The 72,089-nt window shown below is 38.3% G+C and overlaps 2 protein-coding genes across 2 annotated transcripts in view; both read left to right on the plus strand.

Annotated features, from left to right (window-relative positions):
• Positions 1–45,175: 45,175 nt before the first annotated feature.
• LOC141299098 (V-type proton ATPase subunit B, brain isoform-like) lies at positions 45,176–51,996 on the plus strand. The gene is made up of 13 exons (XM_073829382.1): positions 45,176–45,312; positions 45,583–45,681; positions 45,776–45,869; positions 45,952–46,029; positions 46,139–46,278; positions 47,388–47,489; positions 47,571–47,668; positions 47,988–48,111; positions 48,789–48,939; positions 49,024–49,106; positions 49,200–49,304; positions 50,681–50,810; positions 51,395–51,996. Exons 1-13 carry the CDS (start codon positions 45,247–45,249, stop codon positions 51,529–51,531), a joined length of 1,407 nt encoding a protein of 468 aa, XP_073685483.1. The 5' UTR covers positions 45,176–45,246; the 3' UTR covers positions 51,532–51,996.
• Positions 51,997–68,176: 16,180 nt separating this feature from the next.
• LOC141298983 (V-type proton ATPase subunit B, brain isoform-like) overlaps positions 68,177–72,089 on the plus strand; it is a 7,189-nt gene continuing 3,276 nt past the window's right edge. Inside the window, exons 1-9 of the mRNA XM_073829271.1 lie at positions 68,177–68,313; positions 68,584–68,682; positions 68,777–68,870; positions 68,953–69,030; positions 69,140–69,279; positions 70,518–70,619; positions 70,701–70,798; positions 71,121–71,244; positions 71,920–72,070. Coding sequence (XP_073685372.1) covers positions 68,248–68,313; positions 68,584–68,682; positions 68,777–68,870; positions 68,953–69,030; positions 69,140–69,279; positions 70,518–70,619; positions 70,701–70,798; positions 71,121–71,244; positions 71,920–72,070 — 952 coding nt within the window. The 5' untranslated portion in view covers positions 68,177–68,247. The remainder of the gene's footprint in view (positions 68,314–68,583; positions 68,683–68,776; positions 68,871–68,952; positions 69,031–69,139; positions 69,280–70,517; positions 70,620–70,700; positions 70,799–71,120; positions 71,245–71,919; positions 72,071–72,089) is intronic.

A 72,089-nucleotide genomic window follows, 5' to 3' on the forward strand; every position in this document is an offset into this window, starting at 1 on the left:
TGGGTCAGACCGAGAACATTGATACCCATTATGCCAAAATTGGCCTAACTTCCTGTTCGCCATTTTGATGAATGTAGAAAACCTACTTTTTCGAACTCCTCCTAGACCGTTAGTCGGATTTTCACCAAATTTGACTCGGATCATCTTCAGACCATGCTGACAAAAAGTTATGGATTTCGTGTCGATATTCGAAACCGTTTTCATTTAACGCATCAACGAATTTGCAGGTAAGATGCCAAAGCGTATCGGAAGCTGTATCTCTGCAAAGATTTGAGATATTTGCACCAAATTTGGTATGTGGCATTACCACCTCACACTGATTACAGCACATTAATTTGGTAACAGCGCCACCTATTGGTCAAGAGTAATGAAGCATTCATTAACCATTAGTTGTAAAAAGAACAAAAATGCTAATAACTGTAGATAGCATTAGCCTATTGTAATAAAACTGGTCTCAAAATATTCCTTGGGTCATGCCGACAACATAGATACCAATTATGCCACAGTTGGCCAAACTTCCTGTCCGCCATTTTGATCTATGTTGAAAACCTACTTTTTCGAACTAATCCTAGACCGTTCGTTCGATTTTCACCAAAATCGAGTCAGATCATCTTCAGACTGTGCTGACAAAAAGTTATGGATTTCATGTTGATAGATGGAACCGTTTTCGTACAGCGCCTCTATAAATTTTAGGCTTGATGTGAAAATGACTCTAAGGCTATATCTTTGGAAAACTTTTACATAATGACACCAAACTTTGTGTGAACGTTTGTCATCTCACACTAAACACACCACATCGATTTGATAACAGCGCCACCTGTTGGTCAAACCTAATAAGCCATTAAATCATATCAGTAGGCGTTCTACATCACTTTTCTGTCGTTTTGACTAAATCATCCTAAAATGGCTTCTTTTTACTTATTTTTGCAGTTGGTCTGCTGTTCCTGCCATCCTTAGCTCCTCATTTTCCGCTTTGAGTGCTTGGCCCCGTAATTGCTGCTTGCAGCTATATTTATTATTATTATTCCGCCGCAAGTCTATGGCAGCCCATAGAACCGCTTGCGGGAAAGTTGTATAATTTGGCACACTGATAGAGGACCGTCCCAACATTAAACATAGCAAGTTTGGAGTCTCTAACTTAAACTCTCTAGCGCCACCATTTGTCCAAACTTTCACTTTCTTTTTGCTAATAACTTTTGAACCGTAAGCCACAAAATCAAAATTCCAATTTTCCCTGAATCCTTGGGTCATGCCGAGTCGAATGAACACCAAATTTCAAAAATCCTAAGGATTAGTTTTTTTTCTATAATTTATTGTTTGTAAAACCTACTTTTTCGAACTCGTCCTAGACGGTTTGTCTGATTTACACCAAAATTGGCTCAGATCATCTTCAGACCATGCAGGCAAAAAGTTATGGAATTCAAGTTGATTGGACAAACCGTTCTCCAATTAACGCGCTAATTAATTCTACGAAAAGCGTTCAAAAATGGAAGTGAGGCAATATCTCCGGAACGCTTTGGAATATTGAGACCAAACTTGGTGTGTGTTATAACAAGCATGACCTGAGGCTACCTGCAGTGTTTCATCACAGTGCCACCTAGTGGTCAGGAGATATGAAAAATGGCTATTTTTGCTTATAACTTCTCAGTGGTTTGACCAAAAATCTCAAAACTGGTCTTGTTAGATTTGGAGGAGCATGCCGAGTCGAACCATATCCAATTTTCCCATGTCAGCCATTTTGGGTGTCGGCCATTTTGAATTTAGCTTTAAAATGCTGTATCTTGAGAACGGATTAACGTATCGTTTCGACAATAATTACAAAAATGTTCGGCACCATGCCCTGAATGTACATACAAATTTTGGGGCCAGCGCCACCTTGTGGTCAAAAGTTATAGCGAAATTTCGAAAAATGCTAATAACTTCTGAAAAAAAATGGCTTATTGTAATAAAAGTGATCTCAAAATATTCCTTGTGTCAGGCCGAGAACATTGATACCAATTACGCCAAAATTGGCCTAACTTCCTGTTCACCATTTTGATTCATGTAGAAAACCTACTTTTTCGAACTCCTCCTAGACCGTTAGTCGGATTTTCACCAAATTTGACTCGGATCATCTTCAGACCATGCTGACAAAAAGTTATGGATTTCGTGTCGATATTCGAAACCGTTTTCATTTAACGCATCAACGAATTTGCAGGTAAGATGCCAATGCGCATCGGAAGCTGTATCTCTGCAAAGCTTTGAGATATTTGCACCAAATTTGGTATGTGGCATTATCACCTCACACTGATGACACCACATCAATTTGGTAGCAGCGCCACCTATTGGTCAAGAGTAATGAAGCATTCATTAACCATTAGTTTTAAAATATACAAAAATGCTAATAACTGTAGATAGCATTAGCCTATTGTAATGAAACTGGTCTCAAAATATTCCTTGGGTCATGCCGACAACATAGATACCAATTATGCCACAGTTGGCCAAACTCCCTGTCCGCCATTTTGATTTATGTTGAAAACCTACTTTTTCGAACTAGTCCTAGACCGTTTGTCCGATTTTCACCAAAATCGAGTCAGATCATCTTCAGACTGTGCTGACAAAAAGTTATGGATTTCATGTTGATAGTTGAAACCGTTTTCGTACAGCGCCTCTATAAATTATAGGCTTGAAGTGAAAATGACTCTAAGGCTATATCTTTGGAAAACTTTGACATAATGACACCAAACTTTGTGTGAACGTTTGTCATCTCACACTAAACACACCACATCGATTTGATAACAGCGCCACCTGTTGGTAAAACCTAATAAGCCATTAAATCATATCAGTAGGCGCTCTACATCATTTTTCTGTCGTTTTGACTAAAATCATCCTAAAATGGCTTCTTTTTACTTATTGTTGCAGTTGGTCTGCTGTTCCTGCCATCCTTAGCTCCTCATTTTCCGCTTTAAGTGCTTGGCCCCGTAATTGCTGCTTGCAGCTATATTTAGGGGCCAAGCACCGAAGGTGCGAAGGCACCTATTGTATCCGTTAGAATTCTTATTATTATTATTATTATTATTATTCTTCCGCCGCAAGTCTATGGCAGCCCATAGAACCGCTTGCGGGAAAGTTGTATAATTTGGAACACTGATAGAGGGCCGACTCAACATTAACCATAGCAAGTTTGGAGTCTCTAACTCAAACTCTCTAGCGCCACCACTTGTCCAAACTTTCACTTTCTTTTTGTTAATAACTTTTGAACCGTAAGCCATAAAATCAAAATTCCAATTTTCCCTGAATCCTTGGGTCAAACCGAGTCGAATGAACACGAAATTTCAAAAATCGTAAGGTTTAGTTTTTTTTATATAATTTTTTGTTTGTAAAACCTACTTTTTCGAACTCGTCCTAGACGGTTTGTCTGATTTACACCAAAATTGGCTCAGATCATCTTCAGACCATGGCGGTAAAAAGTTATGGAATTCAAGTTGATTGGACAAACCGTTCTCGAATAACGCGCTAATTAATTCTACGAAAAGCGTTCAAAAATGGAAGTGAGGCCATATCTCCGCAACGCTTTGGAGTATTGAGACCAAACTTGGTGTGTGTTATAACAAGCATGACCTGAGGCTACCTGCAGTGTTTCGTCACAGTGCCACCTAGTGGTCAGGAGATATGAAAAATGGCTATTTTTGCTTATAACTTCTCAGTGGTTTGACCAAAAATCTCAAAACTAGTCTTGTTAGATTCGGAGGAGCATGCCGAGTCGACCCATATCCAATTTTCCCATGTCAGCCATTTTGGGTGTCGGCCATTTTGAATTTAGCTTTAAAATGCTGTATCTTGAGAACGGATTAACGTATCGTTTCGACAATAATTACAAAAATGTTCGGCACCATGCCCTGAATGTACATACCAATTTTGGGGCCAGCGCCACCTTGTGGTCAAAAGTTATAACGAAATTTCGAAAAATGCTAATAACTTCTGAAAAAAATGGCTTATTGTAATAAAAGTTATCTCAAAATATTCCTTGGGTCAGGCCGAGAACATTGATACCAATTATGTCAAAATTGGCCTAACTTCCTGTTCGCCATTTTGATGAATGTAGAAAACCTACTTTTTCGAACTCCTCCTAGACCGTTAGTCGGATTTTCACCAAATTTGACTCGGATCATCTTCAGACCATGCTGACAAAAAGTTATGGATTTCGTGTCGATATTCGAAACTGTTTTCATTTAACGCATCAACGAATTTGCAGGTAAGATGCCAAAGTGCATCGGAAGCTGTATCTCTGCAAAGCTTTGAGATATTTGCACCAAATTTGGTATGTGGCATTAACACCTCACACTGATGACACCACATCAATTTGGTAGCAGCGCCACCTATTGGTCAAGAGTAATGAAGCATTCATTAACTATTAGTTTTAAAATGAACAAAAATGCTAATAACTGTAGATAGCATTAGCCTATTGTAATGAAACTGGTCTCAAAATATTCCTTGGGTCATGCCGACAATATAGATACCAATTATGCAACAGTTGGCCAAACTCCCTGTCCGCCATTTTGAATTATGTTGAAAACCTACTTTTTCGAACTAGTCCTAGACCGTTTGTCTGATTTTCACCAAAATCGAGTCAGATCATCTTCAGACTGTGCTGACAAAAAGTTATGGATTTCATGTTGATAGTTGAAACCGTTTTCGTACAGCGCCTCTATAAATTTTAGGCTTGATGTGAAAATGACTCTAAGGCTATATCTTTGGAAAACTTTGACATAATGACACCAAACTTTGTGTGAACGTTTGTCATCTTACACTAAACACACCACATCGATTTGATAACAGCGCCACCTGTTGGTCAAACCTAATAAGCCATTAAATCATATCAGTAGGCGTTCTACATCATTTTTCTGTCGTTTTGACTAAAATCATCCTAAAATGGCTTCTTTTTACTTATTGTTGCAGTTGGTCTGCTGTTCCTGCCATCCTTAGCTCTCATTTTCCGCTTTGAGTGCTTGGCCCCGTAATTGCTGCTTGCAGCTATATTTATTATTATTATTCCGCCGCAAGTCTATGGCAGCCCATAGAACCGCTTGCGGGAAAGTTGTATAATTTGGCACACTGATAGAGGACCGTCCCAACATTAACCATAGCAAGTTTGGAGTCTCTAACACAAACTCTCTAGCGCCACCATTTGTCCAAACTTTCACTTTCTTTTTGCTAATAACTTTTGAACCGTAAGCCACAAAATCAAAATTCCAATTTTCCCTGAATCCTTGGGTCATGCCGAGTCGAATGAACACCAAATTTCAAAAATCGTAAGGATTAGTTTTTTTTCTATAATTAATTGTTTGTAAAACCTACTATTTCGAACTCGTCCTAGACGGTTTGTCTGATTTTCACCAAAATTGGCTCAGATCATCTTCAGACCATGAAGGCAAAAAGTTATGGAATTCAAGTTGATTGGACAAACCGTTCTCGAATAACGCGCTAATTAATTCTACAAAAAGTGCGCAAAAACGGATGTGAGGCCATATCTCCGCAACGGTTTGTCTTATTGAGACCAAACTTGGTGTGTGTTGTATCAATTATGACCTGAGGCTACCTGCAGTGTTTCGTCATAGTGACACCTAGTGGTCAGGAGATATGAAAAATGGCTATTTTTGCTTATAACTTCTCAGTGGTTTGACCAAAAATCTCAAAACTACTCTTGTTAGATTCGGAGGAGCATGCCGAGTCGACCCATATCCAATTTTCCCATGTCAGCCATTTTGGGTGTCGGCCATTTTTAATTTAGCTTTAAAATGCTGTATCTTGAGAACGGATTAACGTATCGTTTCGACAATAATTACAAAAATGTTCGGCGCCATGCCCTGAATGTACATACCAATTTTGGGGCCAGCGCCACCTTGTGGTCAAAAGTTATAACGAAATTTCTAAAAATGCTAATAACTTCTGAAAAAAATGGCTTATTGTAATAAAAGTGATCTCAAAATATTCCTTGGGTCAGACCGAGAACATTGATGCCCATTATGCCAAAATTGGCCTAACTTCCTGTTCGCCATTTTGATGAATGTAGAAAACCTACTTTTTCGAACTCCTCCTAGACCGTTAGTCGGATTTTCACCAAATTTGAATCAGATCATCTTCAGACCATGCTGACAAAAAGTTATGGATTTCGTGTTGATATTCGAAACCGTTTTCATTTAACGCATCAACGAATTTGCAGGTAAGATGCCAAAGCGCATCGGAAGCTGTATCTCTGCAAAGCTTTGAGATATTTGCACCAAATTTGGTATGTGTCATTACCACCTCACACTGATTACACCACATAAATTTGGTAGCAGCGCCACCTATTGGTCAAGATTAATGAAGCATTCATTAACCATTAGTTTTAAAATTAAGAAAAATGCTAATAACTGTAGATAGCATTAGCCTATTGTAATGAAACTGGTCTCAAAATATTCCTTGGGTCCAGAGGACAACATAGATACCCATTTTACCACAATTGGCCAAACTCCCTGTCCGCCATTTTGATTTATGTTGAAAACTTACTTTTTCGAACTAGTCCTAGACCGTTTGTCCGATTTTCACCAAAATCGAGTCAGATCATCTTCAGACTGTGCTGATAAAAAGTTATGGATTTCATGATGATAGATGAAACCGTTTTCGTATAGCGCCTCTATAAATTTAAGGCTTGATGTGAAAATGACTCTAAGGCTATATCTTTGGAAAACTTTGACATAATGACACCAAACTTTGTATGCACGTTTGTCACCTCACACTAAACACACCACATCGGTTTGATAACAGCGCCACCTGTTGGTCAAACCTAATAAGCCATTAAATCATATCAGTAGGCGTTCTACATTATTTTTCTGTCGTTTTGACTAAAATCATCCTAAAATGGCTTCTTTTTACTTATTGTTGCAGTTGGTCTGCTGTTCCTGCCATCCTTAGCTCCACATTTTCCGCTTTGAGTGCTTGGCCCCGTAATTGCTGCTTGCAGCTATATTTATTATTATTATTATTATTCCGCCGCAAGTCTATGGCAGCCCATAGAACCGCTTGCGGGAAAGTTGTATAATTTGGCACACTAATAGTGGACCGTCCCAACATTAACCATAGCAAGTTTGGAGTCTCTAACTCAAACTCTCTAGCGCCACCACTTGTCCAAACATTCACTTTCTTTTTGCTAATAACTTTTGAACCGTAAGCCATAAAATCAAAATTCCAATTTTTCCTGAATCCTTGGGTCATGCCGAGTCGAATGAACACCAAATTTCAAAAATCCTAAGGTTTAGTTTTTTTTCTATAATTTTTTGTTTATAAAACCTACTTTTTCGAACTCGTCCTAGACGGTTTGTCTGATTTTCACCAAAATTGGCTCAGATCATCTTCAGACCATGCAGGCAAAAAGTTATGGAATTCAAGTTGATTGGACAAACCGTTCTCGAATAACGTGCTAATTAATTCTACGAAAAGCGTTCAAAAATGGAATTGAGGCCATATCTCCGCAACGCTTTGGAGTATTGAGACCAAACTTGGTGTGTGTTATAACAAGCATGACCTGAGGCTACCTGCAGTGTTTCGTCACAGTGCCACCTAGTGGTCAGGAGATATGAAAAATGGCTATTTTTGCTTATAACTTCTCAGTGGTTTGACCAAAAATCTCAAAACTGGTCTTGTTAGATTCGGAGGAGCATGCCGAGTCGACCCATATCCAATTTTCCCATGTCAGCCATTTTGGGTGTCGGCCATTTTGAATTTAGCTTTAAAATGCTGTATCATGAAAACGGATTAACGTATCGTTTCGACAATAATTACAAAAATATTCGGCACCATGCCCTGAATGCACATACAAATTTTGGGGCCAGCGCCACCTTGTGTTCAAATGTTATAATGAAATTTCTAAAAATGCTAATAACTTCAGAAAAAAATGGCTTATTGTTATAAAAGTGATCTCAAAATAATCCTTGGGTCAGGCCGAGAACATTGATACCAATTATGTCAAAATTGGCCTAACTTCCTGTTCGCCATTTTGATGAATGTATAAAACCTACTTTTTCGAACTCCTCCTAGACCGTTAGTCGGATTTTCACCAAATTTGACTCGGATCATCTTCAGACCATGCTGACAAAAAGTTATGGATTTCGTGTCGATATTCGAAACCGTTTTCATTTAACGCATCAACGAATTTGCAGGTAAGATGCCAAAGCGCATCGGAAGCTGTATCTCTGCAAAGCTTTGAGATATTTGCACCAAATTTGGTATGTGGCATTAACACCTCACACTGATGACACCACATAAATTTGGTAGCAGCGCCACCTATTGGTCAAGAGTAATGAAGCATTCATTAACCATTAGTTTTAAAATGAACAAAAATGCTAATAACTGTAGATAGCATTAGCCTATTGTAATGAAACTGGTCTCAAAATATTCCTTGGGCCATGCCGACAACATGGATACCAATTATGCCACAGTTGGCCAAACTCCCTGTCCGCCATTTTGATTTATGTTGAAAACCTACTTTTTCGAACTAGTCCTAGACCGTTTGTCCGATTTTCACCAAAATCGAGTCAGATCATCTTCAGACTGTGCTGACAAAAAGTTATGGATTTCATGATGATAGATGAAACCGTTTTTGTATAGCGCCTCTATAAATTTTAGGCTTGATGTGAAAATGACTCTAAGGCTATATCTTTGGAAAATTTTGACATAATGACACCAAACTTTGTGTGAACGTTTGTCATCTCACACTAAACACACCACATCGATTTGATAACAGCGCCACCTGTTGGTCAAACCTAATAAGCCATTAAATCATATCAGTAGGCGTTCTACATCATTTTTCTGTCGTTTTGAATAAAATCATCCTAAAATGGCTTTTTTTTAACTTATTGTTGCAGTTGGTCTGCTGTTCCTGCCATCCTTAGCTCCTCATTTTCCGCTTTGAGTGCTTGGCCCCGTAATTGCTGCTTGCAGCTATATTTAGGGCCCGAGCACCGATGGTGTGAGGACCCTATTGAATCTGCTCCGTTTATTATTATTATTATTATTATTATTATTATTATTATTATTATTATTCTTCTCCAAAATGAATCGCATTTTTGAGGGCTTAGACATACCCGAAAACTCATGAAACTTTGCACACACATCAAACCTGGCGAAAATTTACGTCTGATATGGGTTTCAGAAGTGGGTGTGGCAAAATGGCTCAACAGCGCCACCTTTAGACGTTCAGCGGTGTGCGCTTTCAGCTGTGATTCACGTACATGCACGGAAATCGGTACACACATGTAACACACCAATACCTACAAAAAAGCCTCTTGGAGCAAAATCCGGAACCCAACAGGAAGTCGGTTAATATTAATATTCTCAACAAAATTTGTGTCATTTTTGCCATTTTCAGGCGTCGTACTTGAACGAACTCCTCCTAGAGATTTATTCGGATCAACGCCAAATTTGCAGAGTCTAGTTTAAAGCCCTTTGTGACGTTAAATTGTGAAGATCTAGAGTTTTCATCGGAGGGCGTGTCCGTGGCGGCCTCGCAAATTTCGATGTTTCGCCATGAAAAAGGAAGTTGCTATAACTCAGGCATACAATGTCCGATCTGTCCCAAACTTCTCATGTGTGATAACACTCCTGACCTGATGACATCTACATGCCCATATTCAGTTTTACTCATAGCGCCACCTGCTGGCAACAGGAAGTGTCATGCTGTACTCTGCAACAAACTCCTCCAAGAGATTTAATCAGATCAACACCAAAATCGGTCAGTCTAATAAAAAGGTTTTAGTGATGTTAAATTGCGAAGATCTTGAGTTTTTGTTGAAGGGCGTGTCCGTGGCGGCCTGACAAATTTCGAGGTCTCGCCATGGATATAAAACTTGTTATAACTCAGCCATAAACTGTCCGATTTGCCTCAAACTTCACATGTTCGATAAGAGTCCTGGCCTGAAAACATCTGAAGGCCAATATTCTATTATAATTGCAGCGCCACCTGTTGGCAACAGGAAATGACTTGTAGCAAACTCCTCCTAGAGATTTAATGATATCAACATTATATTTGGTCAGTCTGATCTAGAGGCCTTAGAGATGTTAAATTGCGAAGATCTTGAGTTTTCGTTATAGGGCGTGTCTGTGGCGGCGTGACAAAATTTGATGTTTCGCCATGGACATAGAAGTTGTTATAACTCAGCCATAAAATGTCTGATCTGCCTCAAACTTCACAGGTTTGGTAAGAGTCCTGGCCTGAAGACACCTAAAGGCCAATATTCAGATATTATCATAGCGCCACCTGTTGGCAGCAGGATATATCATATCTTTCACTAACTCAAACATACCAAAGCCAATCTGCACCAAACTTCATATGTTTGATAAAAGTGCTGGCCTGAACACATCTACATGCCAATGATCAGTTATAGGCATAGCGCCACCAGCTGGCAGCAGGAAATTTGGCACTTTTAAGTGACTTTCATATATTTGTCCTATGTTTACTGTATTAAAAGCATACTGCCCACCATTAGCTGTGTTCCTAAAGCCACCGGTCGGCGGTGAGCCCGTGTGCGAGGGCCCGTTCATCGCTGCTTGCAGCTTTAATTATTATTATTCTTCTTCTTCTCCAAAGTGAATCGCATTTTAGAGGACCTAAACATTCCCGAAAACTCACAAAACTTTGCACACACATCAAACCTGGCGAAAATTTACGTCTGATTTGGGTTTCAGAAGTGGGTGTGGCAAAATGGCTCGACAGCGCCACCTTTAGACGTTCAGCGGTGTGCGCTTTCAGCTGTGATTCACGTACATGCACCGAAATCGGTACACACATGTAACTCACCAATACCTACAAAAAAGCCTCTTGGAACAAAATCCGGAACCCAACAGGAAGTCGGTTAATATTAATATTCTCAGCAAAATTTGTGTCATTTTTGCCTTTTTCAGGTGTCATACTTGAACGAACTCCTCCTACAGATTTATTCGGATCAACGCCAAATTTGCAGAGTCTAGTCTAAAGCCCTTTGTGACGTTAAATTGTGCAGATCTAGAGTTTTCATCGGAGGGCGTGTCCGTGGCGGCCTCGCAAATTTCGATGTTTCGCCATGAAAAAGGAAGTTGCTATAACTCAGGCATACAATGTCCTATCTGTCCCAAACTTCACATGTGTGATAACACTCCTGACCTGAAGACATCTAGATGCCCATATTCAGTTATAGTCATAGCGCCACCTGCAGGCAACAGGAAGTGTCATGCTGTACTCTACAACCAACTCCTCCTAGAGATTTATTCAGATCAACACCAAAATCGGTCAGTCTAATATAAAGGCCGTAGCGATGTTAAATTGTGAAGATCTTGAGTTTTCGGTAAAGGGCGTGTCCGTGGCGGCCTGACAAATTTCGAGGTCTCGCCATGGATATAAAACTTGTTATAACTCAGCCATAAAATGTCCGATTTGCCTCAAACTTCACATATTCCATAAGAGTCCTGGCCTGAACACATCTGAAGGCCAATATTCTATTATAATCACAGCGCCACCTGTTGGCAACAGGAAATGACTTGTATCAAACTCCTCCTAGAGATTTAATGATGTCAACATTATATTTGGCCATTCTGATCTAGAGGCCTTAGAGATGTTAAATTGTGAAGATCTTGAGTTTTCGTTAAAGGGCGTGTCTGTGGCGGCATGACAAAGTTTGATGTTTCGCCATGGACATAGAAGTTGTTATAACTCAGCCATAAAATGTCCGATCTGCCTCAAACTTCACTGGTTTGGTAAGAGTCCTGGCCTGAAGACACCTAAAGGCCAATATTCAGATATTATCATAGTGCCACCTGTTGGCAGCAGGATATATCATATCTTTCACTAACTCAAACATACCAAGGTCAATCTGCACCAAACTTCATAAGATTGATGAAAGTGGTGGCCTGAACACATCTACATGCCAATAATCAGTTATATGCACAGCGCCACCAGCTGGCAGCAGGTAATTTGGCACATTTAAGTGACTTTGATCTATTTTTCCTACATTTACTGTATTAAAAGCATACTGCCCACCGTTTGCTGTGTTCCTAAAGCCAGCGGTCGGCGGTGAGCCCGTGTGCGAGGGCCCGTTCATCGCTGCTTGCAGCTTTAATTATTATTATTATTATTCTTCTCCAAAATGAATCGCATTTTTGAGGGCTTAGACATACCCGAAAACTCATGAAACTTCGCACACACATCAGACCTGGCGAAAATTTACGTCTGATATGGGTTGCAGAAGTGGGTGTGGCAAAATGGCTCGACAGCGCCACCTTTACACGTTCCGCGGTGTGCGCTTTCAGCTGTGATTCACGTACATACACGGAAATTGGTACACACATGTAACACACCAATACCTACAAAAAAGCCTCTTGGAGTAAAATCCGGAACCCAACAGGAAGTCGGTTAATACTAATATTCTCAACAAAATTTGTGTCATTTTTGCCTTTTTCAGGTGTCGTACTTGAACGAACTCCTCCTACAGATTTATTCGGATCAACACCAAATTTGCAGAGTCTAGTCTAAAGCCCTTTGTGACGTTAAATTGTGAAGATCTAGAGTTTTCATCGGAGGGCGTGTCCGTGGCGGCCTCGCAAATTTCGATGTTTCGCCATGAAAAAGGAAGTTGCTATAACTCAGGCATACAATGTCCTATCTGTCCCAAACTTCACATGTGTGATAACACTCCTGACCTGAAGACATCTACATGCCCATATTCAGTTATAGTCATAGCGCCACCTGCAGACAACAGGAAGTGTCATGCTGTACTCTACAACCAACTCCTCCTAAAGATTTATTCAGATCAACACCAAAATTGGTCAGTCTAATATAAAGGCCGTATCGATGTTAAATTGTGAAGATCTTGAGTTTTCGGTAAAGGGCGTGTCCGTGGCGGCCTGACAAATTTCGAGGTCTCGCCATGGATATAAAACTTGTTATAACTCAGCCATAAAATGTCCGATTTGCCTCAAACTTCACATATTAGATAAGAGTCCTGGCCTGAACACTTCTGAAGGCCAATATTCTATTATAATCACAGCGCCACCTGTTGGCAACAGGAAATGACTTGTATCAAACTCCTCCAAGAGATTTAATGATATCAACATTATATTTGGTCAGTCTGATCTAGAGGCCTTAGAGATGTTAAATTGCGAAGATCTTGAGTTTTCGTTAAAGGGCGTGTCTGTGGCGGCGTGACAAAGTTTGATGTTTCGCCATGGACATAGAAGTTGTTATAACTCAGCCATAAAATGTCCGATCTGCCTCAAACTTCACAGGTTTGGTAAGAGTCCTGGCCTGAAGACACCTAAAGGCCAATATTCAGATATTATCATAGCGCCACCTGTTGGCAGCAAGATATATCATGTCTTTCACTAACTCAAACATACCAAGGTCAATCTGCACCAAACTTCATATGTTTGATGAAAGTGGTGGCCTGAACACATCTACATGCCAATAATCAGTTATAGGCATAGCGCCACCAGCTGGCAGCAGGAAATTTGGCACATTTAAGTGACTTTGACATATTTCTCCTATTTTTACTGTATTAAAAGCATACTACCCACCATTTGCTGTGTTCCTAAAGCCACCGGTCGGCGGTGAGCCCGTGTGCGAGGGCCCGTTCATCGCTGCTTGCAGCTTTAATTATTATTATTATTATTATTTTTTTTTCAATGTTTTGGGGGATTTTGGGGCCCTTAACATACACGAAAACTCTTGAAACTTTGCACACACATTGGAACCTGCGGCCATCAGGGTCGGACAGACTTTGACATGGGGGGGGTCACCTGGGGGGGGGGCGTGGCACAGCGTTAAAAATTGCGACTTTTGAAGGGCTCTGGAGCGCACAACGGTTGACCTACAGTCACCAAAATTCATACACGTATAGACCTCATCGGGCCGAACAAATTTCACACTCATAGTCCGTGCTTCGCCAAACAGGAAGTCGGCTATTCAGGGATGTCTAAAAAGTGCATGCAATGGAATTTGAAATACTCCTACTAGGCCTTTCCACCGATGGCCACCAAACTCGGTCAGCATGATCTCAAGACATTGGGGATGCAAAATTGCCAGGGGATTTTTGATATCTCGAATGGTTTGACCGTGACGGGGCGACAAATTTATGGCGAGAAATGAGAAACAGGAAGTGCCTAATAACTTTGACATATTTTGTCTGATTTTGACCAAACTTCAGCAGTTTGTTCGTCGTCTGATGCCGATCACAGAGATGTGACTATTATGAGTCAAAGTTATAGCGCCACCAACTGGCAGCAGAAAGCGTGATGTTTTTGAAACGCTTTAAACTCAGCCTCTTAATTTTACTCAATTTGCTTCAAACTTCATCACAATAATGTCAAAACACGACCGATGAGAATCTGTGAAGGGCGTTATCCATAACTTTTATCATGTTGCCATGGCAACGTGTCAAACTTTAACTTTAGTTTTTTGTGTTTTTGAGCCACTTAAAATGCTTAGAATTTCATGAAACTCAACTCACACATCTGTATTAATGACAGTTAAACACTGATAAAAGCCCATAAATGGGCGTGGAGCAGGCGCTCCATAGCGCCACCTTTTGACAAAAGTTGGGGGGTTACTTTGTCCTACAGTCACCAAACTCGGTACATATATTGGACTCATCAAGCCGGACAACTTTCTAATTTACACCCATTAGCTACGACCAACAGGAAGTCAGCTATTTTTATTTAAATATGGATTTTTGGAAAAATCAAGCTGTGGAATTTGAAATACTCCTCCTAGACCTTTCCACCGATGGCCACCAAACTCGGTCAGTATGATCTCAAGATATTGGGAATGCAAAATTGCCAGGGGATTTTTGGTATCTCGAACGGTTTGGCCGTGGCAGGGCGACAAATTATGGCGAGAAATGAGAAACAGGAAATGTTTAATAATTTTGACACACTTTATCTGATTTTGACCAAACTTTAGCAGTTTGTTCGTCGTATGATACCGATCACAGAGATGTGACTATTATGAGTCAAAGTTATAGCGCCACCAACTGGCAGCAGGAAGTGTGTTGCTTGCAAAACGCTTTTAAATCAACCTCTTAATTTTACTCAATTTGCTTCAAACTTCATCAGAGTAATATCAAAACAGGGCCGATGAGAATCTGTGAAGGGGTCCTTGATACATCAAACGCTGTTGCCATGGCAACGTGTCAAACTTTAACATTTGTTTCCTGTGTTTTTAAATATAGCTGTGAATAAATTCATATCACTCATAGCAGAATCAGACATCTCACACCAAACTTTGTCAACATGATGCCAAGATACTGAAGATGCTAAATTGTGAACGGCTTTGGGATATCTTGAATGGTGTTGATGTGGTGATTTATGAAAGTAACAGTAAAAAAAGATTAAGAGTAATTTTCATATATCTTTAAATTGCATTATTCTAACTCATCAAAACTTTTTTTTACATATAAAGAACAAGACATTCTTAGGGAATCTGAGTAGTTTCAAAATGTTATCATGCTCAGAGGCCCCAAAAACATTATAAAAGTGTAATATATGTTTGTCATTTTAAGGCTCTAATACCAGGAATGAACACTAGAGGTCCTCATAAGATAAGGAATCGTTTGCCTCTAATGCTATTTAGCTCATTCTCAGTGTATAAGAATGACAATAATGCATAGAATCAGTTGATATGTACTGTACTGTCAGTGTACTTTTACATAATTATTTTATATAAATGCTTAAAGAGCATTAAAATATTTTTTTTAATCTTTAAAGGAAAAATGATATACATACACTCTCACTGATATGATAAAAAATCTTATAAGTATGACACTCAGTTCATTTAATTAGAAGAAGAAACAAATACATCAAGTAAGTTAATATGTATTTATTTTTAATATATTTGTTTAGCATTATTTCACAGATGCTTATAGATCATTAAAATATTGTTTTAAAATGGTTGTAGATCATAAAACATGTTGGTAAGTATTTAAAATAGGATCTCTTTTTTTAATATTAGTTAATGCATTAACAAACATGAACTAACAATGAACAATACATTTTTACTCAATTTTCTTCAAACTTCATCAGAATAATGTCAAAACACGGCCGATGAGAATCTGTAAAGGTGTCCCTGATGCATCAAATACTATTGCCATGGCACATTTAAAAAATGTACATTAAAATATTTGTTTCCTGTGTTTTTTAAAGGCAGGTAACATGTTTAGAATTTCTTTTTCAATTTGCAGTAATTTTATATCTTTAAAGTGCAGCACACAAAGTCTTTGAAACTTTTTTCATACAGAGAACTAGTCATTCTGATCAAACACAGTTAATTTCAGATTTATACAAAACTCAATGAATTAAAGAAATCTGATCTCGCTCTGCTCTGTACTCTATGTGTGTGTGGTAAGTGGCTGTGTGTGTGTGTGGTAAGTGGCTGGGTGTGTGTGGGGAGGGGGGATGGGTGGTAAGAGAAAGAGTCAGAGAGGAGGAGAGACAGTTAGGGTTAGTCCAAAGGGTTACTGTGAATGCATGTGCCAACCGGGCACCGTTTTCCTGATGCTATCGGGATGGCGACTGCACAGACGGCGAGGGCCCGGTCATCGCTGCTTGCAGCTTTAATTATTATTATTATTATTATTTCATCAATGTTTTGGATGATTTCGGGGCCCTTAACATACACGAAAACTCTTGAAACTTTGCACACACATTGGAACCTGCGGCCATCAGGGCCGGACAAACTTTGACATGGGGGGGACACCTGGGGGGGGCGTGGCACAGCGTTAAAAATTGTGACTTTTGAGGGACTCTGGAGCACACACCGGTTGACCTACATTTATCAAAATTCATACACATATAGACCTCATCGGGCCGAACAACTTTTATGCTCAAAGTCAGTGCTTCGCCCAACAGGAAGTCAGCTATTCAGGGATGTCTAAAAAGCGTATGCAATGGAATTTGATATACTCCTCCTAGGCCTTTCCACCGATGGCCACCAAACTCGGTCAGCATGATCTCAAGACATTGGGGATGCAAAATTGCCAGGGGAATTTTGATATCTCGAACGGTTTGGCCGTGGCAGGGCGACAAAGTTATGGCGAGAAATGAGAAACAGGAAGTGTCTAATAACTTTAACACACTTTGTCTGATTTTGACCAAACTGCAGCAGTTTGTTCATCCTATGATGCCAATCACAGAGATGTGACTATTATGAGTCAAAGTTATAGCGCCACCAACTGGCAGCAGAAAGCGCAACATTTTTTAAATGCTTTTAAATCAGCCTCTTCATTTTACTCAATTTGCTTCAAACTTCATCCCAATAATGTCGAAACACGGCCGATGAGAATCTGTGAAGGGCATTATCGATAACTTTTATCATGTTGCCATGGCAACGTGTCAAACTTTAACTTTAGTTTTTTGTGTTTTCGAGCCACTTAAAATACTTCGAATTTCATGAAACTCAACACACACATCTGTATTAATGATATTTAGACACTGATAAAAGCCCACAAATGGGCGTGGAGGAGGCACTCTATAGCGCCACCTTTTGACAAAAGTTTAGTTTTGCCTACCGTCACCAAACTTGGTACGTATGTTGTTCATATCAATCCGGACAACTTTCTAATTAACACTCATTAGCTATAATAAACAGGAAGTTGGCTATTTTTATTTGAATGTGGATTTTTGGAAAAATCAGGCTGTAAATAATATCATACTAAACAAAGCAGAAACAAGAAGTTCACACCAAACTTTGTCAACATGACAAGAATATAATCAAAATGCTAAATTGTGAGCGGATTTGGGATATCTTGAACGGTGTTGATGTGGTGATTTTTTTAAAGTCACAATACAAAAATAGCATTAATTTTCAAATATCTTTAAAGTGCCTAATACCAACTCTTCAAAACTTTGTATATATGAAGAACAAATCATTCTTAGAAAATACGCTTGGTATCAAAATTTTATCATGCTCAGAGGCCCCAAAAACATTAAAAGTATCCAGAACTGAAAGAGAGAGAAATGAAGACTGTAATACGAAGGATGAACACCAGAGGTCCTCGTATGATAAGGAATATTTTTACCTCTAATCCTATTCTGCTTATTCTCAGTGTACCACAAATAAATGAATGCATAGAATCATTTGCAGTTGTTATGTACTGTACTGTCAGAATACTTTTACATAATTTTAAAATAAACACTAAAAAGCTTAAAAAAATTATTTTTTTTTAAATGAAAAACTATGAAATGTTTTGTTTGTCTCTCACTGATTTGGTAACACTTTCTATGAAGCCCCTATTATTAGGGTATTTCTAAGGCATTATAATGAACGCATAATGCATTTTAAAAAAAACTATAATATAATATATTATATCATCCAATGAATATTCATAACAACAAATATCACACATTATAATACTTAAATATTAGAGGTTATAACTTTTAAGATTATGATTATTTATAACACACAATAGACACCATATTAAATCTACTTCATTTGTAATGGACTATATCATATTAGATTTATTTTTTACATTATATTCTATTCTATTGACTATAAGCAACTAACTCTCACCAACTAACACTCCTTACAGTGTAGACTTAGTTTAATGTTAGACTAAGTAGAAGGTTCATGTTTTTGCAAAGTTACTTATAATCAGTTTGTCTTTTGGGGAACTGTCAAAATACAGTGTTAGCATATATTTAGCACACTATTAATAATAATTACTGCTAGCTGACATGCAGTTGCAGAGTTACTTATAAAAAGCTGTCTAACGGGTACCTTCAAAATAATTAAACTGATCATATTATACATTCATCTGATCTGATACCTGATCTTATGGCTATTTGAAAATTATTATTATTGTTACTTATAAGTGATCTTTGTATGCTTTAAGTAAAGTGACATCAGTAAGATGGCAAAATATGAGACTTATACATTATAACTATGAGGAGGTAATCATACTCATAAAAGCTATAATAAAAAAATTAAAAATTCTAATACATTAAAACTGTTCTTATGAATGCTCATGAGATGATACAACATATTATAAGGTTTTTTATAATGTATTATGCATTCATTATAATGCCTTAAGAATACCCTTATAATGTATTATAAATACATGAACCCACAAATATTTTTAACAAATATAAATAAATGTACTAATGTACCTTTAAATAATATATGAATACTTTTTTTTAGCTTAATATTAATTAACATTAATATATGCTATTTAATTATTGTTCATGTTAAGTAATATAGTTAATGTTAACAAATTAAACTGGATGGCAAAATTTTAAATATTGTGTGTATGTGTCTGTGTGTTGATTTTAATTAACCCTTTCAATTCGGTAAACTTTAAATCGACCCTGGCAGAAGGGTTACTGTGAATGCATGTGCCAACTGGGCACCGTTTTCCTGATGCTATTGGGATGGTGACTGCACAGATGGCGAGGGCCCGGTCATCGCTGCTTGCAGCTTTAATTATTATTATTATTTTTTTTTCAATGTTTTGGGGGATTTCGGGGCACTTAACATACACGAAAACTCTTGAAACTTTGCACACACATTGGAACCTGCGGCCATCAGGGCCGGACAGACTTTGAGATGGGGGGGTCACCTGGGGGGGGGGGCGTGGCACAACGCTAAAAACTGCGACTTTTGATGGGCCCTGGAGCGCACACCAATTGACCTACAGTCACCAAAATTCATACACACATAGACCTCATCGTGCCGAACAACTTTCGTGCTCACAGTCTGTGCTTCACCAAACAGGAAGTCAGCTATTCAGGGATGTCTAAAAAGCGCATGCAATGGAATTTGATATACTTCTCCTAGGCCTTTCCACCGATGGCCACCAAACTCGGTCAGCATGATCTCAAGACATTGGGGACACAAAATTGCCAGGGGATTTTTGATATCTCGAACGGTTTGGCCGTGGCGGGGCGACAAAGTTATGGCGAGAAATGAGAAACAGGAAGTGTCTAATAACTTTAACACACTTTGTCTGATTTTGACCAAACTTCAGCAGTTTGTTCATCTTATGATGCCGATCACAGAGATGTGACTATTTTATAAATTTAAAGTTATAGTTATAGCGCCACCAACTGGCAGCACAAAGCGCAACGTTTTCTAAATGCTTTTAAATCAACCTCTTAATTTTACTCAATTTGCTTCAAACTTCATCTCAATAATGTTGAAACATGGCCAATGAGAATCTGTGAATTGCATTATCGATAACTTTTATCATGTTGCCATGGCAACGTGTCAAACTTTAACTTTAGCTTTTTGTGTTTTGGAGCCACTTAAAATACTCAGAATTTCATGAAACTTCACACACACATCTGTATTAATGATATTTAGACACTAATAAAAGCCCATAAATGGGCGTGGAGCAGGCGCTCCATAGCGCCACCTTTTGACAAAAGTTGGGGGTTTAGTTTGTCCTACAGTCACCAAACTCGGTACATATATTGATCTCATCAAGCCAGAAACATTTCTAATTTACACCCATTAGCTACGATCGACAGGAAGTCGGCTATTTTGATTTGAATGTGGATATTTGGAAAAATCAGGCTGTGGAATTTTATATACTTCTCTCGGGAAAACCAACCAATTCACACCAAACTTTTTTGACATGATGCCAACATTCTGAAGATGCTAAATTGCGAGCAGATTTAGGATATCTTGAACGGTGTTGATGTGGTGATTGATTGAAATCGGAGTAAAAAAAGATAGCCGTAATTTTATTATATCTTTAAAGTGCAGCATCCAAAGTCTTTGAAACTTTTTTCATACAGACTACTAGTCATTCTGATCAGACACCGTTCATTTCATAATTATACAAAGATCTATGAATTAATGAAAATTAAAAAACAAATCTGATCCCTCTCTGCTCTGCACTTATGTGTGTGCGTGGTAAGTGGGTGTGTGTTTTTTGAGTGTTAGGGTGAGAGTGGGGAGGGGGGATGGGTGGAAAGAGAGAGTCAGAGAGGAGGAGATAGAACGGAATATTTAAACTCTTGGTTGTTTATTCATTAGGATGTGAATTAGGGCTGGGTATTGTGACCAATTTGGTAATTCGATTCGATTCTTATTTTTATGGTTTCGATTCGATTCAATTCGATTCGATATCGATTAGCTATCAATATTTCATTTAAAATGTTAGTTTTGCAGACATGGGATCCATATTTTGATATAAATGCTGGTAACTTAAAACTCCCCTACTTAAGTTTATTACTGAAATACACATCTACATTAATAATAGGGTGCACACAGTTGTTTATTTTAAACAACTTTTATTTTAAATGAATACTGTAACAAGAAGTCATAAATATGTGCATCCAATGTACACCATGTAAACAAACTGCAAAATGCACATTACTGTAAAAAAAATAAAAAGACTAAATGTGCAACAGTGAAATCTATTAAGAACTTCAAACATGTTTAAGAAATAAAACATTTTTCTAAATTCAAATCAGGCCCATCATAAAGCCCTTGTCTGCATATACAAAACATTCTAACTGTCCATAAAACGAACAGTTCTTAACTACAGCCTAATCATTTTTGATCACCAGATTTTTTTTGCAAAAAATTTACACCCATTAGCTACGACCAACAGGAAGTCAGCTATTTTGATTTGAATGTGGATTTTTGGAAAAATATAGCTGTGAATAAATTCATATCACTCATAGCAGAATCAGACAGTGCACACCAAACTTTGTCAACATGATGCCAAGATACTGAGGATGTTAAAATGTGAACAGCTTTGGGATATCTTGAACGGTGTTGATGTGGTGATTTATGAAAGTAACAGTAAAAAAGATGGAGAGTTATTTCCATATATCTTTAAATTGCATTATTCTAACTCATCAAAACTTTTTACATATAAAGAACAAGAAATTCTTAGGAAATACGTGTAGTTTCAAAATGTTATCATGCTCAGAGGCCCCAAAAACATTAAAAGTGTCATATAAATTTGTCAGATTAAAGCTCTAGTACCAGGGATGAACACTAGAGGTCCTCATAAGATAAGGAATCGTTTGAACTATAATGCTATTTAGCTCATTCTCAGTGTATAAGAATGAAAATAATCCATAGAATCAGTTGATATATACTGTACTGTCAGTGTACTTTTACATAATTATTTTGTATAGGTGCTTAAAGAGCATTAAAATCTTTTTTTTAATCTTTTAAGGAAAAATTATATGATTTATATTAGGGGTGGGCATAGATTAATTTTTTTAATCTAGATTAATCTAGATTAAATCTTGGAATTAATCTAGATTAATCTAGATTAAAATGGCTAATTTGAATTCTGCTGAAGGCATTCAGAATATGTGTGCTACCCAAATAATGACTAAACATGTTACACCGTACTTTTATTTTGACAGGTTGCCGTGAAGTTTCTGTGTATACAGTATGACATGATGCGAGTTTTCTCAAATGAAACGGTATAAGTGACACTCACAGCAGTTTTGGAGATTGAGTTTATCTGTTCATGTGAGATGCAAATGCCAAAAATTACCGGGAGCGTCACGTGTGTTTCAGTATGCGTGTAGTAAAAGCGCATCTCCACCATTCATAGTATGAATTTCATACATACAGCTAGGCAAACGGAACATACCGGATTCATATTAAAACGGTCTTTTTGCATTTCAGTTTTCACAGACACTAGTCCATATCGCGATTTGAATTAAGTGACAGACCATATTTGATTTATGAATCCAAAAAACGACGAATTTACGTGGCATTTCGCGCTATAGTAGATTCGGTTTTTATGAATGGAGGACGACGTGATCCCGTCTGTGTTTTGGCGGAGGAGACGTAAACGCGCGACCATATTCTATAGTCTTTGGTATACATCCGCGTTAAACTATCAAGGTGAAAGTCATCATAGCTTGCGTAGTTTAGACCCAGCTCCCAACCCAATTTTGAGAATAGATTAACGGCGATATTTTTTTTATCGCCCGATAAAAGTCTCACGTTAACGCAGCACGTTAACGCCGATAACGGCCCACCACTAATTTATATACATATACACAATCTCACTGATAGAATAAAAAATCTTATAAGTATGACACTATACTGCTCAGTTCACTTAATTAGAATGAGAAACAAATACATCAACTAAGTTAATATGTATTTATTTTTAATATATTTGTTTATAATTATTTCACAGATGCTTATAGATCATTAAAATAATATTTAAAAATGGTTGTAGATCATAAAACATGGTAACTATTTAAAATAGGGTCTCTTTTGTTAACAATGGTTAATGAACTAACAAACACGAACGAACAACGAACAATATATTTGTACTTGATTTTCTTCAAACTTCATCAGAATAATGTAAGAACACGGCCGATGAGAGTCTGTAAAGGCGTCCCTGATGCATCAAATGCTGTTGCCATGGCAAATAATTAAAAATAAAAAATACATTCAAATATTTGTTTCCTGTGTTTTTGAGGCAGATAGCGTGCTTAGAATTTCATTTTCCATTTTCAATTTTCAATGATTTATTATATATTTAAAGTGCAGCATCCTAACTCTTTGAAACTTTTTTCATACAAATAACTATTCATTCTGATCAAACACAGTTAATTTCATACTTATACAAAACTCCACGAATGAAAGAAAATAAAAAAACATATCTGATCTCACTCTGCTCTGCACTCTATGTGTGTGTTTGTGTGGTAAGTGGCTGAGTGTAAGGAGGGGAGATGGGTGGTAAGAGAAAGAGTCAGAGAGGAGGAGAGACCGTAAGGGTTACTCCAAAGGGTTACTGTGAATGCATGTGCCAACCGGGCACCGTTTTCCTGATGCTATCGGGATGGCGACTGCACAGTCGGCGAGGGCCCGGTCATCGCTGCTTGCAGCTTTAATTTTTTTTTTTTTTCCACCTTCCGGGCTATTTTGGGGGCCTTAACATACTCACAAAACTCTTGAAAATTTGCACACACGTCGGAATCTGCGGCCATCAGGACGCCACAGAGGCTGGGACCCGGGCGTGGTTCAGGGCCTCTACAGCGCCCCCTGGAACACAGTTTGAAAACTTGATGTACTGTTCACACATACTTGAACGCACTGATATGAAACTCAGTACACATATAGATCTCACTGAGCCGAACAACTTTTGTACTCTATGTCATAGGCTCCACCCAACAGGAAGTGAAATATTTAGGGCTGTTTAAAAAGTACATGCTCTGGAATTTGATGTACTCCTCCCAGGATTTCCATAGGATTGTCACCAAACTTGGTCAGCATGATCTCAAGACATTGGGGGTGCTAAATTGCGAGGGGATTTTTGATATCTCGAACGGTTTGGCCGTGGCAAGGCGACAAAGTTATGGCGAGAAATGAGAAACAGGAAGTATCTAATAACTGTTGCACGCATTGCCTGATTCTGATGAAACTTCACCAGTTTGTTCGTTGAATGATGCCGATTCCATAAATGTGACTATTATGAGTCAAAGTTATAGCGCCACCAACTGGCAGCAGTGTGTCATTTTCAAAATGCTTTGAAATCAGCCTTTTAATTTTACTCGATTTTCTTCAAACTTCATCAAAATAATGTAAAAACACGGCCGATGAGAATATGTAAAGGGGTCGATGATAAATCAAATGCTGTTGCCATGGCAACGTGTCAAACTTTAAAATTAGATTCCTGTCTTTTTGAGGCAGATAACATGCTTAGAATTTCATGAAACTCAACACACACACATCAATATTAATGATAGTTAAACACTGGCAAAAGGTCATAAATGGGTGTGGAGCAGGCACTCTATAGCGCCATCTTTTGACAAAAGTTGGGGAGTTAGTTTTTCCTACAGTCACCAAACTCTGTACATATATTGTTCTCATTAATCTGGACAACTTTCTGAATCAAACCCATTAGCTACGACCAACAAGAAGCCGGCTATTTTGATTTGAATGTGGATTTTTGGAAAAATCAGGCTGTAAACAAATTCATACTCCTCCTAAGAAGAACAAGCTGTTCACACCAAACTTTTTTAACATGAAGAGAAGATTCTGCAGATGCTAAATTGTGAGCGGATTTGGGATATCTTGAACGGTGTTGACGTGGTGATTTTTTAAAGATATAGTAAAAAAGATAACCGTCATTTTTTTATATCTTTAAAGTGCAGCATCCAAACTCTTTAAAACTTTTTTTTCACAAAGAGATCTAATCATTCTGAGCAAGTGCTTTTAATATCAATTTAATTCAAGCTTCCATGAATTAAAGAAAATTAAAAAAAGAAATCAGAAACCTGCTGTCACTCTGCCTGAGTGTCTGTCTATGTGTGTGCGTCTACAGAGTGACTGAAGAGAGACTGAAGGGGGAGGGGTGAAAGGGAGAGAGGGAGAGAGAGTGGAACATGCTGTCTTGCTAAAGACCATCTTTGAGGAAGAAATGCACATTGATGTTTAATCTACATAAATATGTCTGATCTTTGAGAGTCTAATCTTTGAGAAAATATAAAGGGTCACTAACTCTTTCATTGTTTGTATTTTGCAGTTGTTGTTTTTTTATTAATTTTTTACTGAACTGTACCATGAACTTGTCCTATTCAGTCACATAGCAAAAGATTAAGAAAAATACAACTTTTAAGCATGAGCGATTTATATTCATTGATAGACATTTATTTTCATAGTGTTATTTATTGAATATAAAATTTAAATTAACAATTTCAAGACAAACTTTGACAAGAAAACAAACTTTGCTGTTATCTGTTCAAAACATCTGAAAATTATACTATTTTAAGATGAGTTATATATATATATCGCCCCATTACAATACTCAACTTGATTTTTAAAGATATTTTGAAAGCGTTTATAGAGCACTTTATTGTGTATTGCTGTACACCCACATGAACTGTGTTCATGTTCATGTTAATTCACAGTACATAAACTAATGTTAAAATATACTAATTTACCTTTAAACAATATATGAATACTTTTTTTAGCTTAATATTAATTAACATTAATAAAAAACTATTTAATTACTGTTCATGTTAACTAATATCGTTAATGTTAACAAATGAAACTGGATGGCAAAATGTTATATATTGTGTGTATGTGTCTCTGTGTTGATTTTAAAGTTTAACCCTTTCAATTCAGTAAACTTTAAATCCAAACTGGCAGAGAGTTACTGTGAATGCATGTGCCAACTGGGCACCGTTTTGATTGATTCTTAGTTATGTAGCGCTTAAAAGTGATGTCTTATAACAGGAGTCACCAGCAAAGCAATATCCACATACAAATTGACAGATAGGTAACGATGACATTTAAGCAGAAGTGGTGGACGTAATGCAAGCAATAATAACATTTTGTTATCATCATGAATTACATGTTCTTATCATCATCATCAGAATATAGGGAAAATGTAGCATATTGGTTCACAGTTGGCATTATCTGAAGTCCTTGCAGGGGGTTAGGTTTATAGCCAACTCATTCTAGAGATTTAATGATATCAACATTATATTTGGTCAGTCTGATCTAGAGGCCTTAGAGATGTTAAATTGTGAAGATCTTGAGTTTTCATTAAATGGCGTGTCCGTGGTGGCCTGACAAAGTTTGATGTTTCTGCATAGACATAGAAGTTGTTATAACTTAGCCATAAAATGTCTGATCTGCCACAAAATTCACAGGTTTGGTAAGAGTCCTGGCCTGAAGACACCTAAAGACCAATATTCAGATATTATCATAGCGCCACCTGTTGGCAGCAGGATATATCATATCTTTCACTAACTCAAACATACCAAGGTCAATCTGCACCAAACTTCATATGTTTGATAATAGTGCTGGCCTGAACACATCTACATGCCAATAATCAGTTATAGGCATAGCGCCACCATCTGGCAGCGGCAAGTTTGGCACATTTAAATGACTTATGACATATTTCTCGTATATTTACTGTATTAAAAGCATACTGCCCACCGTTTGCTGTTTTCCTAAAGCCACTGGTCGGCGGTGAGCCCGGGTGCGAGGGTCCGTTCATCGCTGCTTGCAGCTTTAATTTTGTTTTATTATTTTTAATAAGAAATATAATTTAAATTTAAAGAGGTGGTGTATTAAGCCGGTCTTCTACCAAAAAAAAAGATAAAAATAATAAATAATAAATTAATAATAAAAATATTACATAAAAAAATAAACTATTAAATCAAACTATTAAACCTATAAGACTTCTTAAACGATAAAAGTGCTTATCTGACTATCAGGTGCAGGGCATTTTGCACCTGTAAATGGGTCACAGAACTGCAAAATAAAAACTTAAATGTATGATTTAATAACAGTTTAATTAAAATTTAAATTGTTTATTTATGTAAATTTTGCGTGACTTTGACGTGTGCGTGCACGCTGAACATTCGCGTAGCTTTCAAACACTTAGACGGTGGGCCGAGTGGAGATTTCGTGTTTTCAAACGATCTGTGGTGAGGGATAACCCAGTTTTTTATATGTAACCGCTACACTTTTCAACAAAGTAAATAAAAATTGTTGCCACTCACACACTTTGTCCATTACTATAATATCGATAACTTTCTCCAGGTTATTTTCCCGGCGAATAGCGCAAGCAACTACGTGCGGGGTCCGACCTGCATGACGTATTTGATGCCTTTATCCAATAGCGCGCATGGAAAGTGTCGGTGTTGGTGACGCGTTTGTGAACACACTGGCGCGCTTTGCGCCCAGGATTTAAGATTGTGTTATTTAAGATGAGAAATATTTTACCTAATTTTGCTACATATTCAGTTTGACACAAAATGAGTACGTAGAGGTAACGTTATCCATTTGTACTGTTTTTATTTTATGTAATCACCTTTTGTCATACGAGGTCCTGTCATTTCTTTGTAATCTTTAATAAATACACCCTTCTGATTTAACACATTTGACAATGGTATTGCTTGGAAACACAACGTCATGAAAAACGAGACAGACAATACTCTTTTTCCGCCCATGTTTACTTGGAAGAAATGGCAAAACATGAAGTGCTGTATGCATATATTTGAGGGAAGTGGTGGACCCACCATTCCCTTCACAGACATAGTTGGGAGAAATTTATTAAATCAGTGTTTCTGTGGAAAGACCTTGAGGGCAGAGAAGGTATCATTGCAGAAGAGGCAGTACAGGCATACAAGTTACAAAGCCATGAACCTACAAACCAGTTAGTCAAACCAGCTAACACTGGCTACCACAGGGAGTGCTACAGCCATTTCACAAATATCATGAAGATAAAACGAGCACAAAGGAGAAGAGAGAAGGCAGTATTAGTTGAAGAAACTGCAAAGGAAGGTTGGTATTATATTGTATAGACAGGCGGTGCAGTATTAGACACAGTACAGGTCTAAAGTTTGGAAACATTACTATTTTTAATGTTTTTGAAAGAAGTTTCTTCTGCTCATCAAGCCTGCATTTATTTGTTAAAAAAAAATACAGAAAAAAATGTAACATTGTTATATATTATTACAATTTAAAATGATTGATTTTGATTGATTTTCAATTTATTATACTTTAAATTATTTCTGTGATTTAAAGCTGAATTTTTAGGATCATTATCACATGATCATTTAGAAATCATTCTAATATGATTCATTATCAAAGTTGGAAACAGTTCTGCTGCTATAAAATCAATACTTTTATTCAGCAAGGATGTGTTCAATTGATAAAAAGTGATAGTAAAGATAGAATTTTTTTATTTATTATTTTGAATGAATGCAGTTCTTTTTAACCTTTTATTCATCAAATATATTAGGCAGCAGAACTGTTTCCAACACTCATAATAAATCAGAATATTAGAATGATTTGTAAAGGATCATGTGATAGACTGGATGTCACATGTGACACTGAAGACTGGAGTAATGATGCTGAAAATTCAGCTTTGCATCACAGAAATAACTTCTTAAAGTATATTCAAATAGAAAACTATTATTTTAAATTGTAATAATATTTCACACTATTATTGTTTTTTCTGTATTTTTGATCAAATATATGCAGGCTTTATGAGCAGAAGAGACTTCTTTCAAAAACATTAAAAATAGTAATGTTTCCAAACTTTTGACCTGTACTGTACAGTGCAGTATGGACAGTAGTATACAGTTAAGATAGTATGGTTTACAATAATATAAATTAAATATATTATATATGAGCAAAATAGATATACAGTATGAACAACATATACAGATATATCTGTATATGTTGTTCATACTGTATATCTATTTTGCTCTTATATATAATATATTTAATTTATATTATTTTTTGTACTAATCTTATATTGTTACTGCAACTACACTGTTGCAGTAACAATATAAGATTAGTACAAAAAACTACACAAAATTTGTTGGCAAACTTTTACATTGGCTTGAAAAGGCCTAGCCCGAAAGTAAAATATGATAGTAAATATTAAATAGATATTAAATATGATATTCTACAACGGCTATGGCTACTACTAGTTCGCCAACTGAAACGTTACCCTACTAAAACGACACTAACGAGACGCTTACACACGTTTGAACAACACAGTGTACAAAACAAACATTTTATATAGATATCATATTCTAATTAAATGAATACTTCCAATCACACAAAGAATGTCCTTGACGATGATCAATGCGCTGCTGCTGCTGCTCGTGTCTGATAGCTAAATCATCCGTGTAACAGCTGTTCTAAATAAACTACATCTGATTGGTTAATAATAATCCCGTGTCAATATCTTGCCGCGCTATTGGCTCAACTGATATAGTAGGCAACCGCGTTTGCCTGCATATTTACGGGTCGCGAATTATGATTTCGTGGAAAATGTGCAATAAATGGGAGTGGAAACACTTTTCATATCGTTGAGAATAAAACAACCGTCCCAACTTTACAAATCCAGGTTCTCCCTCCATGGGGATCATCCATTTCGAAAAGTAAAGCAGATACGGACCCTCGGCCCACCGTCTAACTGGAGCGAGGGAGTTGTCATGGAAACGGGCTGCAACACAACGGCTGACAAGCTGGAAGAGGTCAGAGGAGGTAACGTTATGCTGACGCGGGTTTCACGCTGCACGCGTAAGCAGGGCGTAAGCAGCGCGTATTTTTTTCGGCACACATGTTTACAGATTAGAGCATTCACACCGCACGCAGAGGCGGCGCGGCGCGGTATGGAAGGCCGGATTATTAAAAATGTCTTTACACGTTACGTGTACAGACGGTATAACGCGTGTACACGTAATTGCGTCTACAGGCGTTATTTCGTGTAAAGACGTTAATTTTTGGCCAATGGCAAGGCCGTAAACATCAAAATTTGCATAAAATTGATTAAACATATAATAGTGACGTAAATCACTACAAAATGACCTGTCATTCATTAATAATACATATAAACGTGACGTACCAACATACGCACTAACGCACTTGGCGGTACCTCATTTTCTATTTCCGGATATGTCAGCGCTATCTATAGTCACATGATAATGACGTATTACGACTGCTAGTATGGAAGGCCGGATTATTAAAAATGTCTTTACACGTTACGTTATAATATCTAATGTAAATTAGAAAGATCATATACTGATAATACACAACAATGCCAAGGTCTCTGGAAGAGGTTTGGAAGTGATATTTACGTTCTCTGTGGTTGGTTGAGCAGTCCGGTGGCGGTGAATTCTTCCACTGGTTGTGCTGGGAGCAGTCAGTGGGAAAAGGAGCAGGAATCCGTTTCGACAGCCTTGAGCATGAAGCGCTGTAGGATGCTGATCTCCTGGAGCACCAAAGGGTCCTAAGATCTGGAACACGCAGATGTGGCCCTGGAGTAGGTGCTGAAGGCCCTTAGCTTGGAACACGCAAGCAAAGGTACCTGAAGTGAAGGTTTGCTCGCTGGAGCTTAACCTTGTTGCAAATGTCTGTTGGTCTTCTGCCTCTCTGGGCTAGAGACTCAGAACTTGTTCAATCCGCTTTGTCTCTCTCGGATGGAGACTTAGGACGTGCTGCATCTGTTGTTGCCTCGCTGGACGAAGACTCTGAACGTGGAAAATATCTCTTTCTTCACAGACAGAACGTGGTCGTATCTGCTGCTGCCTCAAAGCTGGAGACTCGAAGCGTGGAGCGTCTGTTTCTGTCTCTCTGGACAGTAGGCTCAGAATGGTTGTGTCTGTTAGTGTCTCTCTCTTGTGGAGCTAGAGACTCAGAATGGAGGTATCTGTAGCTGCCTTCCCAGTAATGGGCCGCAGACTCAGAAAAGAAGTTTGATCTGTTACTGTCTCACCCTTGCGGCCTAAGACTCAGAACTGGTGTAACTGTTATGTCTTTCCCCGACGGGACTCAGACTCAGTACTTTGTTGCTCTGTTAGTGTCCCTTCCCCTACGGGACTCAGACTCAGAACTTAGTTATCTGTTGCTGCCTTCCCTGTAACGGGCCGCAGACTCAGAAAGAAGTTTGATCTGTTACTGTCTCACCCTTGCGGCCTAAGACTCAGAACTGGTGTAACTGTTATGTCTTTCCCCGACGGGACTCAGACTCAGTACTTTGTTGCTCTGTTAGTGTCCCTTCCCCTACGGGACTCAGACTCAGAACAAGGAGTGTCTTTTGGAGAGGTACCTTTATACCTTTCCGATGAGGAGGAGATTGCAATTTGGTGCTTCTCCATTTCCATGTTCCATCAGAGTGGGGGAACATGGGGTAGCCCACCCTTCTTTCCTCTTGTGGAAGTCATTTGCATAGTCCAAACACAAAGTTAGAAAAGTGTCAATAATGTTTTACTGGTGCATTTCTCATTTTCCAAAACACAATCAGAAAACATTTGGTCATGTAATGAACACATTAAGTCCAAACATGATGGGAAAAGATTGAACTGTCATGCATGCATTCATTTGTCCATTAACAGCTGAGTTTGTGTAAGATGTTGCACTACACATCTCTGTCAGTGAGAATACTTATTTCTCTGAATAAGTATAAGATGTGTGTGTTATGGTTTGCATCAGTTCAAGGTTTGAAAACATAGTTATGAATGGATTTGGATGGATCTTTGTGATCTCTCTTTGTTTCCCCCACTGCTGCTGCGTCTGGAGATCCTAAGGAATTTTTATGACCGTCACAGGACCAAACCTTAGAAAACAGTCTCAAGGTGGGTGAAGGGCAGAAACTGCATCTTGACCAATAGGAAGTTCTGTGCTTTCCTGGGTTTTGCCCCAAAGGTCTCTTCTTGCCCTCTAAGAGGTGTCTGGCAGTTGTCCTGGCATCCTTATCTGATGGCGTTGGACAGTTTGCTTATGTTAGTCCACCAAGATCCAATCAAAATGTAGCAAACCTTTGTCCACTATTGTGGCCAGGGAGGGGCCCCTGCCATAAACTGGGCCCTAGAATGCGCGGTCCACTACAATTCATGGACAAGAACATTTAGTAATATGATTTTGATGTACATTTTCCATGTTAATTCAATGTCTGATTTTAAAATGGCATTCGAAAGGATGAATTTTGAAATTTTAAGTTTTCATCTGATATATCATTTCTTATTATTTCTAATGTGTAATAGGGAAAAAGGCAACAAGAAAGTCTGTTTGTGAAAAAGGTCAGAACTCCTGTTATGAAGTAGATTTTTGAGGTGTTCTCTTGTCATAAATTAATCTATGAAACTTTTGTCATAAATTATTTTCCTACATAATTTGTAACACAAAAAAAGTGTGAAATATCTATTTAGGAGCCTTAGACCTTTCCAATATAGTTTGTCATGATTAGATTAGGATTTATTTGTAAAGTGGTGAAGTAAACTTGGGCATCCCACAGAGTGCACGTTGACAGCCACAAATGTTGATAGGCTAGTGTTTCTAGCTAAGAATCTTTAAATCTTTAAATCGCTTTACTCTGACATAATACCTTTGTATGTTTATTTTTTAAATGTTTAATTGTGATTTTTTTGTTTACATTATTACATTATTTTTCATTACATTTCTTTAAATTTAAAAGCAAAGTTTATTATGTCTTATTTCACTGCTATTTTACTGCTGTTTGATAACCTAATGTTCAGGGGTAAATCTTTAAAATAAAGTTCTCCAGAATCGTGAGAGAATCGTGATCTTTATTCTGAGCAAAAAAATCGTGATTCTCATTTTATTCAGAATTGTGCAGCTCTAATACATATGCATTTTTGAAATATTTAAAACATTTTGTTTTTATGAATTTGACTTATCAGATCTACCAGTTGTTATATTTTTTATTTTGTGCTGGTTAATTATGAACAATAGATAGTTGAACTTTTACCAAAAACTGGAGAGAATTGCATGGGGCCGAGGGGCCGCTGCTGCAAATATTTGAGTGGCTCCTCCCCTAACAGATAAAATCTCACTCCAAACTTTTTCCAAAACTTGAGAGCCCTGTAATATTTTTAACCGAAGATTACCTACACCAGACTTCACTGGAGCTATACTCTATAAAAACTGAAAATATTGGCCTGTCGCTTTACTATTGGGGGCTCTGGCAGCTAACGTTAGCTATAATGGATAATCAAATCTATTCAACGGTATCACCGAACTACAGACGGGCTTACGTTAAACGTTAAGTATTTAAATGGGTGAGCATGAGAGACTACATAAATTCACTTGTCACGGGGTTTAAGATGTTAAATTAGTTAGTATTAGTATCTATCTTACTCAGTAGACAACCTGTTGTTCGGCACGGCTGATAGAAGTCAGTCAGACTGACGGCAGTGGCGGGGAAACGTAGTGGGCGTGGTCAACCGGTCACTTTGACCAATAGCAAAAAGCTTTTTACCCTGGTAGATAGAGACCGCCCACTGAAATACAGCTTTACTCGCAAGCAAAACTTTTCAACTCGCAAAAAAATGTTTAGAGCCGCAAAAAAAGACAGCAGAAAGGAGAGCAATATTTGTGGTTTCGCAATGAAAAGTGTTTGAAGTGCACAAAGAAAAATAAAGATTGTAAAAAAAAAAATTTACACGCACTGCAAATAATTTTGTTATCAATTTATTTATTTTTTGAGATTTAAGAAGACTTTTTTTGCAAACTTTTATTTTTTAATTACAAAATAATTAGTTTTACTCTCAAACACAGTATGTTTGTTTGAATAATAAAGACACAAAAATAACCCCATATCTATGAAGGGCCCTTACAAACAGAAACCCACCACCATAGCGATCAAATGATGTGTGTATGTCGCAACGAATGAATGACGTGCTCTGTATTTCACTGCATGTGCTAATCATTCTCGTCATGTTATTTCCAGCTGCAGACATTTAGCATCTATCGTTAATTTTTAGCATATCAGATACATCTGTGATTCGTATATGCGGTCAGTTGAATCCAGGGTCAGCTTTCTAACTAGAGGACATTTTCCTTGCAAATGCGTATTGTTTATGTCTAATTGCGTTATGTTAAAATAAATGGAACGTTTGGTTGGATTTTCACCACATATTACGTTAGAAATCAGCGTGATGCAGGTTTATGCATGCAGGATCTGCATCGTGATGGCGACATGGCAAGCCACTTTAACATTTAGACTAGTCTTGTAAGAATTATCTATATTAATGTAACTACTTCTTTTTAATTGCTTATTATTTCTTATTAAGTAACATATAGAAGTACTGATACCTATTAAATAGTTACTAATAAGTACCAAAAACAATTGGAATACATACTAGTTTAAACAAATAGTCAGTATCTTAAGCACAGATCCCTATAGAATTGAATGACCAAAATGTAACATTTGTTACCTGTAACAATGAAAAAGAAGATGAGATGTTAAAAGTAAAACTGAAAGATACTAGTGACTGTAGAGGGTTTGCACTTACCATATTGCCATATTGGAGATACTCGGATGTAAACAACAGCATGGATTGCATGGTTAATGTACTACTGAATACATGTTCTGCTAATATATGCTCTCTAAACCAGGGAAAAAATGTGTGGAAGCTGCAAAATCATATAGAGAAGGACTTTGTAAGAAGGAAAGGGCGCATTATTTTAACAAACTAAAGTTATTAGGTGGTAAAGATACATACAAGCAGTGTTAATTAAGATATCCCTGGTGAAAAAAACAGCTAAAACCAGCCTAGGCTGGTTGGCTGGTTTTAGCTGGTCAACCAGCCTGGTTTTAGCTGGTCATAGCTGGGCGGCAGGCTGGTTTTAGAGGGGTTTTGGCCACTTTTCCAGGCTGGTCAGGCTGGGAAACCTTTTTAGCTGTTTTTTTCAGCAGGGATTTGTAAAGATCCTTTTTCTTGGTCTGCAATTCCTCTCCAGAGAGGCAGAGGGCACTCTCTATGGGATCACTGACCCAGTATTCTCCTGGCCACTAGATGGCACCTTCTCCCCAAAAGATACTGTTATCATTCTCCAATTAGTGCTTATTCCCTTCACCTGTGTATTGCCCTATATTAGAGTGCCTGATCCATGTCTTTGTGTTCAGTCTTGAGCCTTCAGTTCTGCAGTCATTTGTTCCCGAGTTAAGGTTGGACCTTGTTATTCTGTTTTTGATACTTAAGTCTATGTTTTCTTTTGTTTTGTGGAAGCTCGGCTTGCCCAGTTCTTTTGTCAAGTTTGCATACAGTTTTAGTTTTGTTTTTGACCCTCGTGTCAGTTTTATTTTCCCTGTTCTGTGAAAGCTCAGCTTTCCCTGTTGTTTTTGTAAAGACTGCATCAGTAAAGATTATTTTTACTTTTGAAACAACACCTGTTTCCTGGTTCTTCTGTCATTGGGTTCCATTGCCGGAGAGTTAGCTCACGGAGTAACACTCCTCACATCAATACCATAGACCTGGGTTCGAGCCCACCTAAGCGGACCCGTAACAGCAAGACTGAACCAATGGAAGGGAACCCAGCAGAAGGGGCCTCACCGCCTTCTAATGTCGATCGCATCCTGGCAGCTCTCTCAGACCAAGCAGCCACTGTTCAACGTCATGACCAGGCGCTGACTGAGATCCTTCATTTATTGAGTCTGCAGTCCCAAGCCTCTTCCACTCAAGTGACACATCCATCTACTAGTCCTCCTGAGCGAGCCACCCCTATGTGTACATCAGAGCCCAAGTTACCTGCGCCAGAGAGATTTGATGGTAATCCTGAGCGATGCCGTGGATTTATCACCCAATGCACCTTGGTGTTTCAGCTCCAACCCAGCAGCTTTCCTACTGAGAACAGCAAAGTGGCTTATGTTATAACTCTCCTAACAGGCAGAGCCTTGGACTGGGCCTCAGCTTTGTGGGACCAGGGCTCTCTGCTAACAACCAACTGCAGTGACTTTATTGCTGAGCTGAAACAGGTGTTTCAGCATCCAGCAAGCAAAGGGGAGGTAGATCACCGACTTCTTCACATCTCCCAGGGTACCCGAAGTGTGGCAGACTTCACTATAGAGTTTCGTACACTGGCTACAGAAAGCGGGTGGGATGAAAGAGCATTGAAAGCTATCTACCATCATGCCTTGTCCCCTGAGATAAAGGATGAGTTGGCCTTCCGAGACCCAGCACCTAACTTTGAGTCCCTAATTGACATGGCCATTCGAGTGGATCACCGCCTCCGAGAGCGGCAACAGGAGAGGAGGCGGGAGGCTTCAAATGCTGAATCTGTCAATACCTTCGAGCTGGTTTCACCTCTTAATGCTCCAGAGGAACCCATGCAACTGGGTGGCACACGGATCTCTCAAGGGGAGCGCAATCGACGGATAAAGGACAAATGTTGCCTCTATTGTGGTAAGCCAGGACACTTCCGCGCTACGTGTCCTGAGTTGTCGGGAAAAGCAAACTCTTGCCCAGGAAGAGGGGGACCAGGGCGAGAGTAGAGGTTGTCCCCTGCGCTATGACTTCAGGATTGACTGTTCAAGCTACCATCGTTCATGGCAGTCAGCACCATCAGGTGTGTGCCTTTGTGGACTCCGGAGCCGCAGAGAGTTTTATGGACTATAATATGGCCACGGGACTCTCCATTCACCCAACTTCCCTTCAGAAACCTCTGAACATCATGGCAGTGGACGGCAGTCCTCTTGGTTCTGGGGAGGTTAGCCACTGCACTCCACCACTACAGCTATGGATGGGGGAACACACTGAATGCATACAGTTCTTCTTAATCCATTCTCCTAAACTCCCACTTATTCTTGGTTATTCCTGGTTAGCTAAGCACAATCCCCTCATCGACTGGACTCAAGGTGTTGTTAGGGGGTGGGGAACAGGATGCCAGATCTTAGATGGTCCCCACTGCCAATAATCCTCAGTGTCAATGACACCTTCTAGATTCTCGTCCAGAGACTCTAAGGAACTACCAGCATCCAATCTCGAGACCTGCTCATCCAAAATTATGGCTACTTCAAGAATGAAACCTGTTGCTACCACACTTCCTTCCTACAGTCCAAATTTATCTGACATTCCCCATGAATACTGGGATCTCAGAGAGGTTTTTAGCAAGACCCAAGCAGCCACACTACCACCCCATAGACCCTACGACTGCGCCATTAACTTGATCCCTGGAATGTGTCCACCTCGAGGAAGACTGTATTCCCTCTCTGGTCCTGAAAGGTTAGCGATGGACAGATACATCCAGGAATCCTTGGACAATGGGTTCATTCGTTCATCCACCTCACCGGCAGGGGTGGGATTTTTCTTTGTGGGAAAGAAAGATGGAGGACTTCGCCCTTGCATTAACTACAGGGGATTGAATAGGATAACCATCAAGAACCGTTACCCTCTCCCCCTCATGTCCACAGCATTTGAGATTCTCCAAGAAGCTACCATTTTTACTAAGCTTGATCTCCGGAATGCCTACCACCTAGTCAGAATCAGGGAGGGGGATGAGTGGAAAACGGCTTTCAATACCCCGACTGGCCACTACGAATATCAGGTAATGCCCTTTGGCCTGGCCAATGCCCCGGCCACTTTCCAAGCACTTATTAATGATGTCCTCAGAGAGATGCTCAACATTTTTGTGTTCGTTTACCTGGACGACATTCTTATTTTCTCCCGCACCTATCATGAGCATGTTTCGCAGGTCCGGCAGGTGCTAACCCAGCTCCTTAAGAACAGGCTGTTTGTGAAACTGGAGAAGAGTGAGTTCCATGTCCCTGAAGTTTCCTTTCTTGGATTTCGGGTCTCCAGAGGCAGTCTCCAGATGGAACAGGGGAAGATTCGAGCCGTTCTGAATTGGCCCCAGCCCACAACTGTAAAGCAGGTACAGCGCTTTTGGGGCTTTTCCAATTTTTACAGAAGGTTCATTAGAAACTTCAGTGCTGTGGCTGAACCTCTGTCTGCACTAACCAAGAAGTCTGCTAAGCCTTTTTTGTGGACAGATAGAGCTGAGCAGGCCTTCAAGAAACTTAAGCGGCTCTTCACGTCTGCCCCAATCCTGACCCTCCCTAATCCAGATTTGCCCTTTGTACTAGAGGTAGATGCCTCAGATGTTGGGGTTGGAGCGGTTTTGTCCCAAAGAGGTAAACACGATAAGAAGCTCCATCCCTGTGCTTTCTTTTCTCATCAGCTCACCCCAACACAGAGAAATTACAACATTGGGAACAGGGAGCTACTGGCCATCAAGATGGCGCTAGAGGAATGGAGACACTGGTTAGAGGGGGCCAGACACCCATTTCTTATTTGGACTGACCACAAGAACCTCACCTACATCCAGGAGGCTAAGAGGTTAAATGCCAGACAAGCCCGCTGGGCTCTCTTTTTTTAATCGATTTAACTTTGTGGTCTCTTATCGTCCAGGTTCTAAGAATCAAAAACCAGATGCACTCTCAAGGCAGTTCGAGCCACGGGAGGAGGAACCTTGCCCTGAGCCTATCGTCCCTGCATCTAGAGTTGTAGCCCCTATCCAGTGGAACCTGGAGATCTCAGTTAAGAGAGCGCAAAGACATCAACCAGATCCAGGTAACGGCCCACCGGGATGTCTCTTTGTCCCTAAACCTCTTCGCTCTAAGGTTCTGCAGTGGGCGCATGCTTCCCTCCCCTCTGGGCATCCAGGAACCACTAAGACCTACAGACTCATTCAGAGGAAGTTCTGGTGGCCTAAAATGCAAAGGGATGTACAAACTTTTGTTGCTGCCTGTTCTACCTGTGCCAAGAACAAGGAACCTAGGACCCCCCCTCAGGGGCAACTACACCCTCTGCCCATCCCAAGACGCCCCTGGTCGCATATCTCCTTGGATTTTGTGACCGGGCTACCCCAATCTCAAGGTAACGCTGTCATCTTAGTTGTCGTCGACAGATTTTCTAAGTGGTGTCATCTCTTACCTCTGCCTAGACTCCCCTCAGCTAGCCAGACTGCTGAACTGCTTATGAAGCAGGTGTTCAGACTTCACGGGTTTCCCCAGGATATAGTCTCCGACAGAGGACCACAATTTACCTCACGGTTCTGGCAAGCGTTTGGACGGATCATCGGCTCTTCCATCAGCATGTCATCTGGCTTCCACCCCCAGTCCAATGGCCAGACAGAAAGGGTCAACCAGGATATTGAAAAGACTCTTAGGTGCCTGGTTGCTGACAATCAGTCTACGTGGAGTTCTCATCTACTTTGGGCTGAGTTTGCACATAACACCCTGCATCACTCCTCTATAAACATGTCTCCATTCGAGTGTCTGTATGTTTCCCCCCCCCCCCTCTATTTCCTGGACAGGAGTCAGAGATTGATGTTCCTGCAGCCACCCAGATGGTCAGGCGGTGTCGTCGCTCGTGGCATAAAGCACGGGCTGCCCTTGTTAGAGCTATGCGGCAGCAACAGAGACAGGCTAACCGTCGACGAAGAGTAGGACCCTCGCTTCACCTGGGGCAGAGAGTATGGCTCTCAACCAGAGACCTTCCTTTGCGAGTGGAGTCTCGCAAGCTTGCCCCACGTTATATTGGTCCTTTTAAGATTCTCAAGAAGATCAACCCAGTCTCCTATCGACTTCAGTTGCCTGCTTCCATGAAGGTCCACCCCACATTCCATGTTTCCCGCTTAAAACCTGTTCTTTACTCTACTCTCTCCCCAGCCAGCAAGCCTGCTCCTGTACCTCGCCTCATTGGGAGCCAGCCCGCATACACAGTCCGCAGATTGCTGGACTCCCGTCGTGTCCGCGGGAGAGTTCAATACCTTGTGGATTGGGAAGGTTTCGGACCTGAGGAGCGGTCTTGGGTTCCTGCTCGTAATATCCTCGACCCAACCCTTATCTCAGACTTTCAGAGAAGCATCCAAGAGAACGTCAGGAGACGTTCCTAGTAGGGGGGCTACTGTAAAGATCCTTTTTCTTGGTCTGCAATTCCTCTCCAGAGAGGCAGAGGGCACTCTCTATGGTATCACTGACCCAGTATTCTCCTGGCCACTTGATGGCACCTTCTCCCCAAAAGATACTGTTATCCTTCTCCAATTAGTGCTTATTCCCTTCACCTGTGTATTGCCCTATATTAGAGTGCCTGATCCATGTCTTTGTGTTCAGTCTTGAGCCTTCAGTTCTGCAGTCATTTGTTCCCGAGTTAAGGTTGGACCTTGTTATTCTGTTTTTGACACTTAAGTCTATGTTTTCTTTTGTTTTGTGGAAGCTCGGCTTGCCCAGTTCTTTTGTCAAGTTTGCATACAGTTTTAGTTTTGTTTTTGACCCTCGTGTCAGTTTTATTTTCCCTGTTCTGTGAAAGCTCAGCTTTCCCTGTTGTTTTTGTAAAGACTGCATCAGTAAAGATTATTTTTACTTTTGAAACAACACCTGTTTCCTGGTTCTTCTGTCATTGGGTTCCATTGCCGGAGAGTTAGCTCACGGAGTAACACTCCTCACATCAATACCAGAGACCCGGGTTCGAGCCCACCTAAGCGGACCCGTAACAGGATTAGCCCAATATTGCAACTACCTGACCGGATATGATAAACAAACACGAATGTTGTCAGGATTCTTGCCCTGGAAATCCTGGTTGGTTTGGCCAACCACAAACACCTTTTGTTCCTCACACAGTTTTTTGCACTTTTCTTCTTGATTTGTTAAAACTTTTGGCAGTCTATAGTACTCCAAATGTTTTTCTTGGTCTGATCGATTATTATACAGCCCAAAGCATAACAATAATTTACCATTTTCAGCAGCAATAATCAGCTAAATATGTGAGTAGGGGTGGGCGATATGACCTAAAATTAATATCACGGTATTTTTCATCTTTTGAACGGTGACGGTATAATATCAAGGTATTACTTTTTTTGGTACATTTTGGGAGGAGTAGCCTGTCCTGTCCCTTTAGTTTGTGAATAAAGTTAATATTTTTTATAATATAATAAGTAAATGGTAGGTATCCTTATCAAAACGAGACATGGGAGAGTATGCATTCTTAACATATTTATTTTGCAAAAAACCTAAAGATCTTACTTAACAGTGTACAACAAAACAAAAATTATTTTTTATTGAAATTTAATTTCTGCAATATTTAAAACCTTTAAATAACTGGGGGAAATCAACCCATGGCAACAGTTTAAAAGTAGACCAATTCTGTGGGGGAAAACACGGACTTGGCAACCCTGCATCCAACACGAGCTGCTGGAGTTAATGTCATTGCACACATGAGTACGAAATTTTCGTCCGAGATTTTTGCACGTAAAAAAAAAACAGGTTATGTTAATCGCAGTGGTGGACAGTAACGAAGTAGTTGTAATTCGTTACTGTACTTAAGTACATTTTTCAAGTATCTGTACTTTACTGGAGTAGTTTTATTTTGAGTAACTTTTACTTTTACTTCACTACATTCCAAAGCATAAGATCGTACTTTTTACTTCACTACATTTCATAAAACATGTCATTACTCCTTATAATATATCACGTGCTCCGAGACGCAGAAGCGGTGTCTGATTCATGAACAAACTGATTCTTTTCAATCGGTTCGCAAATCGCCACAAACGATTCATTCACGAATTGGACTGATCCAATTGCAGCTGTTCAAATTCACTGATTCAAACGAGCCGTTTAGAGTGAGTCTCCAATTAACTGAATTCACAAATAAGAACCGGGAGATCTTGTGAGCGCGCGCGACTGATGCTGCGAAAAGTAAGACATAATGTCGAGTTTTAGGATTAATTATTGTAACTGTCAGTTGTTTGCGAACTAAATCTGCTGTAAAAAGTGATGTATTTAAGCCCGCTGAAATGATTAGATGCTGACACATCAACATCGTCTCTTTTTAGGTCAAAAACGAAACATTATATAACACAGATTAACTAAAATAACTCATGCACCCTTAACAGTTTTATTAAAATGCTACGTATTTAGTCCTATGTGACGTCTGTTTCTATATAGTTTATTAACGGTATACTTTTTTATATTGTTTGGATCAACTAGCCTAGTAGACAGAAATATTTTATTCATAACCAAACTGAAAATAAGTAAATATTGTTAGCTGATGCTAACTGTCTAGCTAACAAGCGTGCTGGTGCTAAGTTGAGGTAATTTTCAGATATGAAGTCCAAATATTTATAATCAACCACCTAGACAGATTACATCTTTGGGAAAAGAAAAGATGTGATGTTCAGAACATGGTAACTACAGTAATTATCAAAGTGGGAAGTGATGCCCTCTGGGGGCATTTGGCCAGGGGTGTTTTTACACCACAGACAATGTTTGAGAAAAAAGAAAAATATTATGAAAATATAATTACATTTTTCTTCCTAACTTCAGGCCTTATTCTCATATCATTTATAACTGTGCCGTTCTGCAAAATAACAAACTTTAAAACACTTTTCTTACTGGTGAAAATGAGATGGTCAAATCAGTTTTCTCTCAGGTACAATGCAATGTAAGCTTCACAGTGAACATCACTCTTGTCAACGTAGTCCATATCAACAACAAAAATCTATCTTGACTCCATATAGGCTAGTGGTTATTTTGGGAAAATCCAAGGCTTATAGTAGGATTATAAAAATATATATATATGTTAATATAAAATTATAGCCTTTATAAAATTGCAAAATATTTCAGTACTTTTTTACTTAAGTACACAAAAAATGGAGTACTTTTGTACTTTCACTCGAGTAAAATTGAAAAAGGAGTACTTTTACTTTTACTGGAGTAATATTCTATTATACGTATCTGTACTTTTACTCAAGTATTTGATTTGTGTACTTCGTCCACCACTGGTTAATCGAGTTTACACACTGCCTCTAAAACTTTCGTCCGTCATAAAAAAAGTCGGATCGTGTTTGATTTTCTGCATTTTCGCATCCATAATAAGCATTTTGATAAGGATGGCGAATATGAGAAAACTAAAAAAACGCATACGAAAATCGGACTCAGTGTACAATGACCTTTAGATTTGAATGATCACGGGTCGAAAGTAAAGAGAGATGACAAACATAGACTGGAGGATTTGCTGCAATCTTGTACTCACTGACAAATATCTATTAACGTTATAAGATGTGCTGCTCCCTTCACACAGAGTGTGCGTTATCGCAAAATCGAAAGTAAAAGTAAACAGGCCGGTCGCGTTCGCCTCGCGCCCGCTCAATTTGTGATCCGCTGTGTAAATCCTTCGGCCGGCCGACGGGAAAAGTCCCGGTCGTCCCGATTGCCACTCCGCCCCTGGTATAGGCTACAGGCCCGACCTTTCTTCACGGTGTTTCACCAGTCGTTTAATGGCCACTCCCCTTTTACCTACCACCTGCAAAGCTGATACGAATATGTTTTACTTTTTTATTTACAACAAGATATATAGTATAAGGACAGGTATTCAGACCACAACTGAACATTTGAAGAAAATTTAATGCCTTATTATTTAGAATTAGCTATTATTGATGTAAATGCAGCCGTTCGAGGCACATAATTGATTTATTACGGTATTGACGGTATTAGAAAATCCATGTCGTGGCGCAATGTCACACCGGTGCTGACTATGACACCGGTGTACCGCCCACCCCTATTTGTGAATTTTGTTCGGTTCAGTGGCATTGTTTACATTCAGGGCAGCCAAAATGGCCAATTGGTGATGCGTCGTGAAAACCCTCTATTGAGAGAAGTATAAAAAAGTCCCTTTAAAGCAGCCATCTTTGAAACGCCTCTTGGGAAGCTATTTCAGTCTTGCAAGTACAGCTCATATCTCTTTGAGTGGGAAACATCAAATTTTTCCAAATATGTTCACCAATCTTAGAGTTAAACTTCATATTTGAAATCACCAATGAAATCTGACAACTGTCTCAAAATTATTTTTAAAAAGCTTATAACTGACTTTCTCTGTAGCAACCAGAGCTTTAAAATGGCAGCTGCAATGACTTTACCCTTTTGTGATTGGCACTTTTATTTAGAAGGCGGGACTATTCCGCCATAATGTGCGTTATGTAATGATTAGCTGCTAGTAAAATTGTGACCTTGGACCACAAAACCAATCCTAAGTAGTACTACTACATTTGTAGCAGTAGCCAAAAATACATTGTATGGGTCAAACTTATCAAATTTTCTTTTATGCCAAAAATCATTAGGATATTAAGATCCATGAAGATATTTTGTAAATTTTCTACCATAAATATATCAAAACTTAATTTTTAATGAGTAATATGCATTGCTAAGACCTTCATTTGAAAAGCTTTAAAGGCGGTTTTCTCAATATTTTGATTTTTTTGCACCCTCAAGATTCCACATTTTCGATTAGTTGTATCTTGGCCAAAATGTTGTCATATCCTAACAAACTATACATCAGTGGAAAGCTTTTTTCATTCAGCTTTCAGATGATGTATATATCTCAATTAAAAAAAAAATACCCTTATGACTGGTTTTGTGGTCCTGGTTACTTGTTTCTTTACTAGAAATATAAATAAGTGCTAGTAACATAAAAATACAGATTAGTTAGTTATAACCAATAATGTTAAATTGGCTTGCCATAGATGGGAGCTTCATCAGATGCACTGATGACATCACAACATGCAAGGAGCTTTAATAAATTGGAAATTTAAAGAGGTTAATTCTCAAATATAGTGTATTTTTAGTTAAAAAAAAATCTCATTATCTCTTAAGCAAGCATAAAACAAATGTTAGGAAGAACACATTATTAAGCATCATGACCTTTTATTTTCTGATTATGAGCATCTCTGTTATTTATTTCTCTTTGGGTTTATGTTTTTATACATTACAAATGACATTCTCATTCTTTTTCTTTATTTTTCTTTTTAAGACACTTTGACCATAACATGATGTCGTATTTTATCAGGTGATATGTGCTTTATTTTTTTTTTTACTGTATTTATTTTTCTTAATGCAGTGCTTACTGATCTTTGTTCATGTAATCAAATCTTTGTAGAATTTGAGTGCCTTTGTGTTGAATTGTTCGTGATTTGATTTAGACTACAAAAACACTCTTGTGACATTGATATTTATTATGTGCTCAGCGTATAAAACCGTTGCTGGTGTTAATGGACCCCTGGTGATTTTGGATCAAGTGAAGGTATTGGATTTCTATATTATTTATTACCCTTGTTACACATGTTGTGTTTTAAAAACATAATGCATCTGAATGTGGCGCAGCAACTCTCTGCTTACTTATTGAGTATAAAAAATAAAATAAAAAACAATATGTAATATTTTCTTGTAAATGATAATGTCAGCTTGGCTGCTTTTACTCAATAACGCTGTACAGATTTACCATTACTAAAGTGCTGGATTAATTTGAAGTTCTGTTAACCGTTGATCAGTAACATTTGAATATCTGATTCAGTTCCCCAGGTATGCTGAGATTGTCCATCTGACTCTGCCTGATGGCACTAAGAGGAGCGGACAAGTGCTGGAGGTCACAGGCTCCAAAGCTGTGGTTCAGGTCAGGAACTAAAACTTTCTGAAATACCTGTTTTAAATTTTTTCCCCTATTGTGAACATCTGATCTCTAGCACTCCTCATTATTTCATTTCTAGGTGTTTGAGGGAACATCTGGTATTGATGCCAAAAAGACCACATGTGAATTTACAGGGGACATTTTGCGCACCCCTGTGTCTGAGGATATGCTGGGTAAGAATTAAAAAGGAGATATTCTGAAGTCATGTGATAATTTTTATCATGTGTTTTTGCTAAAACTAGAAGTCTGTTACAGGTCGGGTCTTTAACGGCTCTGGAAAGCCGATTGATCGAGGGCCTGCGGTGCTGGCGGAAGACTACTTGGACATTATGGGTACATTTCAATGAGGCCACATAAATTTTTACACTCACAAATTGTCATCAGTGGCATTTTTGAGTATTGATATTGTGTTTACCATCCAATTTTCTCCTGCCTTCTGTAGGTCAGCCGATTAATCCTCAGTGTCGTATTTATCCCGAGGAGATGATCCAGACCGGCATCTCAGCCATTGATGGCATGAACAGTATTGCAAGAGGTCAAAAAATCCCTATTTTTTCTGCAGCTGGTCTACCCCACAATGAGGTGAGACCACTGTTGTTTTTTAAGTGTTTCATTCTCCTCTGTTTTTCATTTTGATAGCTGAATATGTAAAAGCATGATTATACATTACCCTGGACCACAAAACCAGTCTTAAGTAGCACGGGTTTGTAGCATAACTTACATTTTGATTAGTAATATGCATGGTAAAGAACTAATTTGGATCGATTTAAAGGCGATTTTATCAATATTTTGATTTTTTTTTTAAACCCTCAGATTCCAGTTTTTCAAATAGTTGTATCTCGCCAAATATTGTCCTATTTGCCTTTTTTTGGCTTTAAAAAATTAAAACTTATGACTGGTTTTGTGGTCCAGGGTCACATATAAAAGGCGATTCACAAAAAAGACACACACTCACACACATTTTTTAATGTTATTATTGGTTTTATTCAGTAAGAATGCTTTAAGTTAATCAAAAGTGACAATACAGACATTTGTAATATTACTTTGTAATTATATTTTGCATTTATATTTTAAATAAATGCTGTTTTTTACTTTCTATTTATTAAAGATCATGGATTCCACAAAAATATTAAGCAGTACAACTGTTTTCAACATTGATAATCATAATGAATGAAATAATAATGAATTCTTGCGCAGCAAATCAGCAAATTAGAATAATTTCTGAAGAATCATGTGGCACTGTAGACTGGAGTAATAATGCTGAAAACTCAGTTTTGCATCACAGGAATAAATTCCATTTTAAAATACATTTAAATAGAAAACATTTATTTTAAATTGTAATAATTTTGGTAAAAAAAATGCAGCTTTGATAATCACAAGAGACAATGTTTTACTTAACATTAAAAAAGTCTTATTGACAACCAAACATTTGAACAGTAGTGTATGTAAAATGCAATATAGCAATAGCAGACATAAACATATGTACAAATAATATACAAACAGTTAACTCAGATCAATGCTATTTATAGTTTCTTAACCACTGCATTCTTGGACACACCTTAGCACAGCAATACTGTGGAAAATACCCAAAATGCCTATTTTAATTTTTATTTTATTTTAATCTAATTACCTAACAATTGAACCTTGAACCTGTTTTTTTTTTTTTTCTCACTGTAATATGTGTTTTTCAGATTGCTGCACAGATCTGTCGTCAGGCGGGGTTGGTGAAGAAGTCCAAAGATGTGATGGATTACAGTGAGGAGAACTTTGCCATTGTGTTTGCTGCCATGGGGGTGAGGAGCACTTTTGGTTAAAAGTTTGCAATCTACATCAACACCAATGGGATAACTTCATGACATTACTTGTATCTTTAGGTCAACATGGAAACTGCAAGATTTTTTAAGTCTGATTTCGAAGAGAATGGGTCCATGGACAACGTGTGCCTCTTTTTAAATTTGGCCAACGATCCTACGTCAGTATCTTCTCAAATTTTCTTGAAAATTTAAGGGATAGTTGACCTAAAAATGAAATGATGTTATTATTTACTCGCCCTCATGTCATTCGAAACCTGTATAAAGCCTTTTAGGTTTTAAATATGCACTATACAAACATACATAAAAGTCTAAATGATTTCAAGTGGACGAAAATTAAATGAGGTAAAGAAAGAACAATCCCAAGTACAATCCTTCAAAATGTCATGCAGGTTTGAATTGACATGAATGTGAGTAAATAATTTTTTTTTTAAGTATTTTGATGTGACATGGACCAAAATGTTTGATTTTCTGTTGCAGGATTGAACGCATCATCACCCCTCGCCTTGCGCTTACCTCAGCTGAGTTTCTGGCTTACCAGTGTGAGAAGCACGTGCTGGTCATATTGACTGACATGAGCTCTTATGCGGAGGCTTTACGAGAGGTACAACGTGTGAACTTTAGGGCTGTCAAATCCATTAATCGCGAATAATCCCTTCCAAAATAAAGGTTTTTGTTTACATAATATATACAGTCAAGCTCGAAATTATTCATACCCCTGGCAAATTCTGACTTGAAGTTACATTTATTCAACCAGCAAGTTTTTTTTTTTTTTTTGACCGGAAATGACACAGGCTTCTCCCAAAAGATAATAAGACAATGTACAAGAGGCATCATTGTGAAAAAAAAAAAATATTTCTCAGCTTTTATTTACATTTGAACAAAACGTGGCATGTTCAAAATTATTCATACCCTTTGCAAACTGTCACAGACTATGGGAAAATCCAAAGTTCTATACCATTCCAAATAGTCCAAGCTGGTTTAAAGCATCCTAATTGCCCTGATTCATTGGGAACAGCTGTTTCAATCAACTCAACAGGTGAAAAACAGAAGCTCTCTGCTGTTGGCTTGTGGACAGTCATGGCTAAGACAAAGGAGCTCACTGAGGACCTGCGGCTGCGCATTGTGGCTGCTCACAAGTCAGAAAAGGGCTATAAGACCATATCTAAGTGTTTTGAAGTTAATCGATTTGACAGCTCTTGTAAATGTATACTCACAGTCGTTAGTATCAAGGCAAAACATGCTTTTTGTAACTAAGTGTTAAACCCTATCATCTTGAAGGTCTCAGCAGCTAGAGAAGAGGTTCCTGGTCGACGTGGTTTCCCAGGATACATGTACACTGATCTGGCAACAATATACGAGAGGGCCGGACGTGTGGAGGGACGCAATGGCTCCATCACCCAAATCCCAATCCTCACTATGCCCAACGATGGTTAGCAAACATCTACCTACTCTTCTTTTAATCTTTTAATCATCTGAAATGGTTTACTTACTTATTTTCATCTCCTGTCCACAGATATCACTCATCCTATTCCCGATTTAACTGGCTACATCACTGAGGGTCAAATTTATGTGGACAGGCAGCTTCATAACAGACAGGCAAGTCATGGAAACAAGCTTACAGTCTGAACATTAGTTCTATGCTTAATATTTTTAATCTCACATGCTGTTTTTGTTGATATTTCTGTGCAGATCTATCCTCCAATCAATGTACTACCTTCTTTGTCTCGATTGATGAAGTCAGCCATTGACGAAGGAATGACAAGCAAAGACCACTCAGATGTTTCTAATCAGCTGGTAAGTATATATATATATATATATATATATATATATATATATATATATATATATATAGCGTATTTGCTGCTTAAATAACATTTTTAGATTTAAATTTACTCAAAAAAATAAAAAAACTCGAAATTAATAATCTAATAAAAATTTTACCTTAGAGGTATTTTAAGTACATTTTAATAATTAAAATAATAATAATACCAAGCAAAAAAAAAAAAAAAAAATTACAAAAAAAAAGATGATTAAATTGTTGCAAAATATTAACTTAAAATCTTAGTGGTATTTCAAGTAAATATTGATAATAATGGTAAAAAAAGTTATACAAAACAAAAATGTAAAAAAAAAAAAAATCAAAACAAAAAATGTAAAATAAAAATAAAAAAACTCAATAAAAAATAAATCAACACTTGCTGAAAAGATTACATTAAATTATAAAAAACTATTAACCTAAAAGATCAGAGGTATTTAAGTAACTGTTAACAATAAAAATAATAACCTGAGTTTCACAAACTAGGGTTAGTAAGTTGATGAAAAGCTAGTGTGTGTGTGTGTGTATATATATATATTTATATTTATATTTATTTATTTATTTGTGTGTGTGTATATATGTGTGTATATTGAATTAATTATTACAAATATTAACTTAAAATGTTATAGGTATTTTAAGTTAATTATTAATAATAAAAATAATAATGAGAGTTTCCCAAACTGGGGTTAGTAAGTTGATGAATAGCTAATAATTTTTAAATCATGAAAATGAAAACAAAAACACTAATAAAACAAACAAATAAATAAACTTACTAAAAAAAGATTATTAAATTGTTACAAAATATTAACTTAAAATCTATATTTGTTTTATTTTAAGTAAATATTAACAATAATGAAAAAATAACTAGAGTTATATACAACAAAAATGTAAGTAAATAAATAAAAAAAATAAAAAAAATGTAAAATTAAAATAAAAAACAAATAAAAAATAAATCAACATACTTGCTGAAATCATTACATTAAATTATTAAAAGCAATTAACCAAAAATATCAGAGGTATTTATGTAAATATTAATCATAAAGAAAATGTAAAAATAAATCAATATATACAATGATTAAATGATTTAAAATATTATTTACCTTATTATCATTTTTATTATTATCAGTGGTGTGCTGCTTATTATTTTACTAACCCCAAACATATAAACTGTAGTGCAGATTAAACAAATAAAGAAAAAACAGCATCTCAGTAGTGACTAAAACCATTGGGTCCCTCTCACAAACACTTATGTGCACCAGATTTCGCCCTCCTGCAAATATTATTTTATTTTATTCATCTGATGTTGTAAGCAAATTGTGTATGAAATATTTAAATATTTTCTCATCTTTTGCAGTATGCTTGCTATGCCATCGGAAAAGATGTGCAGGCAATGAAGGCCGTGGTTGGGGAAGAAGCACTGACACCAGATGACTTGTTGTACTTGGAGTTCTTACAGAAATTTGAGAGGAATTTTATTTCTCAGGGTAAGTAACAACAGAAGTGTACCTGTGAAATGATATTAAAAAAATCTCATCTTATTCTCGCCCTATTGCATTAAAAATGTAACGCATCAAATCAGTTGTTCTCACCAAGCGTGAAACGATTTGATTTTCTCAAATCGCTATGTGTAATATCAGTTAAAAAAAGAACAATATCTTACAATAAAAAGGCAATCCAAATTGTAGGTGAGGTTGTTTCTTCGTGGGAACAGATTTGGAGAAATTTAGCATTATATCATTTGCTCACCAATGAATCCTCTGCAGTGAATGGGTGCCGTCCCAGAGTCCAAACAGCTGATAAAAACACCACTCCAGTCTATCAATTAATGTCTTGTGAAGTGAAAAGCTGCATGTTTTTAAGAGACAAAGACATTAATTGATGGACTGAAGTCTTACTAGTGAATTACTGTGGTGTTTTTATCAACTGTTTGGACTTTCATTCTGACGGCACCCATTCACTGCAGAGGATCCATTGGTGAGCAAGTGTTGTAATGCTGAAGTTCTCCAAGAAACAACTCATTTGCATCTTTTGATATTTCAGAATGAGCCTAACATGTTTTGTGCCACAGGTGCTTATGAGAACCGAACTGTGTTCGAAACGCTGGACATTGGCTGGCAGCTGTTGAGAATCTTCCCCAAGGAGATGCTGAAGAGGATTCCTCAGAGCACTCTGGCCGAGTTTTATCCCCGAGACTCCAAACATTAGTCTTACTTTCTTTCTCATTTAATCTGTCCTCTACACTTCTAGATGTTACTCACTCTCTCTGCTCAGAGCAAGTACACTGAGTCTACATTGATGGAATACAAAGTTGTTTTCATTGCTGCTCTTGGTATTTATTTATCATGTAAGTGTTGCTGAATAGTAAAGCAAATATTGTATGAATATTGTTGCTACACGGCAGTGTGAAAGTTTGTGTGTGTGTGTGTGTGTGTGTGTGTGTGTGTGTGTGTGTGTGTGTGTGTGTGTGTGTAGCTCAGTGTGTCCAACTGTATTCTGAACAAGTATGCATCAACTACTAGTATGCATCAGTGCCAAGTTGAATGTATAATGGCTTAATGTATTCTATGAATTTTTCATCGTTATAATGAATACACTATATATAAAAGTACATATTTATCATTAAGTATGAAAAGAAGCCATATATTAATAGAATGCATTACAAAGGAATGGACAAAGCACAGTAAAATGGAGTAAAATCAAACACTGAGCAATAGATTTTTTTCATTTGTCATGTATTGTTATTTTACATTTTGTATACAAATGTGTGATTTATGTTTGTGTAAGCAATATGTTTATTATAATTTATTTTGGTGCCATGAATATATGTACTGTGGTAAAGTGAGTGATATCAAGTGAACTCATAATGAAGTGATTGTTGTCATAATGCATGAACGCTATATTGAAAATATGTATGTGAACACTTGCTTCATGAAATAAACCTTGATGTGGTATAAATGAATAATGATGCTGATAGTAATCAAATATAATTGTGCTTCTCATTAATTGTGCCTACTCATTAGTAGTAAGTTGCTAAGTCAGACAATAAAGGGGGGGGGGGCATTTTCTGCTTTGTAAACAAAATATAAACAAAGAAAAAATTAGATATAATTACTTGCAAACCAATGATTTTAATAGTAATTATTTTGGTAAAAGTAATATAATTAGCACATAATACAATTAATATATATATTTTTTAAATATAGCATAATATTTTGCATACATCAAGATGTCTGAGGATATCTTTTAGGGACTAATTAGCTGTCTTAAAATGTTTAACTGCAGAGAGTATTGGAGCCTTCACAAAGCAAGCATCAATTATCGTTTAACGACTAGTTTCCCAGGTGAACAATATTTGATGTAATTAGTCATTTGCTCTAATTGGACTGGTGAAGGCCTATAAAAAACACTTACTCCCAGCTACATGTATGCTTGGATTTGTAGATTCTCTGTGGTGGTTTGAGTACCTGAACATTGGGGTTTTGGAGCACTTTTGGAATTTTGCCATGGATCAAGGGTGGAAAAGGTGAGTTCATTCATTCAATCTGTGTTTATAAGTGACTTTGCAAACACTTGCTAATGTGTTTTTAAAACTTGTAGGTTACCCTTGCTAGTGATCTTCTTCCTTTTTTGGAGAAGTGCTGATGGATTTAATGGTGAGTTGTCTTTTCTTGATTTGCAAGGAAGCTTGTTTATTGGGGCTTGTATTAAAAGTCTTAGTTTTATTTTTTTTGTAGGTGGATCTTATTTCAATGCCCATAATCGATGGGGTCTGCCTTCTGACACATTCTCACCTCGTGCTGCCCAGTCTTCTATGTCAGAGGCCCGTGTAACTGGGACTTCGCCTGTTGAAGAAGTGGGCTCCAGTTTCTCTAATAGACCCCTGAGAAGAGGATCAGAGCTGAATCTGTACCAGTCTGTCAAAGGTGGTCACGGTATCTCCCAGTCGGCATCCCCTGCCCAAACTGCTCCAAGCAGCTCTGTCTCTGCTTCCTTGCCTTTGCCTGTAGTTGCTCAACCTTCAAGCAGTTTGACTGCCTCTGGATCAACCCTTCAAGGTGCTGCTAGTTTTCAACCCCAGTATGCTGCAAGTGGTTCTGGACCTGTTTCTACCCAAGGAGAGAGTAGTAGCTACCCTGCCAAGCTTGTTGTTTCTGGCCAGTCCACCAGTGATAGTTCACCTGTGTTCAGCTCTCAGGAAACCTCTGTTCATCAATCAGCAGAAGCCTCTTCGCCTGTGCTCTCTCAGAGTATCTCTTACAGCAGTTCATCTGCTCCAGGTGCCACTTCCATTTCTCAAAGTAGGCCTGTACTACTAGAGAGCTCAGGTCAACATGTATCTTCTCAGGGTGATGGTAGTTACAGTGGTTTGTCCCAAGGTGCCTCTAGTCAGTATACCTCAGACTCCAATACCAAGTTTGGTTCTTTAACCATTTCTAGCCAGTCCACTGGTGACCAGAGTTCCCCCAGTATTGGTTCTAGCTCTCAGGGTGTATTTTTAGCTTCTGGTTCTGCCCTTTTAGCAGCGGCAGGGCTTGGTCCTCTTGACTTCTCTCCCATGTCTCCAGAGACATCCAGTAAGCTTCTGCCCATGCCTTTGGCATCTAGCCAGTCTACTAGTAGTCAAAGCTCCCCTAGTCTGCTTCTAGTTAGCCCTCAGAGCAGTTCTGAATTGAGGTCAACAGATGCTGCTGCTTCATCTGTGTACAGTCAGGGCAGTGACTCTTACAGTAGCTTGTCCAGCCAGGCTCAAGGCTCTACCATATCTCAGGGCAGCTCTGGGGCTGAATTGTCTGCAAGTTCTCACCAATCTATCCCTGCACAAGTAGGTACTGACAGTGGTGTGCCCCAGTCTCTCAGTGCCTCTAGTCTGTATACTCCAGTATCCCTGATGTCTAACAAACTTGATGCTTTACCTCTGGCGGTTTCTAGCCAGTCCACAAGTGGTCAAAGTTCACCTAGTGTGTCTGTGTCAAGCACTCAATTAGCATCTAGTAGTTATGTCCCTGTACAAGGAGGTAGTAGCTCTCCTAGTTTATCTCAGGGTACTCTCAGTGCTCCTATGTCTGCACCCCAGGCTATTTATAGCCAGTCCTCAGGTAGTGGGTCTTCTAGAGCAGTTTCAAGGTTTGGTTCTCTGTCTCAAACCGGAGCTTCTGGTCAGTTTACATCTCAGGGAGGGACCCGTTACGTAAAGCCCATTTCCTCACCCCAAAGCACTTCCGGTCAGGCCACTAGTGTCTTGAGTTCGCGTAAGCAATATACCTCTGCCTCCCAGGGTAGCTCTGGGGCTCAGTTTGGGGCCTCTTCTGGTTTGGCCTCACAGGGAATAAGCAGCTCCTACAGTGGTTCTGTCCAGTCTTATGGTACCGCAAGTCAGTTTGCCCCTGGATCTCCAACTTATGCAGGTGTATCACTGTCCTCACCCCAAGCTGTGGCTGGTCCAACTACTGTTCAGAGTTCACGGAAGCAGTTCACATCTACCTTCACAGGCAGCTCTGGCACCCAGGCAGCATCCTCTACTCGCTTCACTCTGCAGGGTAGCACTGCTTATGGTGGATTACCTCAGTCTCAAGGTACCGCAAGTCAGTTTGTCCCTGGATCTCAACCTTCTTCTGCAGGGGTCTCCCTGTCCTCACCTCAAGCTGTGGCTGGTCCAACTACTGTTCAGGGTTCACAGAAGCAGTTTACTTCAGCCTCCCAAGGCACCTCTGGGGCTCAGTTTGAGGCTGCTACAGGTTTTGCTTCACAAGGAATGAGTGGCTTTTACAGTGGTTCTGCCCAGTCTCAAGGTACTGCAAGTCAGTTTGCCCCTGGATATGCAAGTGGATCTCTGTCCTCACCCCAAGCTGGTCCATCCACTTCTGTCCTGGGTTCTTTGAAACGGCCTACTTCTACCTACATGGGCAGCTCTGGCACCCAGTCAGGATCCTCTGCTCTCTTTACCCTGCAGGGAGGCACTGCTTATGGTGGATCAATTCGGCCTCAAGGTACTGCAAGTCAATTTGTCCCTGGATATGCAGGTGTATCACTGTCTTCACCCCAAGCTGTTGTTGGTCCTACTACTGTTCAGAGTTCCCAGAAGCAGTTTACCTCTGCCTCACAGGGCAGTTCTGGGGCTCAGTTCGGGGCCTCTACAGGTTTTGCCTCACAAGGAGTGAGTAGACGTTACAGTGGCTCTGTCCAGTCTCAAGGTACTGCAAGTCAGTTTGCCCCTGGATATGCAAGTGTGTCACTGTCCTCACCCCAAGCTGGCCCTTCTACTGTTCAGAGTTCACGGAAGCAGCTTACTTCTACCTTTACAGGCAGCTCTGGGGCTCAGTTTGGGACCTCTACTGGATTAGCATCAGAAGGAGTGAGTAGACGTTACAGTGGTTCTGTCCAGTCTCAAGGTACTGCAAGTCAGTTTGCCCCTGTATATGCAAGTGGAGCAGTGTCCTCACCCCAAGCTGTTGCTGGTCCTACTACTATTCAGAGTTCCCAGAAGCAGTTTACCTCTGCCTCACAGGGCAGTTCTGGGGCTCAGTTCGGGGCCTCTACAGGTTTTGCCTCACAAGGAGTGAGTAGACGTTACAGTGGCTCTGTCCAGTCTCAAGGTACCGCAAGTCAGTTTGCCCCTGAATATGCAAGTGGGTCAGTGTCTTCACCCCAAGGTGTTGCTGGTTCTATTCAGAGTTCACGGAAGCAGCTTACTTCTACCTTTACAGGCAGCTCTGGGGCTCAGTTTGGGACCTCTACTGGATTAGCATCAGAAGGAGTGAGTAGACGTTACAGTGGCTCTGTCCAGTCTCAAGGTACTGCAAGTCAGTTTGCCCCTGGTTATGCAAGTGTGTCACTGTCCTCACCCCAAGCTGGCCCTTCTACTACTGTTCAGAGTTCACGGAAGCAGTTTGTCTCCACCTTCACAGGCAGCTCTGGCACCCAGGCAGGATCCTCTTCCCCATATGCAAGTGTGTCATTGTCCTCACCCCAAGGTGTTGCTAGTCAGCCCAGCCAAGGATATCAAGGCTATTCTGTGTCCCAAAGCCAGAAGTCTCAAAGATGGCAGCCTTCAGCTGCTCGTTGGGCACAAGGTATTCAGACCTCAGATGCTGCTACATCACAGGGTAGCTCTTCATCTCAAAGCTCTCCGATGGAGTTCTCTTCCCTGTCATCTGCAGGTGGCTCCTCTTCAGGAGTTTCTGGCCCGTTTGTTTCTGCACAAGGTGGCGGTGCCAGTTATGGTGGCTCTTTCCGATCTCAAAGCCTGTCTACCAAGCATACCCCTGGCTCCCAGCTCTATGATCCAAGTGTTGCCAGTCAAGGTACATCCAGTGCTTCAACTTCTGAGGTCTTAAGTAGCTACAGTTCAATGAACACCCAGAATGCTCCTCAACCATCCCGCAGCTCATCTTCAAGCCGCTTTTACTCCCCTAAAGTATTTTAGAATTGAAACCCTAATAAATGTTTGAATCAAAGCAAATTCTTTTGTATGTCTCGTATTTGTTTTTCAAAACATTTAAAGCCTAGAACTCTTGCTAATTTAGTTGTTAGGGTTAAGGTGCTCTTCATAGTTTAAATGACTCTTGATCAAAAGGTTTGGTTTAATATGCCTTAAATTACTGTGGCTCTTTGTTTCCTTTAAACTTTAAGAAAGAAGATCTTAAAGTATCTTGATACAATGGAAAAAATTGAGCTGACATTTAAATTAAGGTTTATTACATTAAAATGTACCAGTAGCTCTTACATGTTATCTATGTGATTAACGTGTAGGCAGACTATGATTGTGCAGCAGTGGTGTGTCTTCCAGTAGAAAATGTTATTTATACCACAGGACGAAATCATGTGCAGCCACAGGTCTGCATATCAGTTATTATAGGATAGTTTAAGCAACTTATTCAATCAGAATTTAAGTCTGAACTATGACTTTTTATTTTTATTTTTTTAAAACCTTACTGCAAAAGACTCGAAGACTATCACAAATATGCGACAAACCGTTTGACTTAATCAACCAGCCGATATAGCGTCTGCATTCCCCCCCAATGCCGGTTAGTGCATATTTGCTACAGACCTAGGAACCTTTGACAAGCACTTTCTAGTGGGACCGTAAAGTGACGGACTTATTTCTTGTTTGCGCACGAGAATTACTCCGGTCGCGAAGTTATGGATATGAGTCGGAAAAGTTTGATCTTTATGGCCTACTGTCGCTAATATGCTACAAAGCTAAATATTACAATAACTTCAAAAATACTTAAACATATTTCACCTCATTACGTCGAGTGTATAAGCACACAATAAGCAGGTTAATATTTGTATCTTAGCACAACTTACGTTATATAAATAAGTAAAAGGGTGAATATATAAAACATTGTTTTTTGTCATTATGCCTGTTGTCACAAATTTGCAACATACCAAAATTTCTATTTATTTGTTGTGCAAAAGTGAAATTGATGATCTCAACATTATTTACCATCTACTTAAAGGCAAAAACACACATAAAACATTTTTTTATATACAGCTATATAAATTCAGGCGTTAAGGGGTTAAAAAGAATCCATTTCTCATTGGGCTGGCTTGCCCTTTGAGACCGTTTCTGAGACGTATCAGCATAAACCAGCAAAGGACCAGCATAAACCAGCTAACACCAGCATCCCAGCACCAAAACATACCTAACCAGCATATGCTGTTTTTTTCAGCAGGGTTAGCTGTGGTAACTTTTTAGCAAGACACGAAACGTACCAATAAGTACATACCACTGCAGTTTCCAACAGAAATGAACACTAGAGGCAGTAAAACAGCACTTGTAATCGTTTTCATACACATGTATGGTTACAGCTCCATATGTTTCACTTTCTGGAAGTAAAAAATATGCTCGGTAGCTCGTAGCGGTGCGTACGAATCCTGTGAAAAACAACTCACGATGAAAGACCTGAAAGATGAGAGTTCAAAAAACAGGCTAAAACTACATTCTTGCAATTGCGTTTTTACGTCACATTCACTTTAGTTCATACTATTTTGTACTATTTAGGTGTAGTACAGGTGGTACGTTATTTTAAAACATCACGGAGCATTAGATTTACAACGGACATTTCAAGTAAGAACTGTGGTGACACAAAACCAAACATAAAACGTAACATATGTACATTCATCTGTTCCAGGTGAAAAACACTCTTTTAGCGCCACTCAGTGGACATATCTGTTGGAAAATGCAGTAATATACTTATTGATATGTATTTCGCGTCTAGAAAAAAGTTCCCACAGGTACGTTTCCAGATAGCAAACTGACATAGAATCAACGTAGAATCGACGTCTCCCGTGACATCGAAACGACGTTGATCTCCGACGTCGATCCAATATCAGTTTTGTATGGAAGGCCGTTAGGGCCAAAACGTGTTGTACAAACGCGTTAACGCGTAACTACGTGTTAACACGAAATTACGTGTTAACACGCAATTACGTGTTAACACGCAATTTGTGTAATTTTGTGCTGGCACTGAGCTTTCTACGCCATCTAGTGGTTGTTTTCTAATGATTTTTATTTTTAAATTAATTTAAATTAGGTTACATTTAATTACAGCACAAAAGCATTTTTTTAAATTATCTTTTTTTAATTGTATTTTTTATATTTCATTTTTAATTACACAATTACACAAAAGGTTAATTACACATTTTTCAAAATAGTTTTTTGCATGCTTATACTGTCATTTTTAAGCCATATTATTTTACAGACACATAAAAAAACATATAATGAAATCACTCTTAACTACTCACTAAACTCAGCTCATGATTTATGATATACTTCCTATCAAATACACATGTACTAACACAGTGAGTATCTGTCATGATCGGGGCTGTGGGTCTTCCCTCAGCCTCCCGAGGTCGCTGTTCCTGCACTGCACTTCCTGATTGCATTCACCTGTCTTTGTCATTAGCACTGATCACCCACATCTGTTCACTATCTGGACTATAAGAACTCTCACTTCTCACTCCTGTTTCATGGCTGCATTGTCTTTAGTCTGTCTTGTTACTCTTTGTGTTCCTGATCCTGGCCTTAGACGTTGTTTCAAGTTTTGTTCAGTTTATGTTTCAGTTTATGTTTAGTTTGCCGTGTTGGCCTTTTGGTTTGTTTTGTTATTATTTTCATTAAAACCCTTTTACCTGCATTTGGACCCAGACCTCCCCTATTTCACGTGACAGTATCCAGCCTGGTTATGCTGTAGAGCTGCACAATTAATCGTTAAAAGATCGCGATCTCGATTCGACCCCCCTCACGATCTTAATCCAGCATTTATACGATTCAGCCAATTATATATTTATTTATATTTTACAAAACTTTTGCTAGCTTAATTACTGCACATACTGCTGTGAGCTGATGCAGTGACAGGTTCGCCATTCTCTCCAACATTACATAACTATTTAAACTTCATCTTCAGCGCACATTCTGTCAGATGCAATTCATGGCGCCTCTGTCTCAATGTACTGTACAACGCGGCATTCATTCACATCAGATGATAACTCAGCGGCAGAGATCCACTCACGCAGCAGCGTAATTTCCACTGGGGACACGCTTTTCAAAATCCCGTTGGTGTCCACCCACTTTCAAATGGTTTTGTTAAAGAAATTTCTGGTATTGTAGAATGCACGCTCAGCGTCGTCGAGAGTTTTGCGCGATAGTTAAAACGAAACCAAAAGTAAAACCTGCACGCGCATTCAAAAGCTATTTGCATTTAGAGAGCGACTCCCCAATGCGCGCAAATTAAGCTACATAAAATATCTAGGCTGTTATTAGTATGTGGGCTATAATAAGTTGTGTAGTTGTGTAGATAGCTCTGTATCATGCTTGGAAAATTCAGTCGCTATTAGCACTTTGAATATTGAAAGAGTAGTACTTTGATCTTGCCAGATTTATGGACCAGCAGAGCAGTGGAACCATATCCATTAACCCCTTAACTGTTACTCCCATTTTTGAACAGAGACATGAAAATTAAGAATTGAATCTTAAATCTTTATAATTCTGTAGTGAATTTTACAGGAGACTCGTCTCATTTTAACTTGGCCCGCATAGGGACGCCAATTATGTAGTGAGTTCTGCTTTCGCCCACTAAGAAGGCGAAATAGTGTAGTGATGGGTACTCGTATCACTGATGACGTTATGATTCTTGGATCACATGTCACTTAATGTGCGGTTAGGAGTACATCACATAAGAAAGATTGGTGGGATATCTAACTTGTAGAACCTCTCACTGTATTATCAACACAAGGAAGACACAAGTGTAATAAAATACATTTTATTAACAAAAGATAGACAAGAGTAATCAACTATTAAATGAATACCATAAATGCAAAAGGAATAAAGTGCATAAGATACATAAAATGCGAGTGATTCAGTTGGGTGTTGCTATGTCAGAGCTATGTTATCTTATGGAAAGATAAACTGTTGCTACTCTGAGACAAATAAGGTGAAGAACCTTACTATGCATCAAACAAATAAATGAGCTATAATTTGTTATCAACTGCAATCAGCTATATAATATCTAATGTAAATTAGAAAGATCATATACTGATAATACACAACAATGCCAAGGTCTCTGGACCTTGGAAGTGAAGGTTTGCTCGCTGGAGCTTAACCTTGTTGCAAATGTCTGTTGGTCTTCTGCCTCTCTGGGCTAGAGACTCAGAACTTGTTCAATCCGCTTTGTCTCTCTCGGATGGAGACTTAGGACGTGCTGCATCTGTTGTTGCCTCGCTGGACGAAGACTCTGAACGTGGAAAATATCTCTTTCTTCACAGACAGAACGTGGTCGTATCTGCTGCTGCCTCAAAGCTGGAGACTCGAAGCGTGGAGCGTCTGTTTCTGTCTCTCTGGACAGTAGGCTCAGAATGGTTGTGTCTGTTAGTGTCTCTCTCTTGTGGAGCTAGAGACTCAGAATGGAGGTATCTGTAGCTGCCTTCCCAGTAATGGGCCGCAGACTCAGAAAGAAGTTTGATCTGTTACTGTCTCACCCTTGCGGCCTAAGACTCAGAACTGGTGTAACTGTTATGTCTTTCCCCGACGGGACTCAGACTCAGTACTTTGTTGCTCTGTTAGTGTCCCTTCCCCTATGGGACTCAGACTCAGAACTTAGTTATCTGTAGCTGCCTTCCCTGTAACGGGCCGCAGACTCAGAAAGAAGTTTGATCTGTTACTGTCTCACCCTTGCGGCCTAAGACTCAGAACTGGTGTAACTGTTATGTCTTTCCCCGGCGGGACTCAGACTCAGTACTTTGTTGCTCTGTTAGTGTCCCTTCCCCTACGGGACTCAGACTCAGAACAAGGAGTGTCTTTTGGAGAGGTACCTTTATACCTTTCCGATGAGGAGGAGATTGCAATTTGGTGCTTCTCCATTTCCATGTTCCATCAGAGTGGGGGAACATGGGGTAGCCCACCCTTCTTTCCTCTTGTGGAAGTCATTTGCATAGTCCAAACACAAAGTTAGAAAAGTGTCAATAATGTTTTACTGGTGCATTTCTCATTTTCCAAAACACAATCAGAAAACATTTGGTCATGTAATGAACACATTAAGTCCAAACATGATGGGAAAAGATTGAACTGTCATGCATGCATTCATTTGTCCATTAACAGCTGAGTTTGTGTAAGATGTTGCACTACACATCGCTGTCAGTGTGAATACTTATTTCTCTGAATAAGTATAAGATGTGTGTGTTATGGTTCGCATCAGTTCAAGGTTTGAAAACATAGTTATGAATGGATTTGGATGGATCTTTGTGATCTCTCTTTGTTTCCCCCACTGCTGCTGCGTCTGGAGATCCTAAGGAATTTTTATGACCGTCACAGGACCAAACCTTAGAAAACAGTCTCAAGGTGGGTGAAGGGCAGAAACTGCATCTTGACCAATAGGAAGTTCTGTGCTTTCCTGGGTTTTGCCCCAAAGGTCTCTTCTTGCCCTCTAAGAGGTGTCTGGCAGTTGTCCTGGCATCCTTATCTGATGGCGTTGGACAGTTTGCTTATGTTAGTCCACCAAGATCCAATCAAAATGTAGCAAACCTTTGTCCACTATTGTGGCCAGGGAGGGGCCCATGCCATAAACTGGGCCCTAGAATGCGCGGTCCACTACAATTCATGGACAAGAACATTTAGTAATATGATTTTGATGTACATTTTCCATGTTAATTCAATGTCTGATTTTAAAATGGCATTCGAAAGGATGAATTTTGAAATTTTAAGTTTTCATCTAATATATCATTTCTTATTATTTCTAATGTGTAATAGGTAAAAAGGCAACAAGAAAGTCTGTTTGTGAAAAAGGTCAGAACTCCTGTTATGAAGTAGATTTTTGAGGTGTTCTCTTGTCATAAATTAATCTATGAAACTTTTGTCATAAATTATTTTCCTACATAATTTGTAACACAAAAAAAGTGTGAAATATCTATTTAGGAGCCTTAGACCTTTCCAATATAGTTTGTCATGATTAGATTAGGATTTATTTGTAAAGTGGTGAAGTAAACTTGGGCATCCCACAGAGTGCACGTTGACAGCCACAAATGTTGATAGGCTAGTGTTTCTAGCTAAGAATCTTTAAATCTTTAAATCTCTTTACTCTGACATAATACCTTTGTATGTTTATTTTTTTAATGTTTAATTGTGATTTTTTTGTTTACATTATTACATTATTTTTCATTACATTTCTTTAAATTTAAAAGCAAAGTTTATTATGTCTTATTTCACTGCTATTTTACTGTTGTTTGATAACCTAATGTTCAGGGGTAAATCTTTAAAATAAAGTTCTCCAGAATCGTGAGAGAATCGTGATCTTTATTCTGAGCAAAAAAATTGTGATTCTCATTTTATTCAGAGTTGTGCAGCTCTAATACATATGCATTTTTGAAATATTTAAAACATTTTGTTTTTATGAATTTGACTTATCAGATCTACCAGTTGTTATTTTTTATTTTGTGCTGGTTAATTATGAACAATAGATAGTTGAACTTTTACCAAAAACTGGAGAGAATTGCATGGGGCCGAGGGGCCGCTGCTGCAAATATTTGAGTGGCTCCTCCCCTAACAGATAAAATCTCACTCCAAACTTTTTCCAAAACTTGAGAGCCCTGTAATATTTTTAACCGAAGATTACCTACACCAGACTTCACTGGAGCTATACTCTATAAAAACTGAAAATATTGGCCTGTCGCTTTACTATTGGGGGCTCTGGCAGCTAACGTTAGCTATAATGGATAATCAAATCTATTCAACGGTATCACCGAACTACAGACGGGCTTACGTTAAACGTTAAGTATTTAAATGGGTGAGCATGAGAAGAGAGACTACATAAATTCACTTGTCACGGGGTTTAAGATGTTAAATTAGTTAGTATTAGTATCTATCTTACTCAGTAGACAACATGTTGTTCGGCACGGCTGATAGAAGTCAGTCAGACTGACGGCAGTGGCGGGGAAACGTAGTGGGCGTGGTCAACCGGTCACTTTGACCAATAGCAAAAAGCTTTTTACCCTGGTAGATAGAGACCGCCCACTGAAATACAGCTTTACTCGCAAGCAAAACTTTTCAACTCGCAAAAAAATGTTTAGACCCGCAAAAAAAGACAGCAGAAAGGAGAGCAACATTTGTGGTTTCGCAATGAAAAGTGTTTGAAGTGCACAAAGAAAAATAAAGATTGTAAAAAAAAAAATTACACGCACTGCAAATAATTTTGTTATCAATTTATTTATTTTTTGAGATTTAAGAAGACTTTTTTTGCAAACTTTTATTTTTTAATTACAAAATAATTAGTTTTACTCTCAAACACAGTATGTTTGTTTGAATAATAAAGACACAAAAATAACCCCATATCTATGAAGGGCCCTTACAAACAGAAACCCACCACCATAGCGATCAAATGATGTGTGTATGTCGCAACGAATGAATGACGTGCTCTGTATTTCACTGCATGTGCTAATCATTCTCGTCATGTTATTTCCAGCTGCAGACATTTAGCATCTATCGTTAATTTTTAGCATATCAGATACATCTGTGATTCGTATATGCGGTCAGTTGAATCCAGGGTCAGCTTTCTAACTAGAGGACATTTTCCTTGCAAATGCGTATTGTTTATGTCTAATTGCGTTATGTTAAAATAAATGGAACGTTTGGTTGGATTTTCACCACATATTACGTTAGAAATCAGCGTGATGCAGGTTTATGCATGCAGGATCTGCATCGTGATGGCGACATGGCAAGCCACTTTAACATTTAGACTAGTCTTGTAAGAATTATCTATATTAATGTAACTACTTATTTTTAATTGCTTATTATTTCTTATTAAGTAACATATAGAAGTACTGATACCTATTAAATAGTTACTGATAAGTACCAAAAACAATTGGAATACATACTAGTTTAAACAAATAGTCAGTATCTTAACCACAGATCCCTATAGAATTGAATGACCAAAATGTAACATTTGTTACCTGTAACAATGAAAAAGAAGATGAGATGTTAAAAGTAAAACTGAAAGATACTAGTGACTGTAGAGGGTTTGCACTTACCATATTGCCATATTGGAGATACTCGGATGTAAACAACAGCATGGATTGCATGGTTAATGTACTACTGAATACATGTTCTGCTAATATATGCTCTCTAAACCAGGGAAAAAATGTGTGGAAGCTGCAAAATCATATAGAGAAGGACTTTGTAAGAAGGAAAGGGCGCATTATTTTAACAAACTAAAGTTATTAGGTGGTAAAGAAGCAGTGTTAATTAAGATATCCCTGGTGAAAAAAACAGCTAAAACCAGCCTAGGCTGGTTGGCTGGTTTTAGCTGGTCAACCAGCCTGGTTTTAGCTGGTCATAGCTGGGCGGCAGGCTGGTTTTAGAGGGGTTTTGGCCACTTTTCCAGGCTGGTCAGGCTGGGAAACCTTTTTAGCTGTTTTTTTCAGCAGGGATTAGCCCAATATTGCAACTACCTGTCCGGATATGATAAACAAACACGAATGTTGTCAGGATTCTTGCCCTGGAAATCCTGGTTGGTTTGGCCAACCACAAACACCTTTTGTTCCTCACACAGTTTTTTGCACTTTTCTTCTTGATTTGTTAAAACTTTTGGCAGTCTATAGTACTCCAAATGTTTTTCTTGGTCTGATCGATTATTATACAGCCCAAAGCATAACAATAATTTACCATTTTCAGCAGCAATAATCAGCTAAATATGTGAGTAGGGGTGGGCGATATGACCTAAAATTAATATCACGGTATTTTTCATCTTTTGAACGGTGACGGTATAATATCACGGTATTACTTTTTTTGGTACATTTTGGGAGGAGTAGCCTGTCCTGTCCCTTTAGTATGTGAATAAAGTTAATATTTTTTATAATATAATAAGTAAATGGTAGGTATCCTTATCAAAACGAGACATGGGAGAGTATGCATTCTTAACATATTTATTTTGCAAAAAACCTAAAGATCTTACTTAACAGTGTACAACAAAACAAAAATTATTTTTTATTGAAATTTTATTTCTGCAATATTTAAAACCTTTAAATAACTGGGGGAAATCAACCCATGGCAACAGTTTAAAAGTAGACCAATTCTGTGGGGGAAAACACGGACTTGGCAACCCTGCATCCAACACGAGCTGCTGGAGTTAATGTCATTGCACGCATGAGTACGAAATTTTCGTCCGAGATTTTTGCACGTTAAAAAAAAACAGGTTATGTTAATCGAGTTTACACACTGCCTCTAAAACTTTCGTCCGTCATAAAAAAAGTCGGATCGTGTTTGATTTTCTGCATTTTCGCATCCATAATAAGCATTTTGATAAGGATGGCGAATATGAGAAAACTAAAAAAACGCATACGAAAATCGGACTCAGTGTACAATGACCTTTAGATTTGAATGATCACGGGTCGAAAGTAAAGAGAGATGACAAACATAGACTGGAGGATTTGCTGCAATCTTGTACTCACTGACAAATATCTATTAATTTATAAGATGTGCTGCTCCCTTCACACAGAGTGTGCGTTATCGCAAAATCGAAAGTAAAAGTAAACAGGCCGGTCGCGTTCTCCTCGCGCCCCCTCAATTTGTGATCCGCTGTGTAAATCCTTCGGCCGGCCGACGGGAAAAGTCCCGGTCGTCCCGATTGCCACTCCGCCCCTGGTATAGGCTACAGGCCCGACCTTTCTTCACGGTGTTTCACCAGTCGTTTAATGGCCACTCCCCTTTTACCTACCACCTGCAAAGCTGATACGAATATGTTTTACTTTTTTATTTACAACAAGATATATAGTATAAGGACAGGTATTCAGACCACAACTGAACGTTTGAAGAAAATTGAATGCCTTATTATTTAGAATTAGCTATTATTGATGTAAATGCAGCCGTTCGAGGCACATAATTGATTTATTACGATATTGACGGTATTAGAAAATCCATGTCGTGGCGCAATGTCACACCGGTGCTGACTATGACACCGGTGTACCGCCCACCCCTATTTGTGAATTTTGTTCGGTTCAGTGGCATTGTTTACATTCAGGGCAGCCAAAATGGCCAATTGGTGATGCGTCGTGAAAACCCTCTATTGAGAGAAGTATAAAAAAGTCACTTTAAAGCAGCCATCTTTGAAACGCCTCTTGGGAAGCTATTTCAGTCTTGCAAGTACAGCTCATATCTCTTTGAGTGGGAAACATCACATTTTTCCAAATATGTTCACCAATCTTAGAGTTAAAATTCATATTTGAAATCACCAATGAAATCTGACAACTGTCTCAAAATTATTTTTAAAAAGCTTATAACTGACTTTCTCTGTAGCAACCAGAGCTTTAAAATGGCAGCTGCAATGACTTTACCCTTTTGTGATTGGCACTTTTATTTAGAAGGCGGGACTATTCCGCCATAATGTGCGTTATGTAATGATTAGCTGCTAGTAAAATTGTGACCTTGGACCACAAAACCAATCTTAAGTAGTACTACTACATTTGTAGCAGTAGCCAAAAATACATTGTATGGGTCAAACTTATCAAATTTTCTTTTATGCCAAAAATCATTAGGATATTAAGATCATGTTCCATGAAGATATTTTGTAAATTTTCTACCATAAATTTATCAAAACTTAATTTTTAATGAGTAATATGCATTGCTAAGACCTTCATTTGAAAAGCTTTAAAGGCGGTTTTCTCAATATTTTGATTTTTTTGCACCCTCAAGATTCCACATTTTCGATTAGTTGTATCTTGGCCAAAATGTTGTCATATCCTAACAAACTATACATCAGTGGAAAGCTTTTTTCATTCAGCTTTCAGATGATGTATATATCTCAATTAAAAAAAAAAATACCCTTATGACTGGTTTTGTGGTCCTGGTTACTTGTTTCTTTACTAGAAATATAAATAAGTGCTAGTAACATAAAAATACAGATTAGTTAGTTATAACCAATAATGTTAAATTGGCTTGCCATAGATGGGAGCTTCATCAGATGCACTGATGACATCACAACATGCAAGGAGCTTTAATAAATTGGAAATTTAAAGAGGTTAATTCTCAAATATAGTGTATTTTTAGTTAAAAAAAATCTCATTATCTCTTAAGCAAGCATAAAACAAATGTTAGGAAGAACACATTATTAAGCATCATGACCTTTTATTTTCTGATTATGAGCATCTCTGTTATTTATTTCTCTCTGGGTTTATGTTTTTATACATTACAAATGACATTCTCATTCTTTTTCTTTATTTTTTCTTTTTAAGACACTTTGACCATAACATGATGTCATATTTTATCAGGTGATATGTGCTTTATTTTTTTTTTTACTGTATTTATTTTTCTTAATGCAGTGCTTACTGATCTTTGTTCATGTAATCAAATCTTTGTAGAATTTGAGTGCCTTTGTGTTGAATTGTTCGTGATTTGATTTAGACTACAAAAACACTCTTGTGACATTGATATTTATTATGTGCTCAGCGTATAAAACCGTTGCTGGTGTTAATGGACCCCTGGTGATTTTGGATCAAGTGAAGGTATTGGATTTCTATATTATTTATTACCCTTGTTACACATGTTGTGTTTTAAAAACATAATGCATCTGAATGTGGCGCAGCAACTCTCTGCTTACTTATTGAGTATAAAAAATAAAATAAAAAACAATATGTAATATTTTCTTGTAAATGATAATGTCAGCTTGGCTGCTTTTACTCAATAACGCTGTACAGATTTACCATTACTAAAGTGCTGGATTAATTTGAAGTTCTGTTAACCGTTGATCAGTAACATTTGAATATCTGATTCAGTTCCCCAGGTATGCTGAGATTGTCCATCTGACTCTGCCTGATGGCACTAAGAGGAGCGGACAAGTGCTGGAGGTCACAGGCTCCAAAGCTGTGGTTCAGGTCAGGAACTAAAACTTTCTGAAATACCTGTTTTAAATTTTTTCCCCTATTGTGAACATCTGATCTCTAGCACTCCTCATTATTTCATTTCTAGGTGTTTGAGGGAACATCTGGTATTGATGCCAAAAAGACCACATGTGAATTTACAGGGGACATTTTGCGCACCCCTGTGTCTGAGGATATGCTGGGTAAGAATTAAAAAGGAGATATTCTGAAGTCATGTGATAATTTTTATCATGTGTTTTTGCTAAAACTAGAAGTCTGTTACAGGTCGGGTCTTTAACGGCTCTGGAAAGCCGATTGATCGAGGGCCTGCGGTGCTGGCGGAAGACTACTTGGACATTATGGGTACATTTCAATGAGGCCACATAAATTTTTACACTCACAAATTGTCATCAGTGGCATTTTTGAGTATTGATATTGTGTTTACCATCCAATTTTCTCCTGCCTTCTGTAGGTCAGCCGATTAATCCTCAGTGTCGTATTTATCCCGAGGAGATGATCCAGACCGGCATCTCAGCCATTGATGGCATGAACAGTATTGCAAGAGGTCAAAAAATCCCTATTTTTTCTGCAGCTGGTCTACCCCACAATGAGGTGAGACCACTGTTGTTTTTTAAGTGTTTCATTCTCCTCTGTTTTTCATTTTGATAGCTGAATATGTAAAAGCATGATTATACATGACCCTGGACCACAAAACCAGTCTTAAGTAGCACGGGTTTGTAGCAATAGCCAAAAATACATTGTATTGGTCGAAATTATAAATTTTTCTTTTATGCCAAAGATCATTAGGATATTAGGTAAAAATCATGTTTCAAGATATTTTGTAAATTTCCTACCTTAAATATATCAAAACTTACATTTTGATTAGAAATATGCATGGCAAAGAACTAATTTGGATCGATTTAAAGGCGATTTTATCAATATTTTGATTTTTTTTTAAACCCTCAGATTCCAGTTTTTCAAATAGTTGTATCTCGCCAAATATTGTCCTATTTGCCTTTTTTTTTGGCTTTAAAAAATTAAAACTTATGACTGGTTTTGTGGTCCAGGGTCACATATAAAAGGCGATTCACAAAAAAGACACACACTCACACACATTTTTTAATGTTATTATTGGTTTTATTTAGTAAGAATGCTTTAAGTTAATCAAAAGTGACAATACAGACATTTGTAATATTACTTTGTAATTATATTTTGCATTTATATTTTAAATAAATGCTGTTTTTTACTTTCTATTTATTAAAGATCATGGATTCCACAAAAATATTAAGCAGTACAACTGTTTTCAACATTGATAATCATAATGAATGAAATAATAATGAATTCTTGCGCAGCAAATCAGCAAATTAGAATAATTTCTGAAGAATCATGTGGCACTGTAGACTGGAGTAATAATGCTGAAAACTCAGTTTTGCATCACAGGAATAAATTCCATTTTAAAATACATTTAAATGGAAAACATTTATTTTAAATTGTAATAATTTTGGTAAAAAAAAATGCAGCTTTGATAATCACAAGAGACAATGTTTTACTTAACATTAAAAAAGTCTTATTGACAACCAAACATTTGAACAGTAGTGTATGTAAAATGCAATATAGCAATAGCAGACATAAACATATGTACAAATAATATACAAACAGTTAACTCAGATCAATGCTATTTATAGTTTCTTAACCACTGCATTCTTGGACACACCTTAGCACAGCAATACTGTGGAAAATACCCAAAATGCCTATTTTAATTTTTATTTTATTTTAATCTAATTACCTAACAATTGAACCTTGAACCTGTTTTTTTTTTTTTTTTTCTCACTGTAATATGTGTTTTTCAGATTGCTGCACAGATCTGTCGTCAGGCGGGGTTGGTGAAGAAGTCCAAAGATGTGATGGATTACAGTGAGGAGAACTTTGCCATTGTGTTTGCTGCCATGGGGGTGAGGAGCACTTTTGGTTAAAAGTTTGCAATCTACATCAACACCAATGGGATAACTTCATGACATTACTTGTATCTTTAGGTCAACATGGAAACTGCAAGATTTTTTAAGTCTGATTTCGAAGAGAATGGGTCCATGGACAACGTGTGCCTCTTTTTAAATTTGGCCAACGATCCTACGTCAGTATCTTCTCAAATTTTCTTGAAAATTTAAGGGATAGTTGACCCAAAAATGAAATGATGTCATTATTTACTCGCCCTCATGTCATTCGAAACCTGTATAAAGCCTTTTAGGTTTTAAATATGCACTATAAAAACATACATAAAAGTCTAAATGATTTCAAGTGGACGAAAATTAAATGAGGTAAAGAAAGAACAATCCCAAGTACAATCCTTCAAAATGTCATGCAGGTTTGAATTGACATGAATGTGAGTAAATAAATTTTTTTTTTTAAAGTATTTTGATGTGACATGGACCAAAATGTTTGATTTTCTGTTGCAGGATTGAACGCATCATCACCCCTCGCCTTGCGCTTACCTCAGCTGAGTTTCTGGCTTACCAGTGTGAGAAGCACGTGCTGGTCATATTGACTGACATGAGCTCTTATGCGGAGGCTTTACGAGAGGTACAACGTGTGAACTTTAGGGCTGTCAAATCCATTAATCGCGAATAATCCCTTCCAAAATAAAGGTTTTTGTTTACATAATATATACAGTCAAGCTCTAAATTATTCATACCCCTGGCAAATTCTGACTTGAAGTTACATTTATTCAACCAGCAAGTTTTTTTTTTTTTTTTTTGACCGGAAATGACACAGGCTTCTCCCAAAAGATAATAAGACAATGTACAAGAGGCATCATTGTGAAAAAAAATATTTCTCAGCTTTTATTTACATTTGAACAAAACGTGGCATGTCCAAAATTATTCATACCCTTTGCAAACTGTCACAGACTATGGGAAAATCCAAAGTTCTATACCATTCCAAATAGTCCAAGCTGGTTTAAAGCATCCTAATTGCCCTGATTCATTGGGAACAGCTGTTTCAATCAACTCAACAGGTGAAAAACAGAAGCTCTCTGCTGTTGGCTTGTGGACAGTCATGGCTAAGACAAAGGAGCTCACTGAGGACCTGCGGCTGCGCATTGTGGCTGCTCACAAGTCAGAAAAGGGCTATAAGACCATATCTAAGTGTTTTGAAGTTAATCGATTTGACAGCTCTTGTAAATGTATACTCACAGTCGTTAGTATCAAGGCAAAACATGCTTTTTGTAACTAAGTGTTAAACCCTATCATCTTGAAGGTCTCAGCAGCTAGAGAAGAGGTTCCTGGTCGACGTGGTTTCCCAGGATACATGTACACTGATCTGGCAACAATATACGAGAGGGCCGGACGTGTGGAGGGACGCAATGGCTCCATCACCCAAATCCCAATCCTCACTATGCCCAACGATGGTTAGCAAACATCTACCTA

Source organism: Garra rufa, chromosome 23, assembly GCF_049309525.1.
Source record: "Garra rufa chromosome 23, GarRuf1.0, whole genome shotgun sequence".
Taxonomy (NCBI): Eukaryota; Metazoa; Chordata; class Actinopteri; order Cypriniformes; family Cyprinidae; genus Garra; species Garra rufa.

Excerpts from the sequence above, each read along its gene's own strand:
- LOC141299098 (XM_073829382.1), top strand. The coding sequence starts at position 45,247 with ATGTGCTCAGCGTATAAAACCGTTGCTGGTGTTAATGGACCCCTGGTG. Across the intron at positions 47,669-47,987 it reads AATTTGGCCAACGATCCTAC|GATTGAACGCATCATCACCC; the intron begins GTCAGTATCTTC and ends TTTCTGTTGCAG. Across the intron at positions 48,940-49,023 it reads CCTCACTATGCCCAACGATG|ATATCACTCATCCTATTCCC; the intron begins GTTAGCAAACAT and ends TCCTGTCCACAG.